Raw genomic sequence first — 71,154 nt, 5'->3', positions numbered from 1 at the left:
GACTTGAACCCAGATCTTCCTGGCTGTGAGGCTAGGTAATAGGGGTAAATATGACATCTTAAACCAGGGTTCAAGGATTCAATGTCACAAAGACAATATGGAGAAGATACGGCTAAACAGTAGTCCATCTGAAAAAAATCTGGGGGCAGCTAGGTGGCGCAGTGGATAAAGCACCAGCCCTGGATTCAGGAGTACCTGAGTTCAAATCCGGCCTCAGACACTTAACACTTACTAGCTGTGTGACCCTGGGCAAGTCACTTAACCCCAATTGCCTCACTTAAAAAAAAAAAATCTGGGGGTCTCAGTGGATCATCACAAGCCAAACAGGCGTTAACAGTGTGACAGGGAAGCCCAAAAGGCTGCTATTAAGAGGAGTATAAGGAGGGTTGTAGGGATGTGGTGTGACAGACAGTATTCATGACAATGACTGAACCAAGGCTTTTGAGTTTGCAAAGCTCTCCCCATGCAGGATTATCTCATTTTACAGAAGGGAATCCGAGGCTAGGTCTCAAAGCCAGAGTTGGGACTGAACACAGGTCTTTCCTAATCTCTCATGTCAGAGGCTCTTTGCATTGTACCAACACTGGGGGTCAAGTCGGAGGGGCGGATTATAGTCACTCTGTAACAAACTCCTGTATTCATGTTTCTCATAAACAAATCTCACCACCCCCACCCCTAGATTTATGCAAACGGGGTTTGCCCATCAGCAAGACAACCAACCTTCTCCAGGACAGGACAGCACCCCACCATCTCTACCCAGGAGCCCCCTCCTTCTGGTGTCTGATCTGGCTGTCCTGGGGCTGCATTCAATAATTCAGTCACATGCGGAGCATTCCACAAAGGCCCTCCCAATCCCAGCCCTTTAATATTTGATCTCTCCCCACTCCCCTGTGCCCTATGGGGGAGGAGGACCCTGCCCTTTTCCTCTAGGACAGGAGGATGATAGCTGTGCCTCCACCCTCTTCACAGCCCCTCTGGGTCCTAGAAATGAGTGGATGGCTCAGCAGAGCACTGTCTGATGGGGGTGCTGCTGCCCTGACTTGATCGTCACTGTTATAGTAAGAAGAGCCGACTTCTCACACCCAAGGCTGGCGCCCAGGTTCAACGTTCTGTTGGCCTTGCCTTAGTTACACCTCTGCTTTTTTTTGTTTGTTTGTTTGTGGTTTTTTTGGCAGGGCAATGGGGGTTAAGTGACTTGCCCAGGGTCACACAGCTAGTAAGTGTCAAGTGTCTGAGGCCAGATTTGAACTCAGGTCCTCCTGAATCCAGGGCTGGTGCTTTATCCACTGCGCCACCTAGCTGCCATCGGGAGCCTACTTTCTAATACCAGATACATGTAGAGTAAAGGCTGGTTGGTGTCAGACCTACAGATGGGACGTGAAGTGTTATGTGTGTAAGAAACAGCAAGAAGGGCCAGTGTCGCTGGATGGGACCTAGAGGAGACTGAAGAGGTGGGAAAAGGTTGTGGCATGAAGGACTTTTACAGCCAGTTCATATTTGATCCTGAGGGTAATAGGGAGTCATTAGAGTTTATTGAGGAGGGGCAGGGAGCCTGTGCTTTAGGAAAATCCCTTTGGTAGCTGAGAGGATGGAATGGGACAGGAAGGGAATGTTAGACCCTGGGACTAGATCATGAGAGTTGGGAAGGGCCTTATAAGAGGGGAAATAAAACACATCTTCTTTCAGCCTCAAAGTTCACTGGGGTAATTAGTCATACTGGGTAGGGAGAGGCCTCGGGACAGGAGAATGGATTGTCATTGTCAGGGCCCTTTATGTCTCAGGGAGAGGGAACCAAACCAAGATTCCAAACCTTATTCCACTCCCACCCCCAAACAGTCTTGAGGACATCCTTCTTGGCCTTCCCCAGCCCCTTAAAGGGAAACCAGCCCCAGCAGCACAAAACAGGTGTGGCTCCTCTAACACATGACCTTTGCCCTAACCCAGGCAATCTCCCTGGAGCTGGGGTCACTGACTTCATAGGGAGGGACAGAAGAAGCCTGGGCCTGCCTGATGGGCAAAAGCAGAGGTGTAGGGGCGGCTAGGTGGTGCAGTGGATAAGCACCGGCTTTGGATTCAGGAGGACCTGAGTTCAAATCTGGCCTCAGACACTTGACACTTACTAGCTGTGTGACCCTAGGCAAGTCACTTAACCCTCATTGCCCTGCAAAACAACCCCAAATAAACAAACAAGAAAGTAGGCTCCCTGGGGGCAGGGACTGTGTTTTTGTCTTTTGTTGTCACTGTGCTTGGCCCATAGTCCTCGATCATTACTTCTAGAATCAGCCTGCTGTTAAAAGCCCTCTACATTGTTGTCTTCACAACAGGCCACAGGATTCTCCCTGTCCCCAGACTGGGCATTGTCCCTCCCACCTTAGGGCCTTTTCTTTTTTTTTTTTTTTCTTTTTCTTTCTCTCTTTTTTTTGCAGGGCAATGAGGGTTAAGTGACTTGCCCAGGGTCACACAACTAGTAAGTGTCAAGTGTCTGGGGCCGGATTTGAACTCAGGTCCTCCTGAATCCAAGACTGGTGCTTTATCCACTGTGCCACCTATCTACCCCACCTCAGGGCCTTTCCTCAAGCTTTCCATGACTCCTGGAATGCCATTCATCCCCATCTTCACCTCGGGGACCTTTAGCTACCTCCAGGCTCATTGTAGGCGGTTTTTTCCTCCAGGAAGCCTTCCCTGATTTGCCCACATGCTGGTGCTCCATCTTTGCTTAAGCATCTGTTTGTATCCCCCAGGAGAAGGTGAGCTCCCTGAGGGTAGATGCTGTCCTTTGTCTGGATGCTCAAATATCACCTTCTGCAGGAGTCCCCCCCCACTAGAACCTCCCCTCGAAAGTTATTCTCCTTCTACTCTCTATGTGTCACATGTGTGCCAAGGGGTTTCCATGCAGCCTCCGGAGGACGGGAAAAACAACAACAATAATGACAACAACGCCCCCTCTTCCCCCTCCTCCCTGCTAGTGCTTATCATAGGCACTAAATACTTAACAAATGCTTATTAACACAGTAAGGACTTAATCAAAGTTTGTGGAAGTGAATTGAATTAGAATGAGCAGCGCCATCTAGTGGGGAGCAGGCTGGGCTAGGGGCAACATCCTCCTCTAATACAAGAAGCCTTTCCTGATGCCCCCAGGGGCCAGTGCCCTCCCACCCAAGAGGCCTTTTTGTCTAGAGGATATTGATAGATTGTGTGTGTGTGTGTGTGTGTGTGTGTGTGTGTTTAGGTATAGTTGTGTACAGACAGACGACAGAGAGACAGATAGGCTGGGGAGGGGGGTTGGGGAGCGCAATGGATAGATCACCGGCCCTGGATTCAGGAGTACCTGAGTTCAAATCTGGCCTCAGACACTTGACACTTACTAGCTGTGTGACCCTGGGCAAGTCACTTAACCCCAATTGCCTTGCCAAAAACAAAAAACAAAAAAAAAAAACACCTTAAGGGGCCGTCTGGATGCCAGCTTGGTTACAATTAGGATACTCTTCTACGCGTGCTAGAACCCAAGCTCTCTGAGGACAGGAACTGCTTTCATTTTGTCTCTGGATCACCAGCAGTGCCCTGCACACAGTAGTAGATGTGCTTGGGGACTCACAGTTTAACTTTTACTTTTAGACTTCTATCCCAGGGGTGTGAAGAGGAAAGTCTTTGTCAACTCCAAGGGCTCAGAGAAATGAATTTGAGGGGTAGGGGATGGGGGAAATGGGGGTTAAGGAAAATGATAAGGGAATGGAAGGGAAAATGAGGGGAGGGAAGGGAGAGGAGGGGAGGGAAGGAGAGGGGAGGGAAGAAGAAGGGAGGGAAGCATTCCAGGTACTGTGCTAGGTACTGTAATGATTGGAATGACGCCACCTGCTGGAGACTTACTATAGAAAAGCTCCCCATGAAGTGAAGGTCTCTGAGGGCAAGACCAGGAGTCTTTTCTTTGGCGTCAGGAAGTGACGTTTGCTGGTGGGGGGAAGAAGGAAGAGCCTGGCGCTCTGACTGGGGCTTTTCCTGAGGACGCTGGTGGAGAAGGGAGCTAGAAATGTGCTCTCCCTTGAATAGATAGAGGAATCTAGGCCTTTCTTTCTCTCTTTACCAAATTCTTATTCTCCTTAATAAACGCTTAAAAGTCTGACTCTTGCTAAAGCTTCTAATTTATTGGCGACCACTCATTAGATCTTTTAGATAGTTTAGCTAGAATTTTAGCCCTTAACAGATGGCTGACCACGAAGAGGAAAGCTGAAACCTCCATCTTCTGATCTTCTGGTTGGGTAAGAAATTTCCCCTGCCCTGTCCCTTTAAACCGAAGTACTGCTAAATTGCTGGGTATTTTCCCTTTAAATTTTTTCAAATGGACCTTTTAAACTCTCTAATTACCCTATTTTTGATTTTAGTCTGTTTAACCAGACAAATGGGAGATAATATCATGTTAATGCTTTGTTTTTGTGGATTTTCTATTTTTATTTTTATTTTTGTTAGAAGAGCCAGCAAGATGCTCAAACAAGGAAATATCTCCCCCTCTCCCAGCCATGCTTTTTCAGAGAAACCTGAAGAGATTCCTGCAGCTTTTCCCAGTTCTAACGCTAATTGTTGCTCTAATTTTGCATGCCTGGAGGCAACGACCCACCCTCTAGAAGCTTTTAATCTCCCAGCGCCTGGAGGCAAAGTGGGGGAAGGGGAATCCAGGCCTGAGTTCCAAATCAAGTCTGATTCAAATTGCCCTGGTCCCTCCCCTCCTCTCCAGACCCCACCTTCTACCCCTCCCATGGCCAAGCCCCTTGATTCCAGAGATCTAATGTGCATGCGCAGCTTTCTGTACCTGCATTTGCAGCTTCAGGCTCAGCCCTTCCCCAGCCTGGCTATGCTTCTGAGACAACCTTAGAAAACCCTTTAAATTCCAGATATGCTTGTTTTGTTCATAATTTTGCTAATCTGCTTTTGTCTTTAATTAGTAACCTTCTAAAGCATTTGTATTATGAAAGGACCGACAGACAATATAGAAGGGTTATAGAAGAAAAACTTAAGCTGAATAAGAATGACAACCATCAACATAGTTCAAGACTCCGCTTCTTTTGCCATGGAAGGGTATATATTTTACAGAAATGTAGAAGTGAGCAGCAAGGCATTGATATGAGTATTGGGGATTTTAGATATCGGAATCAAAAGTGTTCTGAATTCACTCAAAGTAATAGTGTCAGTTCAGAGGTTACACAGGATTTCTATGCTATTACATCTACATTTTGGAATTAATGGTATGGGTTTATTTTCATAGAGATTTTCATGCTTTTGAGATTGTGTTTTATACTTAGTTTTTAAAACAAGGAGAATATTTATAAAAGCCTTTTATAGTCATGTGATCAAGTTTATATTTTATAATACTCTTATTAATATTAAGTTCATGTTCATTTAGATTTCCTTAGTTTGAATTTCATTGTCTTTTATTGTTCCATGTGTATTTTTTTCTATTCATTCATCTATCTAATTTTGAAACATTGCAAGATGGTTTTGATTTCATAATACAATGTTAATTCTGGGAGTATCGTGCTCCCATACACTGAGTTGTTTTTGTTTTTGTTTTGTTTTGTTTTGTTTTAGTGAGGCAATTGGGGTTAAGTGACTTGCCCAGGGCCACACAGCCAGTAAGTGTTAAGTGTCTGATGCCGGCTTTGAACTCAGGTACTCCTGAATCCAGGGCTGGTGCTCTATCCACTGTGCCACCTAGCTGCCCTGAGTTTGTTTTTGTTATTTTTTTCTCTCAACTGATTATTTGATCAAACTCTTTAAAGCATTTCCCTGGCAAATTGGTTGCCATGGCAAGTGTAAATTGATTCTAGAAGTATTATTTTTGATAAGCATATTCAAAAAAGAAAAAGAGGGGAACATTTGTAAAAGTTTTCTTTTTTCAAAAAAAGTTTTCTTTGAGATTGTGTTGTGCTTTAACTTGTATTTAAATATGTTCTGATTTTTCACAAAAGTAATTGTATACTTAGTAAAAAAAAAGGGGTATTATTTGAAATTGTTGCATAATTATATATTATATTCTGAGTCAAGATATATTCACATTTTTTTGCAATCATTTATTATCCTCAATTTTTAAATCCATATGTTAAGGGCTAAAATTCTAGCTAGACTATCTAAAATCTAATGAGTGGTCGCCAATAAATTACAAGCTTTAGCAAGAGTTAGACTTTTAAGCATTTATTAAGGAGAATAAGAATTTGGTAAAGAGAGAGAGAAAAGGCCTAAATTCATGTATCTATTAAAGGGAAAGTGCATTTCTAGCTCCCTTCTCCACCGGAGTCCTCAGGAAAGAGAGCAAGACAGAGCGCCAGTTTCTTCCTTCTTCCCCCCAATAGCCCACGTCACTTCCTGACGCCAAAGAAAAGACTCCTGGTCTTGCCCTCAAAGACCTTCACTTCATGGGCGGAACTCTTCTACAGTAAGTCTCCAGCAGGTGGTGTCATTCCAATCGTTACACATATGAGACTTGGATTATGGGAACTTATCATTTAAGACATTAATTGCCTTTATTCTGAGTTTTCAGATGCCAGTTGGCCAAGGTTCCATCCAATCACAAGAGGAATACATGCAAGAGCAGACATTGAACTGTCACATGAGGGGAGACATGCATGAAGTCAAGGTATGGCCGAGGGAATGGCTTTTGACAAATGTTGAGGTTGGATTCTCTTGGTTTAATATTTTATTTTATTTTTCCCCACAATACTGTACAGATGGCTGGAAGTTTTGATCCCACCCATCTCGTTCTTCACCTGGCTTCTATGCCCCCTCCTATATGCCTGATGCCATGGACATCTTAATCCCATGCATCTGCTTAAGTCTGACTCAGTTTCCTCCAATATGTTCGGTGGCATGGACATATATTCCATCCACCTATTTTAAGCCTGGCATACTGCATGGGCAGTACATATTCCTCAAGTGTGGGAATGCTCATATCCCATCATTTCTCTGTTCTTTTATGGTAACCCCCATAATTATCTCAGGTGTCATGATAAATAACAGTGTTGAATTTGGCCTTGACATCTGTTACCAATTATATTAGATTTTAAAAATTTCTCATAATGGCATGGGGATAATTAGGCAGATGATGCAAAAAGTGATGAAACAAAGATAAAATTATTTTAAAAAATTAATATCGCAGCAATTGTATTCTCAATTACCCTCCATAAGGGGGGGACTATAGTAATATTAATTTTAAAGAATATTTCAATTTTTGTTTTATTATATGTTTCATGTGTAACAACTAAGATTCTGAATTCACTTAGACATGTTTTTGAGAACTTTCATTGTTCGATTTGATTATTGACAAAGCTATTTTAAAGTTGTGTTAAGCTCAATTTTGTAGGAAATTGTCCTGGCTGATTACCAGCATCCACACATCAACCCCTGAAAAGACTTCCATTCCATGACTACACCTAGAGGACATCTGAGAAAAGACTTTCAGAGACTTTAAATGAACAGTTTTGTTTTGTTGTTGTTGTTGTTTTTTCTCTTTTCTCTTTCTGTTATAATATACACCATCTGTAACATGTACTCTCTGCAGAGGCCCTCCCTTTGCAAGACCAATGTCAAAGCGTCGGTTCATGAGGACAAAAAATTGCCCCTCTGGACAAAACTTCCTCTCTTCCTTTTCTATATTATTAACATATTGTTAGTTAGCATAGGTTATTATATTCTGTTATTTTTCACTGTTTCATCAAGGAAACGCCCTGTTTCTTGAGGAAACAAAGGGGGGGACTGTAATGATTGGAATGACGCCACCTGCTGGAGACTTACTGTCAAAAAGCTGCGCCATGAAGTGAAGGTCTTTGAGGGTAAGACCAGGAGTCTTTTCTTTGGAGTCAGGAAGTGACGTTTGCTGGTGGGGGGAAGAAGGAAGAGCCTGGCGCTCTGACTGGGGCTTTTCCTGAGGACGCTGGTGGAGAAGGGAGCTAGAAATGCGCTCTCCCTTTAATAGATAGAGGAATGTAGGCCTTTCTCTCTCTTTACCAAATTCTTATTCTCCTTAATAAATGCTTAAAAGTCTAACTCTTGCTAAAGCTTATAATTTATTGGCAACCACTCATTAGATATTTTAGATAGTTTAGCTAGAATTTTAGCCCTTAACAGTACTTTACAAATATTATCTTATTTGAGGTTTACAACAACCCTGAGAGAGTTGCTATTATTAACCCCATTTTACACCTGAGGAAACTGAGGCAAACAGAGATTAAGTGACTTGTCCAGGGTCACACAATTAGTGTCTGAGGCAGGATTTGAATTCAAGTCTTCCTGACTCCAACACTGAGCCACCTCACACACCCAGACCTGGGTACACTACCTGCTTACTATGCTGCAAGCTGTGCAACCTGGGCTAAGTCTCTTGTTGCCTCTGAGCCTCAGAGAAGCTCCTCTTCTTCCTCTGTAAAGTAGGGAACTGGATTTAGAACCAAAAGGAATGTTGGGGGTCATCTAGTCTAACCCTTTATTTTTTTCTATGTAAAACATGACCATATTAGTCATTTTGTACAAGAAAACTTGAATAAAAGAAACAAATGAAAGAAAGTGAAAATAGAGTGCTTCAGTCTGTTCAGTCAATATCAGTTCTTTGGAGGTGGATAGTCTGCTTCATCATTAGTCCTTTGGGATTGTCTTGGATCATTGTATTGCTGAGAATAGTCAAGTCATTCACAGATCTTCATCCAACAACATTGCTGTCTCTGTGTACAATGTTCTCTTGGTTCCGCTCACTTCACTATACATCAGTTCATACAAGTCTTTCTAGGCCTCCTGCTTGTCATTTCTTATAGCACAATCATTCCATAACCATCATATACCATAGCTTTTTTAGCCATTCCCCAAATGATGGGCATTCCTCTGATTTCCAATTCTTGACCACCACAAAAAGAGCTGCTAGAAATATGTTTGTACAAATAGGTCTTTTTCTCTTTGGGGGGGGATGTCTTTGGGGATAGAAAGCTAGCAGTTAAGCCTTTCTTTTTGCAGAGAAGGAAACTGAGCCCCGGGGAAGTGATGTGACCTGCTGGAGGAAAGTGTAAGCAGCAGAGCTGGGCTGATGGTACCTGTAATACCTGCCTTACTAGGTGAGGGTGAGATTCAGATGAGATAAGGGATAGGAATGACTTTGGGGATTTGAAAGCAATACAGATACACAGGCACATGTACATATATACATACTCACATACACATATATTTTATTGGACCGGAGAAGGGAGCCGCCAGTAAAGAAACCCCCTCTCTACCAAAGTCAATTCCCCCCTACACTGCAACTCAGAGAGATGCCTAGAGTACTGAGAAGTTAAATGACTTAGCCAGGGTCACACAGCCTAGGACCTGAACTTAGGTCTCATTGACTCCAAAGTCGACTCTCCATCCTCTGCCCCTTGTTGTCTCTCAGTATTATAGAAATGTCAGTTATTATGATTATTCCATCATGCCTCACACTCCAAGTCCCTGCTTTCCAGGCCCTAGTTTCCTCATCTGAAAAATGAAGGGACTGAATAAATGACCTTGGACATCCTTTCAAACTCTAAAAGAGATACCATGACTACAACGAGCCCATCTGTCTCCCTGGCACCTGTATGTCGATCCTTCCCATATTGCTCCTCTTCCTCCCCTCTGGGGCTAACCCAAACAAGCGCAGATCCTCTTTCATGACACAGTCCCTCGGATACTTGAAGGCAGCTTTTCTGTCTCCCAGCCTTTTCTTCTTCAAGCCAAACACCCCTAAAGCTATCAAATGATTGTTGTAAGGCATGATCTCTCATCCCCTTCTCTAAACAGGGTCCAACCGACCAATATCCTTTCTCAGAGGTGGCATCCCTCCGGGAGGTACTCCAGGTGTATCTGGGGCAGGGAGTGACTCATAGGATACCATCTCAACTGGTGCCTGGGAACCCAGACTTGTGACTAGGTCTCTCTGCAAAGCCAAAGCACATGGATAGAAGCCATTGCATAAACCTGACTTCCTGGGCGGGGATCCACCTGGACCTCCTTTAGGAGGCTGGCTAAGGTCCTAAGAAGGGATGATGGGGAATCCAGCTGTGGGTGTGTATGGGGAGGAGGGGCAGGGTGTGGGGGGGGTGGGGGGAAGAGGGATGAGGGGGGAGGGATGATTCTACAGATTTCCCCAAAGAACTCATTACCTTCCCCTAAACCCACCCCTCCCAACTTCCCTCTTAAGGACACCAAGGTCTTCTCAGGACAAGATCTCAGACAAGAAATCTAGGAGTCATCCTTCATCCTCCACATCCAATCAGCTGCCAAGTCTTGTCCATTTCAGGTCCAGTACATTCCCTGCGCCCTCTCTCCTGGTCAGGCGGCTGCCACCCTAGTGCAGGTCCTCATCACCTGTCACTTGGGCTATGACTACAAACAAACTCCTAATTAGCTTCCGGGCCTCCAGCCTCTCCCCTCTGCAACCCATCCACACAGCTATCAAAAGAGCCATCCTAAGGCGTAGACCTGACTAGGTTCCTTCCCTGGGACTCCCTCTTGCCTAGAGGGTCAAAGTGTTAAAAATCCTTGTTCTAGTATTCAAGACCCTTTATAATCTGAGTCCAACTTTGGTATTAATAGATAGGACAGCAATGGCTTTCCTCCTCAAATCTCACACGCGTGGCACTAGGTTTGTTGGAATTGATAGTGTAATATTTCTATATTAGAGTTATCTGTGTTTGGTGCCTCCACCCCAGGGCTGAGCACAGATAGGACTCTGCACATAGTAGGCACTTACTAAATGTGCCCAATGAGTGGATGGATTTGTCTGTCCTCCCCTTGACACAAGTTGAGCCAAAGTGGACTATTTACAACTCTCTGATCTCCCCTAACCTTCCCTTAAGGAGAGTTGTGCATGCCTAGCTAGGGCCATCTCTGCAGATGCCAGCCCTGATTCCAACGCTTCATTCCCGAGGGCACATCGTCCAGCTCTCCTTTGCCCCCAACACTCCAGTCCCCATATTCTACTTGTTTGACCAAGTCCCAACTCTCAGAGAATGTAAACGACAAGGATTGTGCTGTTGTTCCTCCGGGCACTCCCAGACCCCCTTCACACAGTAGGCATTTTGCTGAATTGTTCACAGCGCGCCCTCCCCACCCTCGCTTCTCCCCAGTCTCCTGTGCTTGAACCCCGGGAGATGGCGAAACGGGCCAATCAACAGTTTCCTGAAAATTCTTTTCAAACTTGGCCTTGGGAGGACAGAGCCCCGACTTCTGTGCCCAAAGGTCCCCCGGCTCTTGGCTCGGGCCTAGAGAAGGGTCTGGGGGCCCAAGGGCTCCCCAGCTCTGAGGTTTCCTTTGATGTTAAATGATAACGTCGCGGTTTCTTTCCAACTCCAAGCCCACGATGCGGGGATGCTGGGGTGCTCCCTCCCACAGGATCCTCTAGCTTCTCCCCCGCCCCCACCCCCCCCCCCCCGCCCAGTGCCTCCCACCCCCAGGCACCGGTACCTGCCGTCGCTTTTCCGGCGGCTCCCCTTCCAGGGCGTGAGGAGGTCCATGGGGCTGGGGCTGGGGCTCTTCTCGTCTCCAGCTCGGCCTCCGGCTCTCGGCGCCCAGCAGCACCTGGATGGGATGGGGCGGGCCGGCCCGGGGCGCAGGTCCCTCCCCCTGGGCTGGCATCCCGGGCCGCCTCAGCTCCAGGCTGGGGCTGGGACCGAGGACAGGGCAGGGCACAGTAGGGCAGGCTGCGGCAGAAGCCAGGAATGGGACAGGGGGCCAGCGGCTCCCGCCGGGGCCCCGGCCCCAGCCCCAGCCCCAGCCAATGAGCCAGCCTGCCCCGGGACACCGAGGCCGAGGGGGTTTGAAGACCTCGGTTCGAATCCCACCATTCTCGCTGAGCGACTAGGGTAAGTCCCGCCCTCTCTGAGCCTCCACTGCACAAGTCCCTGCTCTGATGAGCTGTCAGGGTGATTCTCTTAAATCTCCGATCTGACCATGTCGCACCCTTCCTTCCTTCCTCCACTTTAGCAAACTCCTCTGACTCTCAATGACCTTTGGGGCCAAATTAAAAAAAAAAAATCCCGTTTGCCTTTTAAGGCCCTTCCTCACCTGCCTCCCCCCTCCCCCCTCCCCCACCCCCTTTTCAACATCCTTAAACCTTACTCTCCCCCTCCCCCACCCCCTTCATATACTCTACTATCCACCTACGCAGTTTCCCTCTTTGCGGACCACACATCATCTCCTGACCCGGCGCCTTTGCCCGGGCTGTGCCTCATGCTTGGAATGTAGTCTCTGCCTCTTAGTTTCTCTGGCTTCCTTCAAGACTCAGGTCCGAGCCCACTCTCTGCAGGAGGCCTCTCGCTGTCCGGACAGCTGCTAGTGCCTTCCCCCTGGGAATGCCGACTGGCTCTATAATGCATGCACCAGGTTTTTCACCTGTGGTCTCCCCCATCAGACCACCAGACCCTCAAGGACAGCCGCTGGGTTTTTGTTTTGCTTTTCCTTGTATCCCCAGAGCTTAGCTTAGTGTCTTAGTAGGTGCCATACAGCACATAGTAGGTGGCTAAAGAGTTAGAGCAATGTGAGTTATTCCTTTTACAACTGTTGTCCATGAAATATTAAGAGAGCTAGATGAGGGCTTCTAACACAGGGATCTTTGGATTTCTAGGTGGGGAGAGCATCCCTCTGAAAATAGCCTGGGGGTTTTAGTGGATTATAAGCAGGGCCAGCTGCTGCCCCTGCCCTGCTCTCTGTGTGACTTTGGGCAAGTCACTTCATATCCCAGGACCTCAGTTTTCTTATCTGTAAAAAGAGGGGGTTGGAGCAGACGGCCTCTCAAGGCCCTTTCCAGACTCCAGGGTTATGTTTTCCATTTTACAGAGAAGGAAGCTGAGGCCCAGACAAGTGACGTCTCCTAGCCTCTAAGTGTCAGAGGTGGGATTCACACCCAGGTCTTCCTAGTCCAAGTCCAGGGTTCTCTCCAGGATGCCTCACTGATTATAGAGAATCAGTGAGGTCAGCAGTGGGTCCTGACACCCAAAAAGCCAAGTTTGATCCTGGTTTATGAAAAAGGGAACTTCCAGGAGAAAGGAAGTAACAGTCCTTAAGTCCTCAGCTGGTGGTGCAGTGGATAGAGCACTGGCCCTGAAGTCAGCAGGACCTGAGTTCAAATTTAGCCTCACGATACTTAGTAGCTGTGTGACCCTGGGCAAGTCATTTAACTTCTGTCTGCCTCAGTTTCCTCAAATGGGATGATGATGATGATAGCACCTACCCCCCAGGGTTACCGTGAGGATCAAATGAGATAATATTTGTAAAAAGTTCTCCTGGCACATAGTAGGTGCTATATAAATGTTTATTCTATTCCCTTCCCCGCTCTGTCCAGCCAGATGTCAGCTAGAGCACTGTGTCCAGTTCTGGGTACCCTAGGTTGGGAAGGACAGTGTCTGAAAATGGGTAATCAGGATGGAAAAGTTCCAAGAGACCAAGTCATAATTCAGTCAAAGAAACTAATGGGCACCTAGCCTTGAGAAGACCAGGGGGCAGGGGGTGGGAGCAACCTCAGCTTGCACACCTCCCAACTCTCACTCAGCCCTGGAGGCTCCAAGAGAAGCTGGCACCACAGAAAGTACTTCTCCCCAGCATCCTTGCTGATAACTCCTTCCCCCTCCTAGCTGTACTTCTTCATTTCTTAGGCAGTTCAATGATGAAGTGGGTAGAGCTCTAGGCCTGGAGTCAGGAAGCCCTGAGTTCAAAGGTGGCCTCAGACATTACTTGCACGTGACCCTGGGCAAGTCACTTAAACTCTGTCTGCCTCAGTTTCCTGATCTGTAAAATAAGGATAATGTTAGCACCTTCCTCCCAGGGCTATTTTGAGGATCAAATGAGATATTTGTAAATAATTTTAGAAATCTTAACGAGCAATAGAAATACTAGTTATTGTAATTGTTATTATTATTCCTACCCCCTCAGGAGCAGAGCCCACACTCCACTCCAACCTTGGAGCCCACTTCCTGCTTCCCAAAACACACACACACACACACACACACACACACATGACTTGGATATGCAAGGAGCCCCCGGGAGTTGGAAGTGAGGAGAGAGGGCATACCAGGCATGAGGCATGGCCAGTGCAAAAGCTCTGAGATGGGAGATGGACTGAAGAACAATCAAATGTAAGAAAACCAGAAAGGGAAGAAGGGGCCCAGGCTTGGAAAGGCTTTAAATACCAAATGGAAGATTTTCTTTTTGATTCTGGAGGTAATGGGGAGCCCCTGAAGCTCATTTTAGGGGAGAAAGGGTGACACAGTCAAACCTGTGCATTCTAATTTGGGGAATGGACTGAAAGGAATGAGATGGGAGCTCCCCGGCTCCAAGCAAAGATCAGTCTTGCCAGTCTAAATGAAGAGTAGTTTTGTTTTTTGAGAGGGGTATGCTGTTTGGATTTTTTTTTTTTGTGGGGTAATGGGGGTTAAGTGACTTGCCCAGGGTCACACAGCTAGTAAGTGTCAAGTGTCTGAGGCCAGATTTGAACTCAGGTACTCCTGAATCCAGGGCCAGTGCTTTATCCACTGTGCCACCTAGCCACCCCCTGCTGTTTGGATTTTTAACCTTCATAGGCACATAGGATCGTAGATTTAGAGCAGGAAGGAAACTCAGAGCTTCTCTAGTCCAGCCCTCTCTCATTTGGCAGATAAGGAAACTGAGACCCCAGAGAGGTCGAGTCATTTTCCCGAGATCACCCAGGCTCTGAATCTCTCACCCTCTGCCTCTTATCTCATAGAATCTCAGAGATGTCAGACCCCTTAGAGGTTACCTACTTCTCCCCCAGTGCAGAGCTGCCTATTAAGCTTCCCTGACTCTTTCTCCTCCTCCTCCTCCTTTTTTGGGGGGCAGGGTAATCAGGGTTAAGTGACTTGCCCAGGGTCACACAGCTAGTAAGCGTCAAGTGTCTGAGACCAAATCTGAACTCAGATCCTCCTGAATCCAGGGCCGGTGCTTTTTCCACTGTGCCACCTAGCTCCTCCCCACCTTCCCCAAGCTTCTTCTTAAACACTCAGGAGCAAAGGACTGTAGAAATATAGACTTAAGAGCTTTGAGGGGCCTCAAAATATAGACTATTAGAGCTGGGAGGGACTTTAGAGATAATCTAGTCCAATGGCAGATGGGGAAACTGAGGACTAGAGAAAGGCAGTGACTTACCTAAAGGGTCATAGAGCAAGTTAGTTGCAGTCTGATATCCTGACTCAAAGCTCAGAGTATCAAGAAGCCCTTCTCCGGTAACACCATCACAGGGTTAAAGATGGAAGCCCTTTAAAGAGATGCTGTAAGAACCTCCATTTATATAAGCAAATCCTCACAACTCAACCACTTTGTCAATAGACTCTTGGTTGGGTTCTTGAGGGTATTGCTCACTGAGGGCCACTGGACTCTGCTCTTGGTTCTTAGCTTCTTTCAGGGGTTCTATCTGAGGGTAACCCACTTTCAATTACATGTGACCAATCTGTGCTGTGTGCCCACTCCCAGGCTTTCCTGGTGCTCAATTCTAGATTATGTCTATTATGCCTATATTATGATTTCTCTTGGTCTTTTATAATGCTCAGGCAGAAAGGGCCTGAGAACAGATCACTACCCTGCTATTAGACTATTATAGTTAATGTTCTAGGAAGATTCATCACTGACTCCAAAGTTGGCTCTTACATTTGTCATTCAACAGATTGACTAGTATGTATGTATCATCAGCCTTTCTGGATGAAGTCACGTCTGCTTATTCCAGAAGTATTTCTGTAAATTTTCAGCCTGTCTACTAGGGACTTAGTGAATGTCTACCAATCCTCATTCTCCTTTTTGACAAGGAAGAACACTTCTATGGAAGAACAATCTTCTATGATGGGCCTAGGGTGATGTGCTGCATTAATATTGTATAGGATTTAGTATGGCTACTTTACGAGTTTGTTACAGTTTATTTTAATGTTCTGGAAGTATACATTAAGAGAGATACTTGTATACATCACTTGCTTTAAATGTGTTTTTTTTTCATTGGACTTTGATTTTAGGGTCCCAGCAAGTCTCTTGACACACAGCTATGATTTCTCTTTAAGAAATTCTTAAGAGTAATTTCCTAGTTGATAAATGGTCAAGGGATATAAACAGGCAGTTTTCAGAAGAAGAAATCAAAGTTCTCTATAGTCATATTAAAAAAATGCTTCAATCACTATTGATTAGAGAAATACAAATTAAAACAACTCTGAGGTACCACCTCACACCTATCAGATTGGCTAATATGACAGAAAAAGAAAATGACAAATGTTAGAGGGGATGTGGAAAGATTGAGATACTAATCTACTGTTGGTGGAGTTGTGGACTGATCCAACCATTCTGGAGAGCAATTTGGAATTATATGTCCAAAGGGCTATAAAACTGTTCAAACCTTTTGACCTAGCAACACCACTACTAGGTCTGTATCCCAAAGAGATTGTTTAAAAAATAAAAAGGGAAAGGGACCTATATGTTAAAAAAAAATTATGGCTACTCTTTTTGTGGTGGCAAAGAATTGGAAATTGAGGTGATCCCCATCAATTGGAGAATGGCTGAACAAGTTGTGTTATATGATTGTGGTGGAACACTATTGTGTTGTAAGAAATGATGAATGGGGGCAGCTAGGTGGCACAGTGGATAAAGCACTGGCTCTGGATTCAGGAGGACCTGAGTTCAAATCTGGCCTCAGACACTTCACAGTAGTTGTGTGACCCTGGGCAAGTCACTTAACCCTCATTGCCCTGCCCCCCCCCCAAAAAAAGAAATGATGAGTGGGATGGTTTCAGAAAACTCTGGGAAGACTTACATGAACTGATGCAAAGCGAAGTGAGCAGAACCAGGAGACAATTATACACAGTAATAGCAGTGTTGTAAGGATGATCAAATGTGAATGACTTAGGTATTCTGATCCATGCAATGGTCCGACAATTCTGAAGGACTTATGATGAAAAATGCTATCCACCTCCAGAGAAAGAACTGATAGAGTCTGAATGTAAATCGAAGCAAAATTTTTTCATTTTCTTTATTTTTCTTTTTGAAGATCTCTAAGGCTATTTAGTCCAACGTGGCAAACAGAAGGCCCTTAATAAGTGCTTTTTGAATGAAGGAATGAACCAAGAATCACATCTTCCACATCCCTGACAAGTACTTGTCCAACCTGTGTTTAAAGACCCCCAAGCAGGGAAGCTCACCACCTTCAAGCATAGCCAGTTCCATCTGGGGATAGCTCTACCTATCTCTCTCTCTCTCTCTCTCTCTCCATCTCTCCATCTCTCCATCTATGTCCTCCACATTTAAAGCAAGTGATGTATACAAGCATTTATCTTTTTTTTTTTAATTTTTGGTGGGGCAATGGGGGTTAAGTGACTTGCCCAGGGTCACACAGCTAGTAAGTGTCAACTGTCTGAGGCTGGATTTGAACCCAGGTACTCCTGAATCCAGGGCCGGTGCTTTATTCACTGCGCCACCGAGCTGCCCCCTGCAAGCATTTATCTTAATGTATACTTGAAGACAGCTAACAAGTTTCCCTGGTTTGGTCTTCTCCAGACCAGACATGCCCAGTTTCTTCAAAGGATTCTCAGCTGCTCTGGTTTTTATGCTGGACCCTTTTGTGCTTAGCTGGGCTGGTCCTTCTACCTTTGGAGCCTAGAGGGCCCTGCCAGAAGTGAGATTACCTTAGAACCATATTAAAAGCAGCAGCTTCCAAAGGGTTTGATAACCATTCTCCCAGGGAGGGAGGGCGGGGAGGGGGGGTGGGGGGGCACCTTACCCCACCCTTGAGAGGAAGACAATCCTGGTGCCCTCCTCCCCACTTTACAATGTGAAATAGGCGGTGAAGAGACTCAAAGTCCTGCATGTAGTAATGTGGGTGAGCCTGCGCTTGAACTCTATGGTTAACATCCATTCCACTGTCCATTTGAGTAGTCAGGCGACAAGCACTTAGTAAACACTTATTCTATACCAGGCCCTGTGCTGAGCTCTGAGTTCTAACTGGGTCAGACTGTGGATAGACCCAAGAGTAGTTGATGGCACTGAACACTGGAATGGCGAGGACTGGCCTTTGTATGCTCAGACCTGAGGTCACAAGGTGTCAAAGAGGTGTCACAAAGAGATAGAGAGCTGAACTGGGAGTCAGGAAGACCTGAGTTTAAATCTGACCCCAAATACTAGTTGCGATCCTGGGCAAGTCAGTTAAACTCTCTGAGCCTCAGTTTCCTCATCTGTAAAATGAAAGTAAAAAACAGCCCCTGGCTCCCTATGTTGTTGTGAGGATCAAATGAGAAAAAATTTGTAAAGTGCCTTGTGAACCTTAAAGTGCTATGTAAATTTGAGCTGTTATTATTATAATCAATCCTCATAACCACATGGGATGAGAACCACCAGCATGCTTGCAAGACATCTTTTAGCTCCATTCACCAGCACAAGAGATAGAGTAAATGGGGAGGCACCAAATGGGAAGCACAATCCAGGGCTGAGGGTCAGTAAGGGCTGAGCATTAAGGGCGAGGGACTCAAGAGCTGAGACCAGTTTGAAGTTGATCTGGCTAACCCTAGGGTCAAGACTGGAAGGAAAATGAAGCCAGAGCCGAAGTGATGACCTGGGGACACACTGGGGAACTGAGGGACTGGGATAATTTAGGAGGAATGAAGCACAGGGAGAAGCGTCCCAATAAGAGACATTCTTACCCACGCCATCTAGACCCTATAAAAGAGCACTCCCCAAGCTAGTCGGGGAGGAAAGCATTTTGTTTCTCCAAAACCTTCCTCCTGGCCAGTTTCTCTTGTACCCCAATAAACCTGTTCTTTTATTCCTAAATAGGACTTGTGCGAGAGTGTAATTCTTTACAGAGGAATCCTAAGGACCGACATGCTTTCTCCCCATATCAGGATGAAGGGAGGCGAGAGCCTTTTAGAGAACATTTCAAAGCTCCTTATGGTAGAAGCTGGACATTTATGGTTAAGGGTGAGGTGAGGGGGAAGATGTGGTGAGAACCCTTTAGGAAAAACATCTTGGCAGCTGAGTGAAGGAAGGATTAGGATGGAGGGTGACTTGAAGCCACAAAACCAATCGGAAGGCTGTTGGAAAGTCCAGGTGTACATTCATCATTTCTTACAACATTCATTATTCATATTATTCTTACAACATTCATCATTTCTTACAACATTCATTATTCCTATTATCTTACAACATTCATCATTTCTTACAACACAATAGTGTTCCACCACAATCATATAACACAACGAGGACCCAAAGGAGGATGGCGTCTGTGTGAGGGCCGAGGAGGAGATGGAAAGGCAGAAACAAAGACCTCGCGCTAGATTGGCTATGGAGGGTGCGAGATGGTGGGGAGAAAGATGCCATCTAGGTTTCAAGCCCGGGTGACTGGGAGGAGGATGGTGTTGCCTAGACAGCAGGAGTCCAGTTGGGAAGGTAGGAGGGTTTGGGGGAGGGGGCGGAAGATAATGAGTTCTGTTTTGGACGTGTTGAGTTTGAGATGTCCCAAAAGCAGTTAGTGATGTGGTGCTGTAGCTCAGGAGAGAGATTAGGGCTGAATTTACTAACTTGGGTTCCAGAGCCCTGGAGGGTGGGGTGGAGAATCTAGGACTGACTGACAGGAGGCATAAGGAACATGAGAGAGAAAGGTCCATGGTGAAGGAAAGTTTGTTAGCTAGGAATTCCCTGGGGCCTTCCCACCCTGGAACATCCTCTGCCATGCTGGTCCCCTTCTTCCATTAGTGAGTTCCTCCTGGAGCCGCCATTTTAGGAAAACCCAAGCCAGACACGCTGCATCCCCCCTGGGTTTTGCTTCTGACTCCAGACTTGGCCACCATGGCTCAGCTGCCTTCTGACCCTGGGATGTTCCTCTGCTCCAGAATCCTCTTCTTCCCATTGGCAAGTTCCTTCCCCAGGGCCTCCCTGGGGCCCTGGCTGGCCTTGGGGAGTACACTTTATTCTCCACCTGGCTTTGTTTCAGACGCTCAGGACTTTATCACATCCTCAGTAAGTAGCTCCGCTCCTTACTTTCCAACTTCTTTTTCTGTCTCCCCCCTCCCCCCCCCTCCCGCCTTTAGAATATAAACTCCTTGAGGTCAGAGACAGTCTCTCTTTTATTTATAGTATCCCCAGCACAGAACGCAGGGCTTAGCCCACAGTAAGTGTTCAGTAAGTGCTAGTTACTTTGCCCTAATGAGAGAAGGAAGCTCCAGAAGACATGACATTCTCTAGCACCAAGAGGTCCAAAGTCAATTTTTTGAGCCTTGATCTAATTTTTTCCAGTTGACATTCTTTTCTGTCCTAAAGCCCCTCCCAGCTCTGACATCCCCTGTTCTCAGGGCCCTCCCAGCCCTGACATCCCCTGTTCTCAGGGCCCTCCCAGCTCTGACATCCCCTGTTCTCAGGGCCCTCCCAGCTCTGATATCCCCAGTTCTCAGGGCCCTCCCAGCTCTGACATCCCCTGTTCTCAGGGCCCTCCCAGCTCTGACATCCCCTGTTCTCAGGGCCCTCCCAGCTCTAATAGTCTCTGTTGGAAGGCCTCTTTCCAGCCCTAACATTCTCTGTTCTTTGTGACAGCCCTTCTGATACCTGAGGTGGGTTGTACAATAAATACGAGACTCTAATCTCCTCTTCCCTCTTGGTCACACAAAACCCTGGCAGATTTCCAAGAGTTAGAGGACATGGTATGTTTTGTCTAGAAACTTGCATTCATATCTGGAATTTCTAGTTTTGCTGCAGGCTGAGGATCCCGGGAAGGCCAACTAATGAGCCAATACAACTTATTCCAGTATTGCTACATACCTTCCCTGATTAGAATCCAGGCCTTGCTTGGGTCTGACCATGTCACTTCCTGCCACCCTCCACCTTCCACTCAGTAAACTTTAGTGGGAGCCTCTCCTTTCCTCTCCCGGGGCATTGGAAGCCCTTCTCACCTGGTCCCTTCCTTCCTCTCCATCTTCCTTATTCCCCTCCGTGCACCCTCCAATCCAGCTATGCTGGATTCCCAAGGCAGGACAACCCAGCTTTTGTCTCTGGGCCCTTTGCATTGGCTCTAAGCTTGCTCTGTCTCCCTAATCTCCACTTCTTGGTTTTCCTAACCTTCAGCCGGAGGCCTTTCCCGATCCCTCAGCTACGAGGGTCATCTGCCCGATGTTAGACAGGGCCACCGAATTCCAAGTGCCTCGAGCAGAGACTAATAGGATGACCAATAGCTCCCTCTGTCCTGGGTCTCATGTCTCCTAACGTGGCCTCCTGACGTGGGTGTTGAGGTTTTGTGCCCAGGCCTGTAATCCTCCATGTTGAGTTGACAGTCTCTTTCGAGTGAGCCGTCTAGCCCCATCTCCCCTATCTTATATTTGTGGAGTTAATTGTTTGAATCGAAGCATGACTTGACATTCATTCCCATTAAATTTCAGCTCCTTGGATTTGGTCCAATGTCCCGGCCCATCTAGATCTTTCTGAGGGTAGACTTGTGTTAAGCTATTTATTCCTACACCCAGTGTCCTCCTGGATGAGGACAGGAAGGCCATCGATCTCTCTACCCCAAACACGGATGGAAATGTTAAGGAACACAGGTCCCTGGCACACCACCCTGGAGAGCTACTGCAAACTGATAGATATCAAGCCATCAAGGAACATGGGGGCTGTCCAATAGTTAATTTTTCCTTGTTCTCACCACATGACTGGCCCATCATTTTAAAAATCTTAAGATTAATTTTTTCTGATAACATCCCTTTTCCCAGTTTTTCTTTTCTTTTCTCTGTTTGTTTGGTTTTTTTTGCGGGGCAATGGGGGTTAAGTGACTTGCCCAGGGTCACACAGCTAGTAAGTGTCAAGTGTCTGAGACTGGATTTGAACTCAGGTACTCAGGAATCCAGGGCCAGTGCTTTATCCACTGCACCACCTAGCCGCCCCCCCCCCCCCAGTTTTTCTTTTCAAAGTCCCTTATTTGTTAATGTTGCCTATTTATACCCATCATGCACCTGTCACTTTGCCTGGGGTAGCCATGTGATCTTGAGATCCAGGTACAATCACCTGCAGCTCCATAGCAGCAGCTTCTGCCTGGGCAACCCCTTCTCTTACTTTCCAGCTACACACTGCTGAATGACACCCCGGACTGCTCTACTGCAAGACTGACTCTGAATGATAAATGACAATGATAAACTACCCGAACTCATTCTTCGGTGTTTGACATGCTCCCACCTAGTCGTTCCCTCCCCATCCCAGGGATTCAGAATCCCCAACTGCCATTGTTCAAACCCCATCTGTGGTCCTTCATTGGGCACCCCCTTCAAACTCTTCCCTCCTTCACAAACGTCCCACCCTACTGTGCCCTCTGGGTTGCCTGCTCCATAGGCGACAAACTTGTTTTCATCTTGAATCTTTTCCTTTCTCACTTCATCCATCTTCTAGCTTCCCCTGAGACCTCCCTCCCTCCCGGTGACCCTTTCTGGCACTGGTTACACTTTCATTAATTCATTCTCCCATGGTGGTGAGGGAGTTGTAATAATACTCTTTGTTCCCCATTGCTGCTTCCAAGGTCACCACCTACCAGCGTCACTCAGCAAACCTCTTCCTTTGGAGGTTCATTCAATCCCTATCTACCACCCACCCAATCGAGATTCTGGTACTGTTGTCTAGACACTTCCAGGTCACTCTCCCTCTTTCCTCAAAGAGTTCAGAGCCAGGCTCATGGTCTCTCTCTCCTCTCCTACTTCTGTCCTCATCCTAGGGGACTTTAACATACATACTGTATTCCTCCAAAATCCTAACCTCCCCATTCCTCAATTTACTCATTTCCCTTGACCTATTCCAACCCACCTCCGCCACACACACACACACACACACACACACACACACACACACACACACACACACCCCTTTGATCCTGCCATCACCCACAAAAGGCACCATTTCCATGTTTATAAACTCTGCATTTCCTTTTGTTTACCACCTGTCATTGCACTTCTCCCTCTTCCTTGCATCTCTAACGCCTGTTCTTCATCCTTACCATGACCTCTAATCACTCCATCTCTCAGTTCTCTCCCAAGCCATCAACCCTGCACTAGCTACACTCTTTCTTTCCCATCCTGACCACTTGGTGGTGAACCAGTTCAATTCAACACCACCCTCTTCTCTTAAGTGCCCTTCTCAAAGATCTTGCCTTGCCAAGCCTCAGCCCTGAGTTATTCCCACCATCCACTGCTGAATGAAGATGCAGAAAAAAATCACACAACCATGCCAACTGAGTCCACCACAAATTTATGATCCACAATGTCAACAGGGCCCTTATTGAAGCAAGGCCTCCCTAAATGACTATCACTCTTCTCTTCTCTCTCTGGACTCCTCCACGTGGTGATCTCATCAGCTCCAGTGGCCTATCAAGTCTACAAAGAGGATTCTCCAATTCATTTGTCCAGCTCTAATCTCTCTCCTGACTTCCAGTCTCATATATACCAATACCTCTTGGATATCTCTAGGTGAGACATCTCATAATGGACATCTTGGGCTCAACAAATCCAAAACTGAACTCATTATCTTTCCCCCCAAAATTCTCAATTACCGTCGAGGGCATTACCATCCTCCCAGGCCCTGAGGCTCATGACCCAGGTGTCACTTTTGACTTCTATCTCTCCCAACGCCAACCTTTTCCAATGTCTTGTTAAATCCTGTTGTACCTTTGTAACCATTCTCCTATCTGGCCCCTTCTCTTCTCTGATACTTCTCCCTCCCTAGCCCAGACCCTCATCTCCTCACGCTAGACTATTGCACTAGCTGCTGGGGGTCTGCCTGCCTTGTCTCTCTCCATTCCAGTTGGTCCTGTACTCAGTTGCCAACGTGAATTTCCTCCAGTGTGTCTGACCAGTCGTCCCCTACTCAGGTAACTCTAGTAGCTCCCTATAGCTCCCAGAATCACATATAAAATCTTCCATTTGGCTTATAAAGCCCTCTATGATCTGGCCCCACACTCTGATTCAGGGACACCGGCCTCCCTGCTCCTTCTCAAACATGGCCTTTCTCTCTGCATCTTGTTTACATACACTTGTAGACTTAAGTTTTCTCAGAGAGCAGAAACTCCCACCTTTCAGGAGCTTACTTAAGAGATGGCACATAGTAGGTAACTAACAAATGCTCGTTGACTGACCCACCAACCTTTCCATTGCCTTCTGTGATAGTCACTTTTTTGGGGGGGGGTGCAGGGTAATGAGGGTTAAGTGACTTGCCCAGGGTCCCACAGCTAGTAAGTGTCAAGTGTCTGAGGTCAGATTTGAACTCAGGTCCTCCTGACTCCAGGACCAGTGCTTTATCCACTGTACCACCTAGTTGCCCCTGGTAGTCACTTTTAACTCCTCCAAGACTGTTTTAAAACCCACAGTCACAAGGCCACCAGCATAATATTGGTATTAAAAAAAGACGGCTCTTTCTGGGAGAATATGGTATCATTAAAGCAACCTTGCAATTTCCCCAAGGGAATGCAAACCACTCTCCTCCTCCTGCTTCACTGTGGGACCAGAAATAAGTTAAACTGTGACAATTATGATTTTTAAGGGACAGAGGTGAGGACTCTCTGCTGATGTCCAGTCTCTCACATCCATCTCAACCTGGGTGTGCCCCAGAGCCGATTTTCCCCTCACAAACCTTCCCCTCTAAGTTCCCCATTAGTGCTGAGGTCGGCCAGAGACAAAACCTGTGCCCTGCTCTGCTTCTCACCCAGACATTATCTGCTGCCAAGGCCTGTCCATCTTACCTTAGTAACATCTCTTGGATACATCCCCTCTCTCCTCTGATGCTGCCACCACTCTGGGGCACAGCCTCATCACTTGGGATGACTGCACTGACCTGTGGGTGGGTGGGTCTGCCTGCCCTGTCTCCAGACATGCTGGCTTTCTTGCCATTCCTCAAAGAAGAGACACCATTCCACCTCTGGGCATTTGCCCTGGTCGTCCCCCATGCCCGCAATGTTCTCCCTCATTTCCACGCCTGGCTTTCCCGAGTCTCAGAAAAAATTCCTAGGAAGCCTTCCCTAACCCCGCTTAGTTCTATTAGCCTTCCCTCTGTTGATTATTCCCAGTTTATCCTGTAGAAATTTTGTTTGTCCAGTAGTGGCTGGTATGTTTTCTCTCCCAATGGATTGTGAGTTCCTTGTGAGCAGACACTTTTACCTTTCTTTGTATTCCCAGACTTATTATGGTGCCCAGCATATAGTAGGTGCCTAATAAATGTGTATTGACTCAAAGTGTGCTGAAGACACAGAGAGGAGGCAGAGTGCCACTGGAGCGTCTTCCAACAGCTAAGCAGAACTTGTACCTCAAAGGGCCTAGCTGCCATACAATTCAAACAATCGTGTCTTGGAGGGCCACTGTCCTTATTATCTATCACTACGTTGCTCTCCATCCTCAGCAGTGCCAGTGTAGAACCTGCCCCGAGTCTGACAAGCCTGGATTCCAGTCAAGGTCTCTCGTCTCAGTTCTTTCTACCGACTCGAAGCAAGAACATGCAGGGAAGGACACGCTGTTTCAAGCAGGACAGACAATGCGCTTCGTTATCTATTTAAAGTTTATTTCTTCATCATTACAAGCTATACTTGAGAAGTTTGGAGACAGAAGAGGAAGTCCTATACAGAGCCTCCGCCCACCTGAAATGCCACTGCCCCTTGCCCAGCAGGGGCCGATCTTGCCTTCAAGTATGGTGGGCACTATAGTAAGAATCAAGAAGCTGAAACTGAACACCGGGAGACTCCCAGACTTTAATACCAGACATGAGAGCAGGGACACACGCACACACGCACATAGAGAATATATACACTTTTAATAGCATATTGGTCCACTGAGTGTACATTTTAAAACAAAAGATCAGAACTGATGTAGTCCAGTTAAACATCTGTCAGATTAGTGTACACTGATGACATCAAAGTTGGTATAGACACACGAGAGGGATTTAATACTTGCCAAAGGTTCCTATTGGTTGAGCAGCTGTTAACACTGCTCATTTTCCCAGTGCAAAAGAAGGTTGTTCAAGTCAACTTACCTGTTTTCCTGAAATAACAAAGGGGGGGGGGCGGGTGGAGGGTGAGGTGGAAGGGGGCTGATCACCACTGACCTTAACAACCCCAGGGGCAGTGTCCATCAGGGGCTGCCTCTGTGGGGAGCTCAGAACTTTAGGGGCCAGTGGTTCTCATTTCAGCTGTAAGATGTGATCTGGAAACAATGCTATTTACAAAGCAGGTAGGGCGGCAAGTGATTTAACAAGTCTGCCCTCACTAGAATCCAATTGTGTTGGGGCTAGGGGAATCACAGGGGAGTGAGGCAGCTCAAAAATTAAGCTAAGCAGGTCTTTTAACAAGTGGATGAAGCACACAGGTGGGCAGTGAGTCACTTTCATGAACACATGTCAATGTGACTTCGAGCTGGGGGCCATCGGGAACTTTAACTTGGGTCTGAGTTGCCATTTTTGTATCTTGGCCTTCAATATGTGACATGAACAGTTAATAAGTTGTTAAAAAAAAAAAGCCAAAAGTTATTCTATCTTTCTGTTGGAGTCTACAGAGTGCTCTAGGGGAGAATCGATGTCACCTGGGATGGGCCAGGGGAGATGCTTCACATAGGAGAGGGGCTCCCCATCAGTAAGAGCTGGGTCCTTGTGGCCAGCTGAGTTGCAGACAAGCCTTGATGGCATCACCAGCTTTTCTCAGGGAAATGATCAGAGGAAAGAAGAGCTAACCGAACGCCCTCCAAGCCTCAACAAGGTTTTAATGAGATAGATTGCCTTTGCCCACTTGTACTCCATGTCAAGTGGAACCTTCATTAAAGAAAACATTTGTACGTAGAGAATAAAGGCTCTTAATAGCCCCAGCTTGCTCAGGCTCCTTCTGGTCAAAGGTATGTGAGATTTTGAAAACCTGTGATGAACCAGAGCCAATAGTGTGTGTCCCAGGAAGGGGAGAATTCTCACCATGTTAATTCAAGATTCTGCTCTCGGCAGGAAGGGCTAACAATGGACTCGCTCCACCACCTGTGGTTTGTTGTCACAAACGTGGAGAGGGAGGTCGCTGCTGATTTTCAGCAGGGATTTTGACCTATTTCCCACATAAGCATTTTGGATCAGAGCCAATCTGAAGCCATGCCCCTTGGCTACCAGCCACCCCTCGTCCAGGGTAGGAGCCCAGCTAAGCAAGACTTTCCCCTGGTCCAGAAGAAAATCAAATTTGGCCATTACTTTTAGAAGGAGGAAATGGAAACATGCAAGTTCACCTTGCGTATCCCACAATGTGCAGCAGGACCAGGCTGGTCCTCAAAGAACAGGAGGCACCCCAGCCCACCTCCTTCAGACCACGGGGCCAAGGAGCGCCTGGCTTTGCTGAGGATAAAGGCTGGAGGCCAAAAGGGTGGCTCATCTCCCAGGCCAGGGCTGCCAGATTTGGGTTACGGCTGACATGTGACAAGAAGAGCTGGGCCCTGCCTACAGGCATCTAAGACCTCTGATAGTCATTCTCATGCTCACAGGCAGCTTCCAATAATCATTTCCCCTAAGCTTTAGTGTTCAGGAAGAGGGATGCTGTTGGGAGCGTCATCCTCGCCCTTCACGCTTCTGATATCTCCGATTTACTCAGCGCAATAGCCAGTTCCAAGTCTTCTTGCTCCTGCTGGTTGAGCCTGGCAAGTCTCTCTTTCTCCTCCCTCTCACTCTCCCTCTTGGCCCATTCAATCATATCTTCTTCAGTTGGGTACTGCCGATGGAAAGACAGAGCGTGAGTCAGGCCCCCCCAGAGGCTTAGGCCTGGCAAGGACCCCCACACCAACTCTTGAGTTCAAGGTATCTTTACCAGGAATCATGCAGGAATCTCCCTACTACAAGTCACTCCCCAAACCCCAAGTCGGGATTCTGTTCTCATTAGAGACTAAAGGATGGTGGCCCAGAGATGCTGCGGAGACCAAGGCTGCCTTTTCTGCAAAGGAGCAGCAAAAAGGAGACGGGGCATGTGGAGGAGAGCCAGTGTAATTCAGGTCCTCATCAGCCCCCTTGAGGACATTAAACACAACGGTTACTCAAGATGAGATTCTCGAGGAAGGAGGCTTTGCAGGGCACACCTTCAAACCAACACCAACCAGGAGATCACTACTTTGGAGTTCAGAGATTCTGGAGGTGATCCCAACCAAAATGCCCATTTCACAGAAAAAGATGACTGAGGCCCAGGGAGGGGACGGGCCCTGTCTCAAGGTCACCCAGGCAGAAAGCAGCAGACCTCTCAAGCTCAGTGCCCCACCCCCACCTGCTGCATCCCTTGGTTCTTGGCAGCACCCTGGGTAACGGGTTGGCTGGGCCCAAAGAACCTGCCACGAACATGCACCCCAAGCACCAAGGCCACAATAAGAGGGGAAAATGGTCAAAGTTCTCAGACACAGAATTTGTGCCCCTGCTCAAGACGAGGACTGGGCAGCTCAGCCAGTCCCTTCAACTACAAGAGAAACCCCTAGGAGTGCAGAAGAATGCCCCTGAGCCAGAGGCTCAGCGCTGCCAACCAACCAACCAACCAACCAATCTACATTTGTCAAGTGCCTACTTTGTGCCAGGAACACCAGATAGGGTTATCTTTGCACAGATAAGGACTCCACTCTGCCAATACAGCAAAGCATCTTAGTTCCTGGCTGTTCCAACTCCTACTCCATCATTTCCTCACTTCCAGGAGGGCAGGCCTGGGGGGTGGTGAGGGCCCTGGGATGGCAGCAGGGGTTGGGAAGCAGAGGGACAGCTCATACTGGGGCAAGGGGGAACAAGTGACCCAGGCCCCTTTCCAATCCCTCCCCCTCAAATGGAACCTTGACTTTGGATCTAGGCTGGGGCCAAGCTCAGGGCTCCACACACAGGGGGTGCTTACTAAAAGCCAAGCAAGCCAAAGAAACAAGTCAACAGGCTTCCTGTGACCAGCCCATTAACCGAGGCCCCAGGCAGCAAGCACAGAGAAGCTCCCTCTGCCGGGACGGTTTGTGGTTAGAACTTCTCCCTTAATAAATCACTGCATTTACATCAATGCTCCTACTGAGAGGGGCATTTACAGAAAAATGCAATCTCCCCATGTTATCCTCTGGACAGGGGACGTTCTGGGCATATTCACGCACACACAGAGCGCCACAGCTAAACAAAGCCATGGGCATCCCCTTGGGTGGTCAGGCAGCCACTGTGCAAAACATCAGTCCCTCACACTCTGCCAAGAACACGGGGAGTGAGCAGCCAGTGCTTGCCAGACCACCTGCTCCTAAGCTCCTGCCAGCCCACTTGGGAAGGGCGCTAGCATCTCCCCAGAGTTTGGGGCAGGCAAGGGTTAACAGCAGGGCCTCAGGACCCAGCCCCAGGGTCCAGGGTGACTTCAGGGCCCTTCCTTGGAAGCTGAGCACAGGGGTCCTCAGCGGATGAGAAGGGAATTTGGCTAAATGTAGTTTATGTGTTGGAGACACGTCTGTTCATGGGAGACGTTTCATAGAGCCTTGTAAGACAACAGAAAATGTCCAGTTCTTCCCCCAGTACTTACAGCACTGACGTTAGCACCACAGCTGGGGGCAGCCTCGTTATGGGCAGTGGCGGCGGGAGCAGTGGAGTGCGGGCCACGGTACAGATCGAGAGCTTTCTCTGTGGGACTATCACTGCCTGCCATAGGCTGAAATGGGTCATTCAGTTTTAAGGAATCGGATGAGTCCAATTGGCTGGGAGGTCTTTTCCCTGGATCAAAATCATGAAAGTTAACTCAACCAACAGAAAACACAGCAAATGCCAACACGCGCCACCACGAGCGGCCTGCCCCAGCCTGCTGACAGGGCAGCACCTCCACCGCTCCTTTAAGCTTAGAGAACAAGCTCTGGCCATCCTGGAAACCTCGAGGCTGCCCTTCTCCCCAGCACGAGGTGAGGAAGGAAGAAGACAAGGCAGGAAGAAGGGGAGCCCCACAGAGGCTGCTATAGCCTGGAAAGCTCCCAAGCCAGGGTCCCAGTGCTCGAGCAGCCTCCTCTTCATTCACATCCACCTGGGCTGTGAACAGGGACTTACACCCCCCACATCCCTGTGCCCACAGGAGGGGCTTAGCAGCAAGTTGCAGGCCCAGTCGCTGGGGCAGAAAGACTGAGAAACCCTGGCATGGCCCTAATTCTCTTTGCTTCCTAATTCCTCTCATCACATGCATTGCGCATCTTTCTGTATGTCTGTATGATAACAATCAACAGTCCCCTACCCCAACTAACTCTAATTTCTCTTCCTCAAGTGAGGAAATGTCTCCAAGCTCAATGGTCAGCCTTCCAAGGGCCAACAAACGGTCTTTGACACATCATCTCCCCAGTTACTCAGTTCACTTTAAAATAACACCCCTAACTTTGGATCTAAATCTAAATCACATTTGTTTTTAAATTTGGGGAAGGGACGGCGTCAGCGGGGAAAGGAGGGGCCCCAAAGCAGAGATGGCCACGGCATCCTCGATGCTGATGATGCTGATGGCGCAGCAGGAACACATTTGTGGTGCGGACCGTCCCAAGATGCTCTCCCCGGTTTTCTGATGCTTCAGCCTGGGTATAAACTCCGAGAAAGACCTAATGAATTCCCCCTTTTTTATAGCCTGTAAGACCATTTTGCTCCTGGGTATCCCCGGGCCCTGTCATACCATGGTATGTATGATTCATGGAGGGGCGAGACTAAAGCACGCCTGCAGGAAATCATTGGGGGTGACTGTCCTTCCCTTGATTTGCTATTGGCCTTCCCACAGGAGGAAGTCCCTCTGTCTCCAAGGCTGGAATTGTGGGGCCTGGAAGCTGGCCACTGAAGTTTCAGATGGCATGCATCCTGCCTGCATCTTCCTCCTGCCTGGCATGCCATGGCATGGCAGGGGTGGAGAAGCATGGCCAGCTGACAATGGAGGGCCTGCTCATTCTGGAATGGAAGGCCACTGTGCCTATGAGCTGCTAGTGAGTCACTGAAGATACAAGGGTGAAAAACCAATGGGATCCTCAGACTGTCAGAACAGCAGCAGCAGCTGCTCCTGGGCCCAGATGTTCACTCAAGTACTCCCCGGGCACCTTCCTCACACCCACTCCAGGGCAAGCTCCAAAATCATTCTCTATTCCGTGGAAGTAAGGAGTCTTTCATCTTCAAGAAGAGCTCCATCTTGCCCTTTCCCCCCATTCTTCTCTTTTAATTTTTCAATTTCTTTTATTCTGAACTTAAGAACTAAAACAAGCATTTCCATAACAGTAGAATAGGAAAAAGATGATTGGACAAGGAACTGCCAATCTGTTACATACAACCTGATGTTCCTTTTAAATATAGAGTTATGTCACTTTTTGATTTCCTTCCATATGACCACCTCCCACCCCCTCCAGGAACTGTTCATTCCAATTACGCTAGCCTGCTCTCTTCTCCTCATACATGATCCTCCGCCCTCCATCATTAGGCCTTCGTCCTATGTATCCCTCATGCCTTCGGGCCTTATTCGTGCCACTGGCTTCCGTTCAGCTGTACCTGCCGAAGGTCACTGTGGACGTCAGCACCTTTTGCTTTGAGCTTATTTCCCATCTCCTCTGCCTAGATCATGAATGTATATCGCTGTCTGCCATGCCATCTCCCCCATGACGAGCACCCTGCCTTTCTTGAAAGCACTACTATTTTACAGAGAAGACATATTCCATTCCATTTTTACAAGTTGTTTTGTCACAAACTTTAATCGTGCACAAGGCCGGCGGACGGGGCTGGCGGCTTCTTCAGGAGGGATTCATGGGGGGTGGGGCCTGTTCTTTCGTAGCCATCTTTGAAGAGGAAAAGTGAATCATGACAAGCGTGTTCTCCCCAGTATGAAGTTTCTAAGCAGTTCTCCTTGTTTAAATACTTATTCACCCTCTCTCAGAGCTGACCAATGGGGGGGGGGGCAGAAAGAGACGGTCTTTGGGCATCCTAAGGCAGCCTGTCTCCCAGGACCAGAACCAGGGCAGAAGCCCCAGGCTCTGGCTACATCTTTCCCCACCCATTTTCTCAGGGTTTTCCTATCCCCGGAGCCCTGGGGAAGGAGGACACGCCAGCACAAAACCGCTCCTACCTGGGGGGGGAGGGCAGGGCCGCGTCGGTGTCCCGGTTTTGGGAGGCAGAGCGGGGGGCACATCTTCATCTCTGCCTGCAAGGGGCTCCTCAAACACATTCTGAGTCACAGCCACGTTATCGCCAAAGCCAGATGTGGCTGGGACCAACGGGTCCTCGTTGTTGTCCTTTGTGGAAAAAAAGTTTACCAAGATTACTTTAGGTCATGTTTCAATAAAGCAAATTGTTAAGCATTTCTAGATCATGTCTGATGACCCCCCCAGGCTCCTAACAATGTTGCGTGGCAGGCGTCACAAGCCTTACTGCTCCCATTGCAGACAGGGGGTAGACACAGCTTGTCCAAGGTAAGGGCCAGGCCTGTCCCCTTGGCCACGATGCCCCCCCTGGTCTGGTGACACCCCCCGTACTGAGCAGACATCCCAATGATTCTTCTGAGACTCGACCAGGTGCTTTCCTGTAGGTCAAAGTCCAGCCAATTGGAAAGGAACCATTGGAGTGGAGATGGGCCATTCAATGTCATCAGACAGGCAGACAAATGACAATGCGGCAAGGGGGAGAAATGACAAGAAGTGAGGGAGGGGAAGCCTCAGGGCCTCTGACACGGCTTACTTCAAGCTACTGTGCTTTAGGACAAACGACCCTGTCTCCAGAGAATCCCAGGATCTGGAGCTGGGAGGGACCCTTGAGGCCCAAATTCAATGCTCCTTTGAACAGCGAGGAGGCAGGAGCCCAGAGAGTGCAGGGCACTTGATTGAGGTCACAGAGCTGATGAAGAGCAGCCCCATGCGTCTCCTATACCTCACCACCTCCTCCAACTGCCCTGGGCTGAGACGAAAGCCTGGGTGACCACGAGCTGGTCTGTCCAGGACAAGCGATGATACAGAGAGGGCGGCCCACTCATCACTCGACCTGACCTTTCCAGACTGACAGCAAAAAGAGAGCATCCCGGACATTCAGCCCACGAGGCCCTCGGGGCCGAGGCTACTGAGAGCAGGGAGCGGCTTTCAAGAGTTCAGGACACAAGCCTGGGGACAAAGTGTGAGGGCAAGGCCTCCTGGTCTTTCTGGAGTAAGAGAATTCAGTGCTGAATTTCTCCAGAGCCTCCTCATGACTCATGCCAGGGAGCCCACCACCCCAAAAGCAGGACAAGAGTAGAACCACTATCCTGGATGTCAAGAAGACTTGAATTCAAAACCCACCACAGACACTTATTAGTGAGGGGACCCTGGACAAGTCAACTTCCCTTCCCCCTCAGACTCACGTTTCTTCATTTGTCAAAGGGGGTGCTGAGAACGTACCCAGCCAACAGGGCTGTTGTACACATCAAAGACACTGCCACCACACCCACAGTCTCCCCACTGGACAGAAAGACATGCCTGAGCACAAAGAGGGAAAGGCTCTGGAAGAACCCCAAGCTGCACATGGCCCCTGCAGACGCTCATGCTTTCCTAGGACGACTGACGGCAGCACAAGTGCCAGCAGTGCCAGCTCAGGGGCTCATGGACAGGACACAACGAGCCAGTCGATACATGCCCAGCTCTAGCACCTGCTCCATCTCACGACAGAGGAGAAGGTGACAGTTCCAGAAGAACTGTCGCTGAGATGGGGGCGGACGGCTTAGAATGGCTGAGGAACGCCCGGAGCTCCTTCCCCGGGCCCTCAGGGGTGTTCTCCTTGGCTCCCATGGATTAAATGACCGTCTCCAGGATGCTGATCCTCTGGCCAGCCTACTTTTCCCTACCCTCTGCGCTGGCCTCCTATGTTGAAACTGCGGCTGCTTCTCAGACACCTCAGGCCGGACGGCCAATAGACGTCCTCTCCCTGCCATCACCTCCCTGCTGAGGGCACCTCCAGTCTCCCGGTGCCCCAGGCTCACAAGCCAGATGTCATCCTTCCCTCTGCTCCAAGATCAGACTGATGGGTTATGGGGCTGTGGCGGGATTCTGGGGAGGGGGCCACAAAGAGGAGTGGGCATCCTTTCACCCAGGTACCTCCCACTCACCCCTGGAGATTACCTGGGTCAGGGTGCTGAAGTCGGCGAATCCAACTTCACAGGAGTCACTTCCAAACACGGAGGTGAAGGGATCCACAGCTGAAATAGGCAAACGGGACAGGAAGGGCACATCAACCTTCCGGTGGACAAGTGGCGCTCCCGGCAGATGGGGAAGAAGGCCAGCTCCTGAAATTCAGGAGGACCAGACGCACACAAGGGCTCCCAAGGCAGACCGGCCGCCCTTGGCATAAACGGGCCCCAAATGCTCCTTGGCTGGACCACGCTTTAGGCAGGACATCCTGGTCTAGGTTAGCGGTGTGACCCTGGCCGAGTCCCTTTCCCTAAGGGGTCTTAGAGAAGAGGGGATCGGATACAATGAGCTCCAGGGGAGCTTCTGGGGCTGGCCCCAGCGACTGTCTCTGAGCCAACGAGCTGCTTCTACAAAGCAGGGCGAAGCAGTGCAGACTTAGAGAGTCCTCGATAGATACCAAGTGCCTTGTGGAAAGGATTAGAGACCCAGGGCTAGAAGGGACCTAGGTCACTGAGCTCAACCCCCTCACTTTACAGAGGAGGAAACTGAGGCCGGGGCAGACAAATGACTCACCTCACGTGACACAGGCAGTAAAGCCTCAGAGGGGGCCTCCGGATCCAGGGCTTTACTCTGATGCCCATTTTGTAGAGAGGGAGACTGAGGCAGAGGAAGGCTAACTGCTTTGTCCAAGGTTACAACTACAGTAAGTGATAGAAGCTGGGCCTTCTGAGGCAGAGTCCAGTACCGGAACTTCATGCCTAGAAACCTCTGTCCCATTCAACTCTCTCTTTTGTTCACAAATGAAAAGGGCCTTTAGTGACCATTTCCCCCCTACTTTTTCAAAGTGCTTAAAATGAGCAAAATGAGTATAAAATACATTTGAAAAGGCCCAAGAGCAAGGGAAGCTTTGTGACTGGCCTTCACACTCGAGCCCAAGTTATAGGGCCTTGAATGCCACAAGAGCGCTTGTGCTGGGAGGGGTTTGCACACTGAGACAGGCGGAATCACCTCCTCCTTCAATGTGAGCTGGGGAGAAATGAGGCGAAAAAATCTGGGCTCTTAAAGAAAGCAGCAGCTATGTCTGGGGAGCAAAAAATGGATGCTCCTGTTGCCAGGGGTAACAGTCCCAAGTCCGCTGGGATGGTTGATTTCTCCCTCCCAAATCCCAGGCCTGTTGCTAGGTGCCTTGGCCCCAGCCTCCACTCTCTCTGTTGAGAGGGTGGTCATCCCCCAAGGATGCAGGAGAATCTCACTCCGCCCTCTTCCTCCCCACAGACAAAGGGCACCCATAAGTCTCTTCTTTGGTGGTAATACCCGGAGGCCCAGATGCTTTTTACAAAAGGCTTAGCCCTGGTGGAAGGAGGAAGAGGAAGCTACGTTTCACCTGGAGCCAGGAATCAGAAGCCAGGGCTCTGTGACCTCACACAAATCACTCCACTTGTCTGCTCCTCAGCTGCCTGTGTGCTGATTCAGCATGGATCACATACTTATCCAAGTCGGAGAATACAAAGCTCATGAGGCGCATTCTCACCACAACTGTGGGAGGGAGGTGCTAGGATTAGCTCCATCTCACAGTTGAGGAAATGGAGGCAAATTGAGGCCCGGTGTCTTCCTGCTGGCAGGCCTCTGGGAGGGGGAAGGGTGGTCTCAGTGGGCCTGGTGGTCTTTTTCAGCTCTTGACCTATGACCCTATGGAGCTCCGAGGCACCAGCTGGGAAGTCATCTTGTCCATCCCTCAGTGGTCCCATCTTGACATTCACCAATGAGGAGGCCTGTCCACGGTCACTCCAGTGCCTTTCTCCTCCACACTGGCTGGTTTAATATCCATGCCAACTCATCCACCAACTTTTGAAAACCCAATTTAAATATTACCAAATAAAATGATCTAAACACCACATCAGAGATAAATAACATTGCCTTAATCTCTCCAGGAAGAAAGGCTTTTTCTCCATCCTTCCTACTTCTTCTGTCCCTCACAAATACCACATCCTACAGTTTACACTGTCATGATGTCTGGGTTTGAACTCCAGCTCACATCCACCAGCTGTGTGACCACTGGCAAGTGATGTAACCTCTCTGATCAAGTTTTCTCACTGATTGGAAAGATACTATGGTGTCTGTAATAACACATTAACGATATAACTATCTAGCTTGCTTCACAAGGTTGTTGTGAGAAAATCACCTTGCAAACCTTAAAATGCTACATAAATATGAATTATGAGAACACACAGTGGCTCACCCAGGCAGACAAGGACAGGGCCTTATCCATCCTCACCCATCTCTCTGAGTCCTTAGCCCAGGGCTCCATGACTGTAGGCCCTAGAATTGCCCCGAACCACACATTATAAAAAAAGGCAGCTACTGGCTCCATTTTCCTTGGAGTCCAGTGCTACACACATACACTGTGGCATGACAATACACTCAAGTGATTTCTGGGAGCCCCCAAAACACAAAACTTCCTGAAGTCATCAGTAAACATTAGGATCCATGCTTATGAGGCAAAAAACTGAAAGGCTGGCTGATTTTTGTTTTTAAGACTGGCACAGGGGCAGCTAGGTGGCACAGTGGATAGAGCACTGGCCCTGGATTCGGAAGGAACTGAGTTCAAATCCAGCCTCAGACATTTGACACTTAACTAGCTGTGTGACCCTGGGCAAGTCACTTAACCCCAATTGCCTCATCAAAAAAAAAAAAAAAAGACTGGCACAATAAGTTCAGCACATAAAGAAATCAGAAGCTTTTTGATTTGTTTGTTTTTTACCTGGATCACTTGCTGCAGCAACCACTGTTCCACCAGGGGCAAAAGGGTCGTTGTCCTTCAGAGTCTCTATCTGATAAAGTGACAGAAAACCTTCATTGAGGGAGAAAACTTGTCAAAGAGGCAACCTGGCCTGTGCCAGGGTCCTCTGACCTCTGACTGCCAGGGCTCCCTATCCCCTAAGACAGACCCAGCCGAGAAGAGGCATCTACTGTTGACTTTGTGGCAGAGGGTCAATAACATCTGCTCCAGGTAGGGGCAGGATGTCTCCAAGGACTTGTAGCCTCTTACAGAAGAACCCACTACACAAGGGTCTCTTCAGGGCCACATACAACATGGAGAAACACAAACATCCAGTCAACTAGGGCTTTAGAGTCTCCAGAGATAAACGAATTTGCCCCACTGAGGCCTCATCAGGCTCTCCCTCCTGAGAGTACAGAGAGCAGTGACTCAGTATGGGGACCAGTTAGAAATGCTGCTTCAAAACCTTGGGCTGGAGGTAGAGAGAATGGGGAAGGAGATTAGCTGGTAGGTCAGTCAGTCAGTCAGTCAATGCCCATTTATTAAATGCCTGAGGTTGATGTCAGTTACTGGCAATGGCTACTACTCTCCGTGCCTGCAGTCACAACCCCACTGCAGCTAAACAACCATTTCAGACACACTCTGTCAAGAGAAGCAAACATTCATCAGTCACACCCCTGCCTCTATTTCCCCCCAGAACTGGGTGACACAGTCTCATAAAACTGAACCGTTTGCTGACAACTGAAAAATGCCAAATTTCAGGACACGGTATAGCAAAAGTCCCTTTGGCCACCTGTCAGGATACCATCTCTGGGCAGTTCTTTGATCAGAACACTGCTGGGACTCTTTGCAGGCCATGCCCTAATGTGGACATTCCAATTTACTGGGTCTGTTTTCAGGCTGGCAGATGCACCCCTGCCATCTGCCACAGGAAGTCCACCAAAGGGCTCATTATGTACAGGCCAAGCACAGGAAAGGATTGAAATGCACTTGTGCATACAGACCCCTAGAAGTTAGGGAAGACTGAGGCCTCCACTGAATGGACATTCCTGAAGGATCTGGCTCTCCTCCTTTCTAGGAAGGCAGATTCAACAAAGCACAGGCTGGAGCACGTCCAGAAGGCTCCCCTCTGCTGAGCAGGCCCAGAAACAATGCCGCCTCCCTAGAGCTGTCATCTCCACCAGCCGCCAAGGCTTGGCTTCAATTCTGAGTTCCCACCGTGGCCTCTAGGCCTCACAGGTGTACCCAGAAAAGGAATAGGAAACCAATGTGGTCACTGCCATAGAAAATGCCTGGCGCTGTGCCATGGGGGTGAGGAATGGGAGGTACCTAATCCTGAGAAGAACAGACAGGGTGGAGCCAAGGGCTCTTGTGTGGAAGAAGAACAGTTCTGCTCTGCATGGCCCCGTAGGACAGAAGCAGGACCACTGAGTAAATCTAGTTCGGTTAGGCTAAAACTGACTACGGGAAGGGTGAATTTCTGCTCCGTACACAGACCTCCCTGTGACCCAAAGGGTATGCCACCTTGTACTGCCCAAGCATGGGCACAAAGGCTATCACATCAAGCACACAGAAGGGGGGTAGGGGAAGGCATGGAGCCGGAGCATGGGTGAGCAGAGGGACAATCAGAGGACAGCATCATTAGCTGCAAGACACAAGAAGATCTTGGGGGCACCAGACAGACTCTACTGGGATATGGACAAGAACTCCCAAAGGATAAGGAAAAGGCCTGGAAGATGATTATGAGATTCCAGATCCATCGAGGGATCTAGCACCTCCTAGCAATCAGCAGTGGCACCAGGGGGGTTGCTCTGGTATACATTTCTAGAACACTCCTTTTTTATGGGCTCCCTGGAAGGGGCTGAGCCACGGCCTCAATCCTACTCCCTCTTTTTACAAGGGGAGGCGGCGCCACCACTTTGGGGGAGTGCCAGGGAGGGCACTTTGGATGGAGACTGGAAGAAAGCTCTCTTCCTGCTACAAGATTCAATTAAGTGTTTTCCAAGGGTAAAAAGCGGCCCATGAGACAGAATTCACTCTACATCTCTCTCCATTAAAATCCAGCCACAGGACGATGCACACAGCGACATCCTGGATTTCCCTCGGTGTTCTGCACACAAGAGAGGCATATGTGCTTGTGCGACTGAACTGAATGCAGCCTCCGCTTAACCACCGTCAGTGACGGGGAATTTAGAAGCTATCCCCATCTAATTAAGGACAAGTCTCATTGCTAGGAAATGCGCTGTGTGAAATGAGCCAAAATCTGCCTCCTTCTTGCACTGCCAGCCCTGCCAACTCTTCCTCTTACGTCATTTTCCAGCCTCACCCCCAGCTCCCCTTCCTCTGAATGTGATCTAGCTTGTCAACATCTCACTGCAAACATGGTGCTCAGAATGGAGCACGACAACACAAGGGACGCTCACAACGTGTAGAGCCCTTCGCTGTTGTCTTGCCAAGGGTGAACTTCTACAAGTCTGAAAGAACATCCCAGTGCCACCCCCAGCTTTAGGCAACGTGGAAGAAGTCATTCTATCAGGTTATGACTTTTTGGGAAGAGGAGACTGAATGACAACAACCAACCAGCCCAAACAATTCTCTTTCCTTTTGTGCCCACCATGTTGACCAAATGATGGTAATAACTGGTTTTAAGCCCAGATCCAATGTCAGCTCTCCGAGGAGAGAGACCCTGACAGGTACCCATTGGGCTTTCCTGTAAGTGGGAACCTCCTGTGTTATCCAGTGGGTACCAATACTGCATCAGGGGACAGGAAGGGCACGGCCTTTGCTCTTCAGCATCAGGTCTATCACAGGGGGCAGTTTCTTCCCCCTCAGTGAAAGAGGGGCTGAGATGACTTCTGCCCCGCAGCCATGCCGCGGGGATCTCTGACGACGCCACAAAAGCCCATCTAGAGCGGGAGGCCCCACCAGAGAGATGGGGCCTTCTCTTATAGCTTGGGAAGCCCAGTAGGATACATATAATCTGTCCAGTGGACCAGGCTCTCCCTCCCTCGACTCCCATTTACCGAGGGGTCGCTGCCGCTGCTGGCTGCAGAGAAGGGGTCAAGGTCCGAGGAAGCAAACAGATCGGTCACAGATGGCTTAAAGAAACAGTCGGCTGCAAATGGGTCCGAGCCTTTGAAAGGGTCACCTCCAAATGGATCTAAGTAAAACCAAGCCAGAGGACACAGGGTCAGCAGGGTTGCTATGCAGTGAAATGTCCTCCCAATCAATTGCAGGGAGTCTGTGCAAAGCAGGAGACTATTTGTAAAGGACAGCATCTCCCACCTGCCCACCTGGAGGCCACAGGAGCTCTCCTCCAAAGAGGTGACCTCTGCCCTTTGGTAACTCATTTCTTTAAAAAAGATGGGGATGGTCAAAGCTGGATGCCTCAACAGAGCCCATGCTCTTTCAGCTTGCTCATCGATCATGCCTACCAGACGGTAATTCCAATACTGCTCAGAATGCACTAAAGAAGAGGTCAATACCAAGGCCTACAAAACAGGGAAACAGTTTTGGCTCCTTGCTCTGAGCTTAGGCCTGAACCTCATGAGATCACGTCAACTGGAGCTGACATCTTTCCTATAAGAAGCTGACGCTCCTTTCCAGCGCTGAGAGAATATAAGGTTTGTGGAGTTCACAACAGCTTTTTTGTTTTTGTTTTGTTTTGTTTTGTTTTAGTGAGGCAATTGGGGTTAAGTGACTTGCCCAGGGTCACAAAGCTAGTAAGTGTTAAGTGTCTGAGGCCGGATTTGAACTCAGGTCCTCCTGACTCCAGGGCTGGTGCTCTATCCACTGCGCCACCTAGCTGCCCCCTCTTTTTTTGTTTTTGTTTTGTTTTTCACAACAGCTTTTAAAGGGATCTCCCCGACCCCATCTTCACACAACTATTATGCCAAGAGAGATTTATTCTTCTAATACAAAGTATTTGGTTAAGATCAGGCCAATAATACTCAACATCATTTCCCTGCCCTAACTCTCATCCTGTTCATTTTACGTTACACGTCTGTCTTTACCCATCACTGCTGAGCCATCTTAACCTTTGTTTTAGTTCCATGCTATTGGGCACTTCTGAAAGTCTTTCTGGTCTCTCAGCTTAACCATGATATGGGGCTACCACGATAGCCGTAATGCTGGATAATGAATGTTCTTTTCTTTTCTTTTTTTTTTTTTGTGTGGGGCAATGAGGGTTAAAAGTGACTTGCCCAGGGTCACACAGCTAGTAAGTGTCAAGTGTCTGAGGCTGGATTTGAACTCAGATCCTCTTGAATCCAGGGCTAGTGCTTTATCCACTGTGCCACCTAGCTGCCCCCCAATGAACATTATTTTCAAGAAAAAGGCAACTGTTAAATTAGGAAACTGACTGGAACCCATCCATCTGTGTCTAGAAGGAAGGCCAACAGCAGGGTAGCTCTCTGATAGTTTTAGTTTAGTTTTGTTTTTTTTTTAGTGAGGCAATTGGGGTTAAGTGACTTGCCCAGGGTCACACAGCTAGTAAGTGTGTAAAGTGTCTGAGGCCGGATTTGAACTCAGGTACTCCTGACTCCAGGGCCGGTGCTCTATCCACTGCGCCACCTAGCTGCCCCTCTGATAGTTTTAGAACAATGAGGAAGAGGAACCCATCCCCCAGCAAGGGATGCCCCCCCCCACACACACACATACACACACGCGCACACGCACTTCACCCCACAATCCAGGTGAAACTAGAGACCAACATAAGGCTGAACTTCAAATACCATGAGGGTAAATATGTACTGACCTATTTTCCCAAAAGGATCATCCTTGAAAGGGTCTCCTAGAAGCAAAGATAAAAAGGCAGCCATCAAAATATTGCTGTGTGCTGCCCCCGAGCCCTCCTTTTCCCAGTACAAAATGGGCAGCAGAGCTAGGTCTCCCGGTCATTCTGGAAGCCCCCCAGGAGCACAGAGCCATGCAGAGAGGAGCAGGAGGGGCTTTAGGGGGACGAGCAGGCACGCCCATCTGAGCCTGGTCCACATAACCCTCTAAAGGCAGACCTCCTGGGATGGAGAGTCCTTTGCCCTAAGTCGTCATGCCACTCTGGGGCAGATGCTCTGGAAGCTTGTGTGTCTCCCAAGCCCAAGGGCTGTTTTTGTACCTTGGTGCCCCCACCAGCCATGACAGAGAAATCATGTCTCCCTGACTGTACCAATGAGGTACAACACAGCCCTCCCCCAACCATTCTGACCATCCAGCTGAGTGACTAACTGGCCTGGGCCCCGACAAAAAAGAAGCTACTTACGCCCAACGAAAGGGTCTGACTGGAAGAAATCCAGGTTCGGTTCTACAGAAGTGTCAGGCTGGGAGCTTGAGTCTAAATTAAAGAAATTTTCCTAGAAAATATTCAAAAGTATTTGAAAGGAAACCAAACATATTCTGGTTGGCATGAAGGCAATTAAAATTACAAGCACATTAGGACAGGTTGTGCAGAACAACAGAAGGCGCTGAGTTTTTCACGGGCTGAGAATCACGTGGGTCTAAAGGCCCTGTTGTGAATGCAGCACAAGGCACTGGGCCTGTAAGGCCATGGCCACTGCTCAGGGGAGGCGAGCGTCACAGGCCTCCAGCCAGCTGGGGCTGCAGGTTGGGGGACACTGCCCATCCCCAGAGGCATTCCGTGGGACCCATGAACTAGGGACCCTACTGGGCAGTCACTGGGGCAGACAGAGCCTGGCACCTGGGCGGCCGTGTGAGGAGCCAAGACCCTGTTCAGGATCTCGCTTTACCTGACACGACATGGGACCCAGACTTACCTTTTCAGGTACTGCAGGAGTTACCACTTCCTTCTCATCAGCTACCTCAGAGGAAGGAACTTCGGGACTGCTTCTGACCTAAATGAGATCCGAAGATGAACACTGATCGAGTCTGAACAAGCAGTCTTATGGGGGGAGGGAGAAGCGGGAGCTGGCTCTGGTCCCTGCTATCACTGACCTAAAGGCCTAACTGTGGTCACACCATCCCCCTCCAGCAGGCTCTACTTCTCAATCCGCAAGATGAAGGGCCGCATCATGTACATAAATCTCTGGGTTTGCAGTCACACGGCCTACCCCAAACCCCAGCTCTGCCACAAACATGCTGGGTGGCTTTGGACAAGTGTACACAGCACTCTGGGCCTATGAGAAGGCCAGAGGCAAGCTGGACTATATGAGGTCCCATGACAGCTCAAAAAGCTTTCCTTGCTGGGACCCTGGAATAAAGAGGGGGCATGGGGCTGATGGTCTCTCTCTGCCCATCTCTTCCATAGCCCCTCGCTGTAGGCTGCCTCTAGCATGGGCACATGCTGCCACTCTTCCTGCTCATGCCCAGGCTGACAGGTGCCGAGGGTCTAGGCTAGCTCCTGGGGGCTCCCCCACAGCCGGGATTCCTGAGGGGGCTCCTGCCACTGCGGCAGGCCCTACTGCAGCCATCATCAGCTCCCCGAGAATTCAATGTCCTCAAGAGGTGACACAAGAGGGGTGAGCACTGGGAGTCATGTGCTCTGAGCAGGTGAGTTTGGGGATCTCAGTGTCTCCTCTACAAAAGGGGGCTCACATGCTTGGGCTGTCTCCTTCCCAGGTGGTAAAAACCAAGTGGGACTTTGTACAAAATGCTTTGGAGATGCCAGAGAGAGTGAAGATGGAGGGTGAAGGGAGACAGCTGTGCCCCCCACTCATTCCCCTGACACCTTGCAGTGAGCCTAGGAAACCCCGGGAGTGTCTCTTCTGGATTTAGGGAGACTGTTCTCCCAGAGAGCTAGCTGCAGCATGACATGGATGAGGGTGTCAGAGAAATGTTCACCCGGCCAAAGGGGACTACAGAGGGAGGTGGCACTTCCTCACCGGAGACTCCTGGACCACTGGCTCAGTCTCCAGGGTGCTTGGGGTGTCCAAGTGCTCATGGAGGTTGGCCGCCTCGCTGCTGCTGTTGCTCAGGCTGCAGTAGTCGGTAGTGCCATTGACCAGGCTGCCTTGGGGGCTCCTCAGCCAACTCTCCTGACTGCTGGGGTTGTCTAGCTCCTTCATCTCAGTCAGCCTGACCTGCATCTGCAACACAGGAAGGAGGAGGAACAAGGGAACTGGATCATCAAGGGAAGGGAAAGTAACACATCCAAGGCCAGGCCTGGCCTGAAAATTCCTGAAACCTTGATTTCAAGGTGCCAAATATGGCAGCAAAGGAGTAAAAAAAAAGAGACAAGCTCCTGACAATGAGAAAACCTCCAAATGGCCGGCGGTCATCTAACAGAACAGAGATGCTTCTCCCCTGCCCAACCTTGGAGCCAGCGGGGTCAGTGAGGGCCAGGCCTTCAGAAGCCCCTCCTCCAAGTCCCTCCCCACCTGCTCTCCACTGGTAACTTGCCCGAATGAGGTTGGGCACATCCTTCACCCAGCATTCAGTCATTCGATGATCCAGACACTCAACTTGGGTTTGAGTCTCTCCTCTGACAGGTAGTGGACGTGTGACTTTGGTCCCCTTCCTGGGCCCCAGTTCCCCTGGCCACAAACTGAGAAGTGGGACTCAAATAGATTAAGGTCCCCTGCTAGCTCAGAATCCCACGGGCTTAACCACCTGGCTAATAGGTGAAGCTACCTGGAGAAGAGCCACCATTTCAGCAGATTGGGTCCTTGGTTCACTGAGGCAGACCCGCCTGTGCCCATGTGCCTGACAAGCCAGGGACACTGATCTTCTGGACCCTCTCCTTTTCTGCAGGCCTTGGTTCAGGTCCCACCTTTGACCTGAAGGCTTCTCCGGTTCCCCTCAAAGGCCGAGGATGTTGTCCCGTTACCTCATTTCATTTTATCACAATTTTAATATATGGCTACGTGACCGGGTGGTCTCTCTCCCTCACTCGTGAGCTAAAGGGCAGGGAGGATTTCACTTGTATCACCCAGTACCAGCAGTGACACAAATGTAGGCACTTCATAAATGCCTGCTGGCTGAGTCTGGTCCAGAACAAATGCTTGTGGAACACTGTATTCTAGCCTAACCATTTCAGTCACAAAAGGAAAACTGATTTCCTGCCTTATTTTTCAATTATTGCTTTGATTACTTCCTCTACTGGATTAATAGATCACTAGTGAGGGCCTGAACTAAGATGGTGGCTGTACCCAGTCACATGACCCTGATGACTCACACGGAGTCCATTCAGACCCCCAGATCTTTCTAGACAAAGTGCTGGTTAACCAGGCCATCTCTCCTCAACACCTTCAGTCTGGACTCATGAAGCTGATTTTTTTTTTTTAACCCAAGTACAAGACTTTACATTTGACCTGGCTGAATTTCATCTCCAATTCAGTCCAATAAAGCCTTTTTTGGATCCTGATGCCTCCCCATTCTGTGTTTGCCTGGGTCTGCCAGATGGGCATCATCTGAAAATCTGATGAGCAAGCCATCGACAGCTCCGTGGCACAGGCCCCTGCCATGCTAACACTTTGGAGAGTCTGGCATCCAAAGAGATGGACCCTATAGAGGATGCAACGCTTCTGTTTCCATCTCCTTCATCTTACTGCTGCTGCAAGACACCGGGACAAAGGAAAAACAGTGAGGAGAGGCCTGGTGCCAAACCCTGCCCACAACAGTGGGGAGCCTTGGTTTCCTCACGTGTGCGGTGGGATCAATAACCCGGACAACATTTCACTTGCAGAGCTACACAGATTGGCTGGGCTGAGCTGGAAGCCCCGCTTCCTAGCTACAGACGTGCCAGCTCTCACTGGCATTCCTTTGGAGAGGCGATGCGGCCAGGGCACCTCACTGTCACAGCCCCCGCCGGAGGGGCAGGGAGAACCTGGGCCTCAGTGTAACACGGCCAAGTAGCCCGAGGCTGGGCCCATGTCATGCCCTGTGCCTCACCCAGGACCAGTGGCTGGGAGCCACTTGCTCTGGAGCACAGTGCCCTCACTGGGGCTTCTGGAAAAACCAACCAGCTTGGGCTCGTGATTCATGGGGTACGTCTTCACTATCATCAACCCCAATTCATACACTGTTTATACCGACTTTACAGGGAGGAAACTGAGCCTTGGGGAGGGAGAGCAGCCACTTGCTCAGTCCTGGGACTGGCCTGGGTCTGAATGCAGATGGAGGCTGGGGACAGGACACAAGCCAGTCCCGTGCAGCCAGCCTTTCTCTCTCCCCACTCTGCAGCCTTGCCCGGGCCGTCCCTCCTTCCTCACAGAGCCCTGAGCTGCCTTCCCAGCCCAGCTCTGGGGCTGTCTCCTCCATAAGCCCTTCTCAGGAATGTTCTCCCACTTCAAGTGACTCAACAATTCCGTCTATGCTTTGTGGTTACTCGTGTAGACAATGTTTGATGTTTTGGGCCTGATTTACATGAACTGGCATCATGGTGACCCATAAAGCAGTCTCCAAAATGGAGAGACTCTCCAGCCCAAGTCTTACTGAGGTGACTTCCTGCTGGGATTCCTGCAGATGCTGTTGCAGGGGGCCCAGCTGGGCCCTGCCCGCCTCCACGCTCTCCTCCAGCTCTGCCGTCTCACGCTGCAGGCGACTCAGCTCCTCTCGGGCCTTGGTCAGCTCCTCTTCGTAAGTGGAGATCTGAGATTCCTGGCTTGTTAACTCAGCTTTCAGAGAGGAAATCTGGAGGTTGGGGTAAGGGAAGGAAGGAGGGAAAGATTATTTATTGTGTTAAGCACTTTACAAATATCATCTCATTTGATCCTCACAACATCCCTAGGAGGCAGATGCCGTAATAAGAAAATGAGGCAGATAGGTGAAGTGACGCAAGGTGAAGCAGCTAAGGAAGTGTCTGAGGCTGGATCCGAACTCAGGTCTTCCTCTACTCACTGACGCCTCTCAAGTAAAACACTTCATTAAAACTTGAGGCTCATAAAACAGCAGTCACGTGAGGCGAGTCCCTGAGAGGAGGGAGATGGTGAGCAGGGGCAACATCACGAAGATGCGTTTACTCTTGACCCTGCTCCATGTGCCTACAGATCCCCTCAGGCGCCACTGCTGCCCCCGGGACGGGCTCTCACCAGTCGGGCCTCCCGGGCGCACTGCTGCCTGACATCATTCAGCTGCTCCTCCAATGTGGCCTTCTGCTCGTCGAGCCCGTCCAGGATCTCCTGCACTTCCTGTTTCTGGGCCTGCAGCTTTTGCAGATTGGAGCTCTCCCTCTTGACTTCATCTTGAAGGTCCTGGAGCAAAAGAGAACACGGGCTCTTGGGCTCCGTCAGCAGGAAGGACACCCAGCCAGAGGGCCGCTGCTCCTCCAACGACACTGAGGACCAGAGTGCCAAACTGATTCTGTGATGCGGCCCCCCACTGGGCTCGCATCTCCTCCTCCCCAGCCCCACAAGCCCCCTGATGCTCCCAGCCTGCAGCAGCAAAGATGAGGCATCTCCACAACCAGCTGCCTACGCACCTCCAGGGAACAAAGGCCAGCTCAGGGTTGGGACAGACACAGGTCTGGCAAGATTGGTGGGCAGCAAACACACGCAGCGCTCCAGGAGCTGGGAGCGTGCTGCTAGGGGTCCTCCCTGCACCTGGGGGATAACCATTCCTGGAGGCCACCGTAGTCAGTGCTCTCTGGGCTGGGAAAGCCCTTCCTGTCGCCACCCCTCGGTGTAACCAGGCATCACAGAGGGCACGCAAGGCTCTGCAGCCCATTTGGACTGACCAGAGCCAGACTCCACTGATCCGGCCGGACAAAACCCAGCATCACTTCCATGCTATCACAGGACAATGGAGCGAGGCCTGGGCGGGACCCCAAAGCAAAGACCACAGACATGACAATTCTGACACCAACATTTTAAGGTATCTTCTGGTGGCACCTCCTCTGTATGAATACTCTCTCCATTGGCCTAAACCACAACATACTTAAAAAGGAAATAAACATATCTCTTGCCTCAATTTAAATAATCCAGAACTGATGTTTTCAAGGAATACGTGTTCTCTAGTACATGTGGTTTATTACCAGTGGGCTATGAACTCTTTTCTTTTTTTTTGTGGGGCAATGGGGGTTAAGTGACTTGCCCAGGGTCACACAGCTAGTAAGTGTCAAGTGTCTGAGGCCAGATTTGAACTCAGGTCCTCCTGAATCCAGGGCTGGTGCTTTATCTACTGTGTCACCTAGCTGCCCTGGGCTATGAACTCTTAAAAAAAATTTGGATAAGTATATGTCACTCTAATTGGTTTTCTTTGCAATCCTTCATAATTTATATATAAATGAACATGGTTCTAAAATGGGGTCCCTCTACTTCCTCAGACTGGCTGCCCAAGGGACCCAGGGGATGGACAGATAGACAGACACACACAGAGGTAAAGAATTCCTAATCTAGAAAACGGTTTCACCAGTTCTGATACTTTAACTTCACCAACTGTGGATATATTTAATATTTATAAAATGATGGACACTAATACACACACACACACACACACGCGCGCGTGTGCGCACTCAAAGTTATCTAGAGGCTCTAAAACAAGGCTAAATAACCACTTGGCCTTTGGGTGGCTGAGGTTTCTTCCTAAAGTGAAAAGGCCAGACTGGTCTGGATCACCTGGAAGCCTTTTCCGATCTCACTGACTTTAATGTGACACCTACGTCTTCTCCGTCCCAAGCACTGGGGATACCAGTACAGAGAATGAAGGAAGAGCACGGCTTTATGCATCTCAGGAGTGCAGGAGGTGAGGGTGGCTGTCTTGAGGGCATGGAGAGCGGAGTCTAGGACTCCGACACAACGATATTTGTAAACAACTGGAGGTTCCCAACGCTGCCAAAAGCTTTTCTGTGATGATTCATAAGCTCCACTGGCATCTCCTCAGGGTGGGCGTGCTCCCCTATGTCATAGCTCGTTCCCCTGTCCTCCACACCTCCTACCCAGCATGGCCATGGTCTGTGTCCTCCCACAAGCTCCCCAGACATGGTCTAACCAATGTGGAAGCCCTCCTCCATTTGCCCCGACATTGCAAATACACCAACATGGAAAAGGGCAGAGAAGAAGGAGGGAAACAAGCATTTAATGAGCACCTACGTTCTTTACAAATAACATTTCCTTTGATCCTCCCAAGAATCCTAGGAGGCAAGTGCTATTATCATCCTCATTTTACAGCTGAGAAAACTGAGGCAGAGTTTGAAGTGATTTGCCCAGCATCATCTGGCTAGATTTGAACTTGGGTCTTCCTGACGCCAGGCCTGGTGCGCTATCCACGGCACCATCTAGCTGCCTATCACCAAGGGACTGGCCGGTTGGTGATGAATTCTTTGGCTGTGACGAGGGAAGCAGGGGAAAGGGCACTGAGGCTAGAGTCAGCAGATTTGGGGGCAAACTCCGCCTCTGACATACCACCTGTGGGACTCGGGCAAGTTGCCACATTTCCCTCATCTGCCCAATGGTCCTTAAGGTTCTAGAGCAGGGTGCAAACTATCCCCATCGGCCAAATCTGGCCCTCTAATTGTTTTTGAAAAGCTCTTAAGCTAAGAACGGTCCTTATATTTTAAGGCAAAGTGGTATCATATTTAGAAATGTAAAAACCATTCTTGGCTTGCTGCCACACAAAAACAGGCAGCAAGACCAGGAATGGACTACAGCTTGCTGGGCCTGCTCTAGAGCAGTGGTCCAACGGACCCATGACACAAAGAAAAATTTCACCATGGCCTCATAAAAATGCTAAGCAGAGTCACGTCTGCCCTCCAAAATGAAGCAGTGTCATTGCTGTTTGGTCATTTTAGTTGTGTCCAACTCTTGGTGACCCCATTTGGGGGTTTCTTGGCAGAGACACTGAAATGGTTTGCCATTTCCTCCAGCTCATCTGAAAAGATGAGGAAACTGAGGCACACAGGATTCAGTGACTTGCCCAGATCTGCCCCTGCACCACAACTGGGGAATGGCTAAACAAACCGTGGTGTGGGAGTACAGTGGCCTGTTACTGCAGCGTAAGAAACAAAAGACATCACAAACACTGTGAAGCAGGGGAAGATTTCTACAAACTGATACAAAATGGAATGAAGCGGAGCCAGGGAACCAATATATGCGCTGTAACTATGGCAATGTCAATAGAAAGAATAGCAGCGACACATCCCAAGTGAATGCTCCTGCATTTGCAGGACCCTGCAAAGGGTCCTGCTCAAGCCTGGCCTTGGCCTTCCTTCCTTCCTTCTAGCATTCCTCCTACATTAGTCCTTCCCTGGCGCCCTCGGCTGCAAGGGCCTTTTGCCGACTCCACAGCTCCCTTATATGTACTGATAAGTGTTTGTGTGTTCGCTCATTACACTGTGAGCTTCCGGTGGCCTTTCTTTGTGTCCCCAGCACAATGTTAAGAGAAGATACCCAAACACATTCCAAATGGATCATTTCCTTCTTTGTATTTGTATCCTCAGCCCTAGCATACTGCCTGGCAACAGAAGGCATTTAATACTTGCTGACTGACTGATGAAAAGACACCTCCCTCCTTCCTTACAGACGTGAAGGACTCAGGGTATGGGACACTCTACAGAAGGTCAAACTTCTTCAATGTGCTGGTTAGATATATCAAAGATTTCCTCCTTTTTTCCTTTTTTGTTAAAAGGGATGAAAGGGAAAAGGACCTGTTTGTACAATAATATTTACAGCAGCTCTTTAGGGATAGGGTGAAAGAAGATAGAAAATAGAGTAAACATCAAAGAGAGGGAATAGGATGGAGGGTAATACAGTTAGCAATAGTAACTGTGAGAGAAATGATGAGCAGGATGCTAACAGAAGGACTTATGAAAAATGCAGTCAATCTATAGAGAAAGAACTGATGGTATCAGTATACAGATCGAAGTATAATTTTTTTTGTTGGTTCTTCTTTCTAAAGTTAGTTTTGTCTGTTTTCTTTCACAACCTGACTAATGTGGAGATGTTTTGCATGGCTGCACATATATAATTTATATTGAATTGCTTGATATCTTAGGAAGGAGTAGGGAGTTAAGGGAGGAAGAGAATTTGGAACACAAAGTTTTAAAAAAATCAATGTGAAAATTTATTTTTACATGTAACTTAGGGAAAATTCTGAATAAATAAATTTATTATTAGAAAAAAGACTGAAGCATACTATTTTTTACTTTTTTTTGAGTCTTCTTGCACAAAAATGACAGATATGGAAATGTTTTACATGTTTGGACTTCTATGATGTATATTAGATTGCTTGCCATCTCAGGGAATGATAAGGGGAGGAAGGAAGGAATAGAACCTGGAACTTAAAACAACCCTCCCCCCAAAAATGACAAAAATGGTTTTTACATGTAATTGGGGGAAATTTTTTTCATAAAAGTATTTTATTATTTTTCAGTTTCATGTAGAGATAGTTTTCAACATTTGTCTTTATAAGATTTCTAGTTTCAAATTTTATTCCCTCCCTCCTCCCTCCTCCCTCCCCAAGACAGCAAGCAATCTGATATAGGTTATATATGTATAATCACAATAAACATATTTCTGCTTTAGTCATGTTGTGAAAGAAAAATCAGAGCAAAAAGGAAAAACCTCAAAAAAGAAAAACAAAAAACCCCACAGAAATAGTATGGTTCAGTCCACATCTAGATTACGTAGTTCTTTTTTTCTGGATTTGGAGAGCATTTTCCATCTTGAGTCCTTTGGAACTATCTTGGACCATTGGATTGCTGAGAAGAGTCAAGTCTATCACAGTTGATCAACACACAATGTTGTTGATACTGTGTACAATGTTCTTCTGGTTCTGCTCATCTCACTCAGCATCAGTTCATGCAAGTCCTTACAGGTTTGTCTGAAATCCGCCTGCTCATTATTTCTTACAGCACAATAGTATTCCATTACATTCCTATACCACAACTTGTCCAGTCATTCCGCAACTGATGGGCATCCCCTCAATTGGGGAAAAATATTTTTAAAAAATAAAAGGGATGGCTCTCTGGAAAGGAGTCTGTACTGAGAAATATCGGAGAAATAAAAACAAAAGATATCCATATCTATATGCATGTGTACCTATATAAAGACACATATACACAGAGTTACACACACACACACACACACACACACACACACACACACACACACACTCACACACTTTTTTCTAAATGTCAGATGGGACAGTGTTGCCTTTGCACAGATAAAGAAAGGTTCCAATACGGTTATACCTTTAAAGTATAAGAATTAATCAACAAAAACCTGGAAAGATCATCTAATCCTTTTATAAAATAAATGGGTATGTGTGTTTTCCTACACAAACTGAAATGGGAGTTTTGTGTAGGTAGAAGGTATTGGGCTCAGCCCATACATTAGCCTGTGTTGCTGGTGGCCTCCCCATCAGCATCCCTAGTCCATGGACTACATACACGGGCCCAGATGAGCCCGTGACTAAAGGGGCCATTTCTCTACAGCCCCCTCCTGCGCCCTCTCCCCACATCAGAGACTCAGCACATTGAGATGTGTCCCTCCTCTTTGATCTAACAGCTGCATCTGCAGTGAGAAGCAGCTCAGTGACATACTGTCACAGGACTTCACGGGAACAAGTAGAAGGAAGAAAAAACCCTAATTATTTAATAAAGCTGCAAGTGAGTCTGATGACTAGCCTGAGGGGGAGGGGGAGGTGTCATATGAAAGCTGATGACAATTAATACTTCTTAGGTCTTTTTTCTCAAAGTGAGAAAATCCTCATTCCCCATCAAATATTAATTAACATGAATGCAAGCCTCTGAGATTTCCCCCTATTGAACACAGACCTGAAATTGGGGATCCACAGAAAATCAAAATCTGTTGCGAGAAGCTAGTCTATATGTGCTAACAGGAAAAGATTCAACTTTGTTCCAAAATGATTCAGAAGCCCAACCACATGGCAAAGAAACTTCCAAACCAGTATCTACATAATGATATCCTCTGACTATTTTTAATCCTCCTTATTTTGGGACAAATTCTCTGATCCTGACGTGAAGAGAGCAGATGCAAGCATTTCATTCCCTAGATCTGTGTGTGGCAAGTTATCTTAGCAACCACCGGCATGGACCATGGGTGGTGGCAGGATCTTTCTGTAAAGATAATTTGGCCTCTTGGGAAACTCTCTCCCTGAGTCTGTTTCTAACCCTCAGTACTAACAAATGTGCCCTCCCCAAGGGAGGGTTGAAGGACAGGGCCCAGGGAGGCCTCCTGCCTGTTCTGCTCCAATTCTTCCGGCTCAATCGCCTGCTTGGTCACCTGTGACATGAACCACAAAAGCATGAGAATGACTAGGATGAAAATAGCTAAGCTGCTGCAGTGCCAAGATGCAAAAGAAGCCAATAAAAATAGCCCCCAAACCTGCTAGAGGGAGGGCTGGGCAAGGGGGGGGGGCGGGCAGTTCTTTCTGGTATTGGCAACTTGGAGAGGAAGATGTGCCGTTTGAGAGAAATCAGCCTCATATCAAGAAAAGGAAACAAAGATCACCTCCTAATGTAGCCAAATCAGGTCACTGAGAATTCAGTGAGTCAGTGGGCAGCCTCTTGAAGAGTTGTTCTGTTGGCCATTCTCAAAATGTAAGTGAAGGTACTGTCCTTAAGATTCAACAGGCATCCCCACCCAGAACAAGTCCAAGTTTGAAAAGCGTCACAAGCAGAGCCTGGCGGGGGTATGGCTGGTGTCTGAAAGCTTTGGGGCCCACACTGGCTTCCTTTCATAAAGTCATGGCATGGCCCAAGCAGATGGGAGGAGCAGCAAACCAACCCCCTCCTCATGCAGAGGAAAACAGAACCCGCAACAGCAGAAAGGGAGTGACCTGGCCTCCTGCGTGCCCCCCGCTGTCTGCTCTCTCATCACTCTTGCCCAATCTGATCACTCAGCTGTGCTTCGTGGCAGGACACCCCCCACCCTGTCTTCTCCCACAGCTGCTGCCCTAGCTCAGTCCCCCGTCACTTTTCACCTAGACTGCTGCCTCAGTGGTCTTCCTGTCCCACGTCTGTGTCCACTCCAGGCCACCTTCCACTCAGCTGCCAAGGCCATCTTCCTCAAGTGCTCCTCTGACCACAGCATCTCCCTACTTAGTAAACCCCAGTGACTCCCAAAGACTTCCAGGAGCATCTCTCAACAGCCGCTTGGCATTTAAGTGGCCCTTTCCATCCCGGCCCCCTCCTCCTCCCTTTCTAGTCTTCCTCTGGTGCTGACCTACACGCTGCCCCTCATCTCCCACTGCCATGCCTTTGCATTGGCTTACCTTCATGCCCGGAATGCTCTCCCCTCCTCACCTCTGCCTTCTGGTTTCAGGGCTTCCTTCAAGACCACTCAGACCCTACCTTCTGCAGGAGGCCTTCCCTAGTCCCTTGGAGGACTGGCGCCCACCTGTATCTATCTTATATTTGTACGCCGTCTCTCCCACCGAGGGCCAGCTGTGTTTTTGCCTTTGTTGTTGTTTTTGACACTCAGCATGTGCCCGGCACATCTTAAGTGCTAATTAAATGCTTGCTGACTCACGGACCTGCCCATGCTTGCACGGCTGGTTTAATTGAGGAATCAAAGTCTGTCCCAGGCCCACCACTCCTTCTTTCCCCTAAACTAAAGCAGGCCGTCCGACGTGCGCACACGGGAGCCTCAGTACCGTCACCTCCAGAAGGAGTGAGCAGAAGTTGGGGCCCGGGAAGCAGGGCGGCTCCACTTTGTGGTGGTAGATCAAAGCCAATGGTCCTTCTTCCTCCAGGAGGAAATGAACCGATTTAAATGTTTCGCTATTTAAAATACTGTAGAGAAATGTTCATCTCACCTGAATTAACGCATGAGAACGCCTGCCCTCTGACCCTGTCGGTGCAGTTGCTTGGATAGTGCAACGATTGGAATGACGCCACCTGCTGGAGACTTACTATAGAAAAGCTCCACCATGAGGAGAAGGCCTCTGAGGGCAAGCCATGCGGTTAAGGTCCTTAGCGTCAGGAAGTGACGTTTGCTCGTGGGTGCTGTCTATCAAGGCTACCTGCCAATCAACTTGAGGAGCCTCCCATTTCTGGGAGGGGACACGAAGGAGGAAGCCGACAATGGCGGGACTGTGCTTCCCCTTTGGCTGTGGCATCAGTGTGGGGGCAGGGAGCTTCAGAAGTGGGAGATTAGGAAGGCTAGGCTTGCCAGATTATGAGAAATCTCTTCTCCATCTTTCTCTTTCTTTTACTATCTTTCAATAAACCCTTAAAAAAATTCTAAACTCATTTATCAGTGATTTTAGTCAGTTTCCCCCCAAAACTGAGGAGAGGGGACAGATTAGAACCCACATTTAGAATTTTAAATTACACAACAGGCTAAGAGAAAACCTTAATTCTGAGCCCAACGGGCCCTTTGGGCATTTGGGATGGGTGAGCCTATGGCTACCCCTCCGAAGAATCACATTTTTTAAATGCACAAAATAGCAGGATGACAAAGGAAACCAAGCGTCCTGAGACAAAGTTATCAAATTATTAAGCCAGTTCCCGGGTCTCAGAAATCCATGCCTGGACTAAGTGAATGGAAGAGAATGTGGCCCCAGAACCCAGGCTGGTGCCCTCTTTCAGGTATCAGACAGGCTTGGCCATGGTGACCCCAGTCCCTCCTGCACTACTTTTCCTTCCGGGGCCACACACAAAAATGCCAGTACAACCCTCAACACTTCCTTACCTCTCCCAACAAGAACCTAACCATCCTCTGTGGAGTGCTTGCTTACTCGAGGTCCCATGCTAGACGATGAAGAGAGACACAAAAGGAAGTTAAGACGCGACTGCCAAAAGATGGCGAAAGGAAGCCCAAAGCATTGATGGGCCAAGCACACAACACAAAGGGTGGTAAAGGAGCCCCCAAGGGCGAGTCCACCGGGACCTGAGAAAGTGGGTGCAGCAGCCCAGAGAGAGGCCAGAAGGCCACACAAAGAGACCCTCATTGAAGGAACTGGGGAAGCTATGGGGCTGTGCTGGTGAAGAGGGATCAGTATTGTCTGCTGAGTGTCAGGGAAAGAACCTGGAGCAAGGAGCAGAAATGACAAAGAAGCAGGTTGAGGCCCGATGCCAAGAAGGCCTTCTTAAGGTGAAGCCGTCCCAAAGTGGGAGAGGCTGGGGCTCCAGAGGGGCCACTTGCCTTGTCGGCTGTACCTGACTCGGTGCCATCTACCTCCAAGAGCCTTGAGCTCAGCTGTGAGGGCTGGGCAAGAGGGGACACAAGAGGAGGCGGGCATGGTGGGAGAAGCCTGGACGCCTCTCTCCAGCCGGATTCTAAATGACAATGGGACCAGTTCGCAGATGCTTGTTGCCCCCACCCTCAAGACTGTGAGCCTCTTGGGTCCCAGTTTCCTAAGAAAGCTAGGACAGGCCCCTGGGAGAGTCAGAGGGTTCCTGCTTTGGTGTATAGATGGCGTGGAGCTGGCCGTGGTGGGAAAGGGCTGGTCCTCGAGGCTCAGGGTTCAAGAGCACATTCAAAGTCTCCAAAGCACTTTCCATACATCACCCACCCGACCCTAAGTGGGGATTTGACTCTAGATCTTCCTAACTTTTAGCTGGAAAGTTCTGGCAAGGCTGGGACAAGGTTTAGAGAAGCTGACAACAAGGTCGGTTTCAGGGAGATCAGATGCGAGGGAGCAGCGGAACAGGAGACTGTTTAAGCTCAGCAGGCTGGCAACACGAGCCTCATCGGGGACCTCAGACACACCAGGAGAGACCCAAGAGGTCAGAGTTAAACCCACTCGTTTTACAGATGACAAAATGGAGGCCTTCATTCCTCCCTGGGACGCACTCCCAACTCAGAACTGCTCTCTCCAGCCTCCTTCCCTTTCTCCGACTGTCAAGCTCCATTTCAGCCTGCCACACTGACTTCACTCTCTGGAGAGCTACACCTGCTGCCCCTGGATTTCTTTTCCCACTGCCCCTTCACAGGGTCCTCTCAGCCCTATGCCTGGGCTTTCAACTTCCTTTTATGTGCTGTCTTCCTCATCAGAATGTAAGCTGTGTTAGGGGGCAGCTAGGTGGTGCAGTGGATAAAGCACCGGCCCTGGATTCTGGAGGACCTGAGTTCAAATCCAGCCTCAGACATTTGACACTTACTAGCGATAACCCTCATTGCCCCACAAGAAAACAAACCAAAACCAAAACAAACCAAAACAAACAAACAAAAAGAATGTAAGCTCCATGAGGACAGGAATGGCCTTTATTTTTGCTTGTATATGCAATGCCTAGCACATAGTAAATGCTTAGTAAATGTTTGCTGACTTGACTTGACACGTTAAATGACTTGCCTAAGGTCACACTCAAAAGTCTGTAATAGAGTTGGGGACTAGCCTTACTCTTAGTCCAATGTTTATTGGTCCCATAGGTGGCCCACTGAAGTCACGAGAAAGGTTGAACTCTCTAATGGGAAAATGAAGAGAAAGGAGTCAACAGGGCTGAGGAGAGAACTTTGGGGAATGTCTACAAGAGGAACTACCAAAGAAAAGGTTCAGAAGAAGAAAAATCAGGATACAGTTGGATACTGAGGCCAAAGGAGGAGGCAACATCAAGGCAGAGGCTTGGCGATTGGGTGGATGGATCACCAGGCTCCAAGTCAGGAAGACCCGAGTTCTAATCTGGCTTTCGACTCTTACTAGCTGTGTGACCCTGGGCAAAGTAATTTAATCTCTCTTTGCCTCAGTTTCCTCAACTGCAAAATGGGGATAATAAAAGCACTGACCTCCCAGGGTCATTGTAAAGATAACTGAGATACTTGTAATGTACTTGGCACAGTACACAGTAGGTGCTATATAAATGTGAGCTAGTATTATTATTAAAACACTGATGACCTCAGAGAGGTACCTTCAGGGGAGCAGTGAGAGATGGCAGGATACAAAAGCCTAAGAAGTGCTAAGAAAATGAAGGAACAGGAAGTAGAGACAACTTGTTCAAGATTTTTGAAGGCGGAGGGTGCAAGTGGCTATTGGGGGGACAAGCAGAACCCCCTTTCCCCCTACCACCCTAAGGATATTTTCCAGACAGAGAGGAAGCACTGGCATACTCCTCCTCCTCTCTCCAAACAGGCTTCTGTCTGAACCTTTCCTCTGCCCCTTCCTCCAGTCTGTGGATGTCATAGTTCTTTGTTTCAAATCAAGCAAGCAGCCTTTTATCTTGGTTTGTGGGTCAGCTCCCTACTGCCCTCTCATGCCTCTCTGTGTGCACAGAAGAAACACAGCGCCCTAAGCAGAGGGCCCTTCAGAACTGCTTGTTAAACAGAGGCCTCTTGGGCAAAGGCAGAGACAGACAGAAGATGGGGAGCCAAGGGTGCTTGTGGAAGGAGACAGCCCAGAAGCAGGAAGGAAGTGAGGCCTAGGAAGGAGGGGACCGAGGCCAGGGCCCACACAGTAGGTTTGTCCTCGATGCTCAAAAAAGGACCTGTTGAGGTACTGATTTGTCTGAGACAGAAGGGAAGCATGAGGTCCTCCCTGACCCCCAGAAGAGAAAAAGGACCATCCCTTCCTGAAACACACTGTCTCTGGCTCTCTCTTCTTTGCCCTCTGCCCACTTGGCCTTAGTCACTATCAGTTTTTAGTTTTTTAAATTGGAATTATGACAGTAGCCAGACATTGAGAGGCCCTTTCCCTGGGCCCACAGACAACCAAAGAAGGGAGATGGAAGAGACTGAAGACAAGACCTCCCTTTGCCTCCGTGGAGGGGCCCCTATCCCAGGGGACCAGAAGTGTGACCCCGGCTATGCCCCAAAAATGGGAAATGAGGCTCTGCATTTCACTTCCCCCGCCCCAAATGCAGTGCACTCAAAGTGACATGTGCATCAATGTGGGAAAAGCACCATGGGCAAGAGGTGGCTCCCAGTTTTCAGGTAGCTCCTTTGAGGGGAAGCGGTTCACCTTTGGGCCTGGAGTCAGCAGGCGCCACACTGTCAGCCATTGTCAGATGGCACAATGACCCCAGGGTTCATTCCCTTGATTCTGAGGCTATCCCTGGCCTTATGGGGGGGTCACTGTAGCAGGAAAGTCAAAGCATCCCCTTGTGACTCGTGAAGCTGGGAAGGCAAGCTTGTCCAGACAATCGAGGTCTGAGGAAGGCCACGGTCGTCTCTGCTGCCACCCGCCCTCAAGGGAATTTTATTCTGGCCAGAGGATGGAAGGAAGTCTGGAGTGAAAATGAGTGATGCCCAGGACATGTGAGGGCCATTCTCCACACTCCTGGGGCCAGTTCCCCATGGAGAATTGAATGAATCCACATCAATGCTGTGCTTTGAAGAACGAATCCCGCTAAGCTAAGCCTAGCATTCACCTCTCACGCCCTTTTCCTCACCATTGTCGTCTGTTTTCTCTGCAGGCAGAGAACACTTCCTGAGAAGCTGGGCAAAACCCCTCACTCAGCACCCAATCTGGTATCTCCCTTCCTCAGTCACTCACATGGGAATAAGAGAGCTGAAGACGCACATACATAGGAGGGACCTGCTGGTCAAGCAGGTAGGAATGGAGGGATTTTCTACCCAAGGTTTAATAAAACCCAAATAAACCCTCACTAGCTTTATAAAAACAAGGACCCCCCCTCCCCCCCACAAGAGTCTCTTTATGCCTTCCTAGTGTGACAGTGAATGAAGGGGTCTTTACCAGACAGACATTCACACCCGAAGCCAGCTGGGGAGGGGGGAAGAACAGGCTTGAAGCACCTTGGTACAGATTTTACTGCAGTGCCATCTAAATTTAGAAATGGACGGTCCCAAGACCAGCAACAACTGATTCCTTCCATTTCAGAAGACGGTTTCCTGGCGCTACTCCCCTTCCTAAGATCTATTCTGCACCTTGGAAAATGAAAGCTCCCTCAGACATGTCAGGGACTTTTCTCTGTCTCCTCAGGGGCTCAGGAACATCCCACACAACATGTCATCGTGGGGGGGTTTCCCCAAGCAGGTGAAGATGCTGCTGGTAATCCCGATTTCGGCATCATCCTGAGGGGCCAGGTAAAGCAGTCAGTGACCTCCCCAGCCAACCAGATGGCCCCCTCCCCCTAACCCCCACCAGCAGCACACTCAGGCCACAGGCCCTGGGGAATGTCCCACATAAACACCCACACAATGACTTCAAACAGTTAGAGTTCTCATTCATCCAAGCTGTGCAATCCCACAGGGGAGCCAAGCTACAGAAAGGGCAGAAACGTATAGGATCTGAAAGGAAAGCAGAACACGAAGGGACAAGCCACCAGAGATTGTTGCTGCCCATCCACTCTGGTGGTGTGCATGACCCCACCACATCCTTTTGGAAGGGGGGACCCCAAATAAGATGGGTGCCCGTAAATGCAGCAAACACCACACTATCCTGTCTTCTCCCACAAGCCTGAGATGTCCTTACGTGGCCAGAAGGAGCCAAGTGGATGAACACACACACAAACACATACATGTCTGTGTGAGACAGAGCTCCTCACACACTACATTATGAAAAAATCTCCCCTTTCTCAGGCGTCCTGGCTGACTCAGCTTGCTTTTAAGAGCTTCCATAGAATTGTTCTAGACCCTTTTCTGACATGATGGAGAGAGTTTGGGAAGCATCAGCCCCTGAAAAATATTGTCTGGGCACAGGAGGGAGGGGGAGGACACACCATCCCACAGCCGTCAATTTCTCTTTGGGTACAGGGAACACGGCTGCTCTGAACCTCCATCAATCTGTCCCACTGTATACATGTGGCAATGTCTGCACCGCGCAGGGCACAACCTACCTGCCGACCTCACATACATGACTGTAGGGATTATAACGGAGGCAGAAGGAGCAAAGTCTGATCCATGCCTTCCAACATTAATGCCATCTCTCAGACCAGAACATGGAACCCCAAGTAACTGTCAGTAAAGGGAACTGCTATCTATCGTTTGACAGCATTTGCTGGTCAAACGCTCCCTCCCCAAACGCCACACACACAGGAAGCCGACCCCTCCCCAGGATCTGCTGTCATTCCCGGCTCTCTTACCTGCACCTCACTGGTCCTCTGTCTGATATGCTCTTCCTTCTCCTTGAGATCCTGCCCCACATTGTTCTTTTCCCTAGAAGACCAGCAAACAATGCAAGAATATCTGAGAACATCAGCTACAGCTGGGATGGTCATCCACCCTCCGAATCCAGAATCGCCTTTTAAATACATGGTGACACATTCAATTTTCAAAGGAAGGGCAGGTTTTCTCCCCTCCTCTATTTGTGAATTGGAAATCTACATAAACCAGCTTCTATAAACTATTTGGCTCCCTAAAATGTGGTCAAATGGAAAGAGAAGAGATTAAAAAAAGGGAAGGAGAAAACAGATAATCAATGAAATACTCAGGCTTGGGTGAGCTCACTGTTGCTATGGAACTCCTGTCTAATGAGAAACGCTGGGGAAGGAGAGGGAGGGGCTGCAGCAGCTCTGGGCACTTAACCCTTAGCAAAGCCTGAGAAACCCAGGGAAAGCATCGAAGGCCCAGCAGGCTTGGGAAGAACACTTGCTCATCTGCTCATTCGCCTTTAAAATAGACTTGTTTGCATCTGCTAATTTAGAAAACAAAAATTTTACAGCCAGATTCTAGGAGATGTCTGCCCCATGATCACACCAAGCTATTATCAAGACGAAAAGGGGAACGGAAGAAAAGGGGTTTTCATTGATTAAAAAACCCATAACAAACGATTAGTTGGCACTAAACTGAAAAAAAAACCAAACAAACCCAAACACCCAAAACCCAATCATCTCACCGGTAGCATTCTTCTCTGCCTGCTCCCTTTCTAATGCACAGGTCACACACTGATTCTGAAAGCCAGGCTCATGAAATCACTCCTGGTGGAGTTCCCCCCCACCCCCAATGCAATGCCAGGTTCAGTATCGCCAAGTCAGTCCCTGCCCAGGTAAATGCTTAACTTCCATCATGTGCTGAGGAAGATGACCTGATCTTTCCTTCAGAGGCCATCAACTTTGAATGCCTTTCACGACCCCTCTGGATGGCCCAACCCAAAGAAAGGAGAAAACAGACCTGCTTCTAACCTGGCACCAAGGCCCCAGTGTCAGGAAGGACAGTAGCAAGATGGAACTTAAATGATGCTGGTGATGAAGGGTGCGGGTTTCCCCTCAAAATTGGATAACAGTTCCATTTAATAACTCTGGCCCCTGCTGACTTTACTGAACACATGACGAACTCAGATCTGAAGGACTCAAACATACTAGAGTGATTCAAAGCAATGAAAGGGTTAAGAGACTGTTACATAGCCAGTTTGTTTCTATTACCTTCTGTCCTTGATCTTTACTAAGAAACAATCAACAATTTTGTGTCTTTATCCAATGTACACAAGACTACTAAGAAACAGCCCACGAACCACGCTTTCTACCTAGTATTTCTCTGATTCAAGAGGGCCAAGGTTCCCACTAACCATTTGTCAGCAGGGCGATTCTAAATCATCCCTCACCGTTTGTAGCATTGCTGTGGCAGCTTTCTCCCTTCCCTCAATCTATTCATTGTGTACAAACCATTGTTTGTGGGGCCTTTCTCCACCCCCCAGGCCCCCAACGCTGTACTAAGAAGTTAGAAAAGGCTCCCATAAATCCTAGGGGTCACTGTGAAATCTTTGCCTTGTTCCTGGTTTGAAAAGAGGAGTATTTTCAGTCCTGCCATAGCACATCGAGAGAGAGAGAGAGAGAGAGAGAGAGAGAGAGAGAGAGAGAGAGAGAGAGAGAGAGAGAGAGAGAGAGAGAGAACACAGTCACATGGCAACCCTTCCCTCCTGCCCAAACCCTGAGAGGCATCCTAAGTGAGGTCAGTATTGACTCAGCTCATTATTCCTGCTGGCAGGTGAAGATGAAGGGAGGAAACACTGCAAGCCAGGAATCACAGAGCAGTGTCTCATCTTTCCTGAGGGGCAGATGAAGAGACAAGAGACGAGCCCCCATAGAGATCCACACACCCCAGACCACGTGGCAGTGCTGGCTGGTAAGAGCTGACATGGATGGTCAGTCTGCCCCCCAGCAGCACAGACAAGGTGAAGGGAAAGAAGTAGGGAGGTCAAATGAAGGAGATTCAAAGCAAAGGATGCGTTTACACATGGGGGGAGAGCAGCAGACTCCACACAGGGCTCATGGGCCTAAGTGGCGAGGGTTCTGTGCCTTCAAGATCTAATTTAAAGGTGTCCCATGGGCCATTTTTAGAAGGATGACCTGAAGGCCACTGAGAGCCTCAGCCCATTCCCTCCATTTCAGGTCTTCTCCAAACCTCTCTGCATACAAGCTGCCTCCCCCGAAGAACCTGGGAGAATCTAAGCTCCTTGAGGTGGGGATCAGCTTCAGTCAGTCAGTCTCTCCAGCACCTAGCACCGTGCCTGACGCAGACACAGCAATTACCAAGTGCTTCCTGGGATTGGAAAAAGGTGTAATTCTTACACGGGAGAGCTGAATCACTGAGTGAACTCCAAGCATCTTCATTGGTCTGATGATGACTGAATGTCGGTGCTGAAGGGCCCTCAGAATCACATAGCGGGGGGTGAGATACAGGAGGCCCTGCTGGCCGAGCTGACTGCATCCTGGGGGGGGAGGGGATGGCCAACCTCTGCGGGGCTCTTGGGTGCCGGCCTCATGTACTTTCTACCCTACTATTCTGCCAACTCACTCATTTTGCAGATGAAGAAACTGAGACAGACGAGTAAGTACTCTGTCCAACGTTTAGAACCACATCTAGGTCCAGTCACCAGAAATAGTTCCCTGCCAGGCACAGATCTAGTCTATACCAGGATAGAGAAGACACACAAGTGTTAAGCAAAGGAATGATCCAACCCCTGTGCCCGATATCCAGAGCCCCAGGGTTCTAGCTGACCCTGCCTTTCCAGCTGATCTTCTGTGAAGGCTGTTCTCCCACCTGCAGGCGTTCTGTACATGGCTCACGCTTTCCCACCTCAATGCCTTTGCTCATACTGTCCCATCTGCCTGGAAGACCTTGGGTGACCGGCCTATTCTCCTTGCCCCAAAGCTTCTTTCTCCTCCTCTCCTCAGCCTTCCTGTCCAACTCTGTTGGCATGTTGTTTATGTACCTGCCTTTCAGGCATTGTTCTGTATTCCAGTCATGTGGGTATATGTGTCAGACCAAACTCTATGGGGACAAGTCCATGTCTCAACTCTGAAGCTCCCCCAAGGTACAACACAACATTCTGGACACTGTCACGGCTTAATTAGTGCTTCCTCAAAGGCTATTGGGGGATGTGCATTTCTTTCACTAGTTATGACAATGCTGAGATATCTGAACTTAAGGACTCATTACTAAAATAAACATTTCAGCGTGTCATACCTAGTACTGAGGTCCCTCTCAATCTGTGCACACAATCTCTAAAAACTTACCCTAGAAATCAGGCTCTAAGATCAAAGCCTTTTCCCACCGACTTCCCCTCTCATTTCCAAAGGTTCTAATTTCTGACTGTGGCCCTTGAAGCTCCCTCCGAGCAGCCTTTTCACTGAAGGCCCCTGCCTCTCTGCCCTCTTCCCACAGGGTTAATGGTAAGTAAAACCTCCAACTTACAGGCACAAAGGACACTTACCATTTAAAGGGAGACAGAATTGGCTCAAAAAGCAAATAATCCTTTGCCATTTACAGTCAAATAAGTCATCCTCTTTGCAACAGTTACCTGCTTTGTACATTCGGGCTTGATAAATCACTTCTTTTGAAGGGAAGGCACAGCTTGACCAAAAACAGGATTCCTATTGATTTATTTTGGGCCAAACATTTTCCTTTTAATCCCAGAAGAAGAAAACAGTCCCTACAAGCGAAACTTATCTTAGACATAACATGAAACTGCCCAGTCTGAATCATGATTTTTTAAAATTATTTTTTTTTGTAAGCCACTGGTGCCATCACCACCACCAGTATGCCATCCTATCTCTGTGGAAGCCCTTGCAAATTGCAGTACCAATAGGTGTAAGAGATCCTAATTCACCCGGGCCACCCTGGGAACTTTCAGTCACAACAATGAAACACTAAAAGAGTCGCTGTCCATGTCGAAAATTACACCCCCAGCTAAGAGCTTACTCTATGGCAAGTGCTGGGGGAGGCAGTCTCTGCTTACAAGGAGCTCACCCTCACATAAGAGTTCAGGGGCAAGGCAGAGGAACTGCACAGATGGCAAAGCCCAGGGTCCTTAGGGTACATCAGCAGGTTAGATGGCAGTGCCCAGGTCTTCAGGGCAGATGGTAAGACCTGAAAGCTTTCATCACACCAAAAGGCTTGTAGTAGAGACAGAAAAGGAACACTTAGTAAGTGCTTACTCTGTACCAGACACTTTGCTAAGCCTAACTCAGTACTTTGATTTCTGCAAATAAAAGCATGCTAGACGGTTCCTGACCTCAAAGAACTTACATTCTAGTGGAGAAAGACAACATTCACAGAAAAGCAGGGTAAGGGTGGATGGTACTCACTTAAAAGCCAGTCTGTAGGTAAGGAGGTAGAGAGGAAATCCAGTAGTGCTAGGAGAGTTGGCGACTCCCTGATACAATCAAGTGACAACAAGGGAGCCAAGAGGAATGAAGGAAAGACAAAGGATGTGGGATCCTGAGCTGGCCATCCTTGAGACAGAAGTGAAGAAAAAGTGTGTGTGTGTGTGTGTGTGTGTGTGTGTGTGTGTGTGTGTGTGTGTGTGTGTGTCACCAGCTGCTGACTCAAAGGGCATCTTCAAGGGTGGGGCAAACTGGTATAATAAGAATGGGAACTAGAGAAGAGACCATGTGAGGGGTTAGAGGGAAACTGATGTCCTGTGAAAATAGAATAGACAAGACTTGGGGATTATTTGGCCTAGGCATCAAGGAAAGGGAAGAGTCAAGGACGAATCCAAGACTGTAAAGCTAGGTGAAGAGAAGGATTTAAGAAAAAGTATTTGGGAAAGGGTAGGCTTGTTGGGGGAGATGATGAATTCTGTTTTGGAAACGATGAATACGAGACATTAAAAAGGGATGTCCAGCAAGACATTTTGAGGAGAGATTTAGGCTAGATATATAAATTTGGGAGCCATCTACACGGAGATAATTGAATCCATGGAAACAAAGAAGATGACAGAGAAGCGTAAAGAAAGGAAAAGGAAGAATTGTGGGGAATACCCACACTTAGGGGATGGAAAATGGATGATGACCTAGCAAAGAAGTTTGAAAAGACCTAGTTAGGTAGAAAGAGACCCAGAAGATAGGACTGTCACGGAAGTCAAGGAAAGAGAAAAGTATCTAGGAGAAGGTATGGCCAACAGTGTCCAACAAAGAATGAGGTCAAAGAGGATGAGCACAAAGAAGAGGCCATTAGATCCAGCAAAAGATCATTGATAATCTGGGGGCAGGCTAGGTGGCACAGTGGATAGAGCACCGGCCCTGGAGTCAGGAGTACCTGAGTTCAAATCCAGCCTCAGAAACTTAACCCTTACTAGCTGTGTGACCCTGTCACTTAACCCCAATTGCCTCACCAAAAAGGAAAAAAAAAAAAAAGAGATCATTGATAATCAAGGAGAACAGTTTCACTCAAGTAATAAAATCAGAAACCAGAATTTCGGGGCCAAAAAGGGTGGGTGAGGGAGGCTTGGCCATCTCTCAATGACTTGCCAAAATACTAACACACACAAAAAGGAGAGGCACATGGTGCATGCTCTTTAGGCCCTTTTACAAATTAATGCTTCCCAAATCTCCAAGAAGGGTGCTATCACGGGTATCAAGGATTCGGCAAAGAATGCCCCATAAATATGATCCTGCAAGACTAGATGGGTCTATAGTGTTATTCAACATGCTGCAGGCAAAGCTGTGAACAAACAGGTTAAAAGCAAGATTCTAGGCAAGAGAATTAAAGTGCACGTTGAGCGTGTTAAACACCCAAAGACCAGAGATACCACCTACATCTGGGTCAGGTTCAACTGAAGGGGTAAGGAGCCGGAGCTATGAAGTCAATGCCCTATGAATCCGAAACACAAAATAACAAAATAAATAAGGATTTTTGGATTATGGGTATGAGAGGATGAAGAATGGGAGCGGCAAACAGAGATAACTTTTTAAAATAAAGTTTAGCTGTGAAAAGGAGGGGAGCTCTAGAACTTCTACCTACACACCCATAGAACCCATCCATTTGTTCAATGCTTCTTTTTCACTAAATTGTTTACTGAATTCATGCAGGCGTCACTCACAAAGGGCTTGTTGATTCTATTCTTGAACTTGGATCATTTCACTGGCCCCATCCACAGGTAAACCACTTTCCATTCCAGCTGACAATTTTAGTACTTAGCACAGTAACTGGCACACAATAGGCAGTTGATTTTTTTTTAAGTGAGGCAATTGGGGTTAAGTGACTTGCCCAGGGTCACACAGCTCGGAAGTGTTAAGTGTCTGAGGCCAGATTTGAACTCGGGTACTCCTGAATCCGGGGCCGGTGCTCTATCCACTGCGCCACCTAGCTGCCCCTGGTAGGTGATTTGAAAATGTCCGATTAACTGATCTAATGGTGTCTACCCATCATCAGTCTTTGCAGTTTCTTAATGAAATGATGCCTTCTTATTCCAAAGGTATTTCTGCGGGGTTTTAACCTGCTTATCATGTGCCCTAAAGCATATTTGTTAATCTTCTTTCTTCTGTTTGGTGAGGAAGTATATTATTTCTATAGCTGCCTTAGGGTAACTGAAGCTGGGTTTCATTCATAGCATATGAGCTTTTCTGTTATGGTGTATTTTACAGTTTCCAAAAGTACACCATAACAGAAAAATTCATACTATATATATATATTTTTTTTTTTTGAGGGGCAATGGGGGTTAAGGGACTTGCCCAGGGTCACACAGCTAGTAAGTGTCAAGTGTCTGAGGCCGGATTTGAACTCAGGTACTCCTGACTCCAGGGCCAGTGCTCTATCCACTGCGCCACCTAGCTGTCCCCCATACGATATTAATTAAGAAGGATACTGTGTACGTGTGACTTGCTTTAAACATATTCCTCCCATTCAGCTTTGATTATAAGGTGCTTTTTAACATACTCAGCTATAGCCTAGTACTAGACTACAGTCTAGTAATTAATAATTATAATCATTGTTGTCATAGGATATGTAGGTCTGGGCATGTTTATAGGCAGCAGAATGAAGGAAAAGGAACAAATAATGGTAGTGTGGTCAAAAGAGACCTGGGACTCTGGAGTCTGAGAGCCTGGGTTCAAACACCCCCTTGGTGCAATCACTAGCTGTGTGACACTGGCCTACTCAGACTCGGTAGGTGGCAGTTTCCTCATCTCTAAAATGGCGGGGCGGGGTTTATCCCCTTCTGCCTCCAGCTCTAGGATTAGAATCCCAGAATAAAGAGAGTAAAGGGAAGGAATGAGATTCAAGTCCCAGGCAGAGAGGATCCATCTGGACAGGAAAGGTCAACTCTTCACAGGGATGGAGAAGAGAAGAAGCTCTAAGGCAAAAAGCCTCCATCGTCTCAATAAAACTAGAGGCAAGCTCAGCCTGAAGGGGCAGGGGACTGAAGCTAACGGAAAAAAAAGACACGGCCAACCACGAGAAGTGCAGACAATCAGAATCTCTCTGCCTCCTGCCAGAGACTCACTTTCTGCAAGAAGTCTTTGCAGTCCACCTTACTCTTCGTGATGTTCTTCTGAGATTATTTCCAATCATCCTGTCAATATTCTGTTTGTACCTACTTGTTGCCATGTTGTCTCCATTAGAACGCCAGCTCCTTGAGGGCAAGGTCTACCAGAGGCCTGGCTCATAGTGCTTGTCACTTGCTGACTTGACTTGTTCAAGACCACACAGTAGGTCAGCGACAAAAGCTGGACTCAGAAGCCCAGGATTCTGACCCCCCCCAATTCAGAGACCTTTCTCCCAATATACCCACTCATCGTCTTGCTCAGAGAAACACATCTGAGGGAACTGGATCCATTTCGTCACCAAAGCACTAGCAGAGTGACTGCTAAAATCTTGGTCATGAAACATACTGGCTTCCCAGGAGGCCCACGTGTCCAGAGCCTAGGAACTGTGCTCATTGGTGGTAGCTTAAATATCTTTCTTTGCTACAAGGAAGGCTTCAATTGTGAGTGGGAGGATGCAGGAGAAATAACAGTAGGGGAAAGACAGCAATAAAAAAATTAGTGCAAGTCTCTCTCTCTCTTCTTTTTTTTGGGGGGAGGTATTGGGGGTTTAAGTGACTTGCCCAGCAGTCACACAGCTAGATAGTTGTTAAGTGTCTGAGGCCAGATTTGAACTCAGGTCCTCCTGGACTCAGGGCCAGTGCTCTATCCACTGTGCCACCTAGCTGCCCCTGCAAGTCTCAACCAAAGGCAGTTTTTTTGGTTTCCTTCCTCTCCCCCACCCCCCGCCCCCATCAAGAAACTGAAATAATGGGAGCAGTCCCAGAGCTCCTACCAAACTTTCTGGATACTCTGCTGAGTGGCTGAGCCAAAGTCCACTTAAGGTTAGGTTTTGTTTCTGAATGGATTATCTTGGGTTTTCCTTTAGGTCAAAGTTTCTTATAACTGTGGGTTGTGAAAAATTTGCAGTTAATGTTTGATTTGGGGGGGCCTATTTTATATACCTATATATACCAGGGGTTGTGGAAAATTTCTCAGGCAAAAAAGGTCACAACTGGAAAAAGTTTAAGAAAGCCCTGCTTTAGGCAGGTCCTGACCCGAATTAGGTAGGGTAAGGTTCTTCCTAAGAAGAATGAAGTCACAAGAAGCGGTGGTGGTGGTTGTTTTTTTTTAAATTCCCTACTGTGTTTTTGCAACTATGAGGCTTCCTAGTATTGGCACTGCTGGTATTACCAGTGACCTGATGAAATCAGGTCAGGGCTCCCCCCATCCTTGAATTTGAGTCAAATGTTGATCCAATGAAACTGAGACAATCACAGTCTGTTCTCTATTCTGATGTGTCACCAGCACTTTCAATCCTCTCTTTTTACAAGAGAAAAGTGAATATTCGCCAGAATTCCAGAGCTGGCTCAGGCTTGTCTCCTGTGAAGGAGTACGATGGTATGGCATGACCTCTCAAGACTACGTCAGGGCCCGGCCTCTAACAAACGGCCAGATGCACAGATGCCCTCTTGGAGATCCCGGTGCCAAGGGGAGGGGATAGCAGGTGCTCAATACTGGGTGAACTGAACCCAAAGGCGTCATCTCCTTTCGACGCTTCCCCCTCCCCTGGACTTCCCTGCCCATCAATGGAGCATCATCTTCCCAGCTGGGCTGTCTCAAAACCTGAGTCACAACTGCAGGCCTGGAGGACTCAGGTCTAGAGGTCCTGGTGGAGCTCACACCCTCCCTCTAACACCTGTCACCTAATGGGATCACGGGCATGTCATTCGATCTCCTTTGTGAAATTAATTGATGAGCACTGTGCTAAGAACTGAGGAAACAAAGGCAAAAATGAACACACAGCTGCCCTCAAAGAGCTCCCTTTCCATCCAAGACATAAAAGGAATTGATTCGAATTGAGAGGACTGAGAGCTATTCCCGAATGGCTCAGATAAAGGCTGCTGAAGGACATAACCAAGGGAAGAAATCCAAGCTATTCACAACATTTGAAGTCAAAACCAAAACCAAACAAAACATGCTCTGACTCTCTAATAAATACACGAAAATTTTAGTAGCCCTGAGTCTCCACCTCATACTGTCAGTTTGGCAAAGATGACAAAATGGGAAAACAACAAATGCTGGAGGAGCTGTGGGAGAACAGGCACAATGATGCACTGTTGGTGGAGCTGGGACATGGTCCAAATCACTTTGGAAACAATCTGAAACTGTGTCTAACCAGTTACTAAACTAGGCGTCCCCTCTGACTCTGTGATGCTTGTGCCCAAAGAGATCAAAGATCCATAAGTACAAGTGTTATTAGCAGTTTTTTCCTAGTATCAAAACACTTCAAACCAAGGGGCTGCCCACATATGGGGAATGGCTAAACAAAGTGTGTGTACAAAGAATGGAATATCACAGCGTCATAAAAATACGAAATGCGTAGTTTCAGGGGAAACTAGGAAGATCCTGTATGAACTGATGCAAAGTGAGCAGAACTAGCTGAACAACTGACACAATGACATTATATAGGAGAATCACTGTGAAAGACCCTCAGCAGTCTGATCAGAGCAATGATAAACCCCTCAGTCCAGAGGCTCGAGATGAAACATGACACACACTCCACAAAGAGGAGGGAATTAAAATGCAGAGAGACACATCCCATTTTCAGGTATGGCCAATGTGGGAATCTGTTTTGCTGGACAATGCATATTTGTTACAAGGGGTTTGTTTAAGGTCTTAAAAAACAAACTGCCCCACTGGGGAGACAGCTGGAAGGAGAAATAGGTTGCTGATAAAATGAATTCATTTTCTGAAAAGGACCAGGGTGAACAGCACACATCTAATCTGAGCCCCTGAAGCATGAACTAACTCTCTCCTACCAGCCCTTCAACAAGCCATCCTATGACCTCTGTCTGAGAGGGCCAACAACACACAGAGAGATC

At 48.3% G+C, this 71,154-nt stretch overlaps 1 protein-coding gene across 1 annotated transcript; it reads right to left on the bottom strand.

Annotated features, from left to right (window-relative positions):
• Positions 1 to 25,763: 25,763 nt before the first annotated feature.
• Positions 25,764 to 61,044, bottom strand: LOC122753994 (epidermal growth factor receptor substrate 15-like). The gene is made up of 13 exons (XM_044001928.1): positions 60,671 to 61,044; positions 46,824 to 46,985; positions 46,228 to 46,425; positions 43,677 to 43,880; positions 42,612 to 42,689; positions 42,101 to 42,191; positions 41,600 to 41,635; positions 39,867 to 40,003; positions 36,826 to 36,895; positions 34,056 to 34,132; positions 32,042 to 32,207; positions 29,501 to 29,688; positions 25,764 to 27,700 (listed from the first exon to the last, which is right to left on the bottom strand). The coding sequence occupies exons 1-13, from the start codon at positions 60,839 to 60,841 to the stop codon at positions 27,554 to 27,556; spliced, it is 1,725 nt and encodes a 574-aa protein (XP_043857863.1). The 5' UTR covers positions 60,842 to 61,044; the 3' UTR covers positions 25,764 to 27,553.
• Positions 61,045 to 71,154: the final 10,110 nt, after the last annotated feature.

This window comes from Dromiciops gliroides, chromosome 4 (genome assembly GCF_019393635.1).
Source record: "Dromiciops gliroides isolate mDroGli1 chromosome 4, mDroGli1.pri, whole genome shotgun sequence".
Taxonomy (NCBI): Eukaryota; Metazoa; Chordata; class Mammalia; order Microbiotheria; family Microbiotheriidae; genus Dromiciops; species Dromiciops gliroides.
The sequence above is the reverse complement of the archived record's forward strand: the minus strand, read 5'-3'. Positions and strand labels throughout refer to the sequence as shown.

Coding starts and splice junctions, on each gene's coding strand:
- LOC122753994 (XM_044001928.1), bottom strand. CDS start 60,841: ATGTATTTAAAAGGCGATTCTGGATTCGGAGGGTGGATGACCATCCCA. Junction 43,881..46,227: donor CCCAGCAGGAAGTCACCTCA/GTAAGACTTGGG, acceptor CCTGTGTTGCAG/ATGCAGGTCAGGCTGACTGA. Junction 29,689..32,041: donor GCCCTGCCCTCCCCCCCCAG/GTAGGAGCGGTT, acceptor ATTTTGATCCAG/GGAAAAGACCTCCCAGCCAA.